The sequence below is a fragment of the Trematomus bernacchii genome, unplaced genomic scaffold (genome assembly GCF_902827165.1).
Source record: "Trematomus bernacchii unplaced genomic scaffold, fTreBer1.1, whole genome shotgun sequence".
In the NCBI taxonomy this organism is placed as follows: domain Eukaryota; kingdom Metazoa; phylum Chordata; class Actinopteri; order Perciformes; family Nototheniidae; genus Trematomus; species Trematomus bernacchii.
This window is the reverse complement of record NW_022988043.1, coordinates 11,741,740-11,809,812: the sequence shown is the minus strand read 5'-3', so window position 1 is coordinate 11,809,812 and position 68,073 is coordinate 11,741,740. Positions and strand designations below refer to the sequence as shown.

General features: G+C 40.0%; 10 protein-coding genes across 12 annotated transcripts in view; 4 read left to right on the top strand and 6 right to left on the bottom strand.

The window, feature by feature from the left end:
• psat1 (phosphoserine aminotransferase 1) overlaps positions 1 to 3,015 on the bottom strand; it is a 5,268-nt gene extending 2,253 nt beyond the window's left edge. The window contains exons 1-4 of the mRNA XM_034118651.1: positions 2,775 to 3,015; positions 1,933 to 1,993; positions 1,413 to 1,482; positions 510 to 715 (exon numbers count right to left, since the gene is read on the bottom strand). Coding sequence (XP_033974542.1) covers positions 510 to 715; positions 1,413 to 1,482; positions 1,933 to 1,993; positions 2,775 to 2,831 — 394 coding nt within the window. The 5' untranslated portion in view covers positions 2,832 to 3,015. The remainder of the gene's footprint in view (positions 1 to 509; positions 716 to 1,412; positions 1,483 to 1,932; positions 1,994 to 2,774) is intronic.
• A 1,471-nt stretch (positions 3,016 to 4,486) lies between these two features.
• On the bottom strand, positions 4,487 to 8,384 carry kiss1rb (KISS1 receptor b). Its single transcript, XM_034117860.1, has 6 exons — positions 8,186 to 8,384; positions 7,368 to 7,492; positions 6,990 to 7,125; positions 6,144 to 6,382; positions 5,901 to 6,053; positions 4,487 to 5,267 (listed from the first exon to the last, which is right to left on the bottom strand). The coding sequence occupies exons 1-6, from the start codon at positions 8,382 to 8,384 to the stop codon at positions 5,031 to 5,033; spliced, it is 1,089 nt and encodes a 362-aa protein (XP_033973751.1). The 3' UTR covers positions 4,487 to 5,030.
• A 4,699-nt stretch (positions 8,385 to 13,083) lies between these two features.
• Positions 13,084 to 17,790, bottom strand: isca1 (iron-sulfur cluster assembly 1). Its single transcript, XM_034118706.1, has 4 exons — positions 17,663 to 17,790; positions 15,226 to 15,279; positions 14,693 to 14,798; positions 13,084 to 13,875 (listed from the first exon to the last, which is right to left on the bottom strand). The coding sequence occupies exons 1-4, from the start codon at positions 17,741 to 17,743 to the stop codon at positions 13,727 to 13,729; spliced, it is 390 nt and encodes a 129-aa protein (XP_033974597.1). The 5' UTR covers positions 17,744 to 17,790; the 3' UTR covers positions 13,084 to 13,726.
• A 392-nt stretch (positions 17,791 to 18,182) lies between these two features.
• tut7 (terminal uridylyl transferase 7) lies at positions 18,183 to 31,205 on the bottom strand. Of its 2 annotated transcripts, none has more exons than XM_034117987.1 (29): positions 31,118 to 31,205; positions 29,833 to 30,244; positions 29,389 to 29,543; positions 28,758 to 28,874; positions 28,432 to 28,609; positions 28,159 to 28,247; positions 27,591 to 27,642; positions 27,405 to 27,474; positions 27,072 to 27,198; positions 26,862 to 26,981; positions 26,625 to 26,753; positions 26,235 to 26,412; positions 25,299 to 25,978; positions 25,013 to 25,163; positions 24,654 to 24,740; positions 24,390 to 24,490; positions 24,046 to 24,103; positions 23,784 to 23,887; positions 23,597 to 23,686; positions 22,696 to 22,809; positions 22,387 to 22,464; positions 22,093 to 22,270; positions 21,743 to 21,790; positions 21,560 to 21,651; positions 21,353 to 21,468; positions 21,056 to 21,246; positions 20,802 to 20,875; positions 20,619 to 20,685; positions 18,183 to 19,947 (listed from the first exon to the last, which is right to left on the bottom strand). In XM_034117987.1, exons 2-29 carry the CDS (start codon positions 30,221 to 30,223, stop codon positions 19,889 to 19,891), a joined length of 3,894 nt encoding a protein of 1,297 aa, XP_033973878.1. In that variant the 5' UTR covers positions 30,224 to 30,244; positions 31,118 to 31,205; the 3' UTR covers positions 18,183 to 19,888. The 2 variants fall into 2 exon arrangements, with proteins under 2 accessions (XP_033973878.1, XP_033973879.1); XM_034117988.1 differs by having other exon boundaries at positions 29,833 to 30,241; positions 31,118 to 31,203.
• A 1,056-nt stretch (positions 31,206 to 32,261) lies between these two features.
• LOC117473153 (cyclin-O protein B) lies at positions 32,262 to 34,420 on the top strand. The gene is made up of 3 exons (XM_034118652.1): positions 32,262 to 32,606; positions 33,203 to 33,388; positions 33,476 to 34,420. The coding sequence occupies exons 1-3, from the start codon at positions 32,262 to 32,264 to the stop codon at positions 34,079 to 34,081; spliced, it is 1,137 nt and encodes a 378-aa protein (XP_033974543.1). The 3' UTR covers positions 34,082 to 34,420.
• Positions 34,421 to 35,565: 1,145 nt separating this feature from the next.
• Positions 35,566 to 38,216, top strand: LOC117473101 (multicilin). The gene is made up of 7 exons (XM_034118586.1): positions 35,566 to 35,649; positions 35,724 to 35,793; positions 35,902 to 35,981; positions 36,459 to 36,519; positions 36,685 to 36,911; positions 37,388 to 37,498; positions 37,610 to 38,216. The coding sequence occupies exons 1-7, from the start codon at positions 35,566 to 35,568 to the stop codon at positions 38,042 to 38,044; spliced, it is 1,068 nt and encodes a 355-aa protein (XP_033974477.1). The 3' UTR covers positions 38,045 to 38,216.
• Positions 38,217 to 41,539: 3,323 nt separating this feature from the next.
• LOC117473119 (cell division cycle protein 20 homolog B-like) lies at positions 41,540 to 51,520 on the top strand. The gene is made up of 12 exons (XM_034118610.1): positions 41,540 to 41,626; positions 41,930 to 41,989; positions 45,879 to 46,095; positions 46,518 to 46,627; positions 46,970 to 47,021; positions 47,414 to 47,530; positions 48,097 to 48,308; positions 48,459 to 48,553; positions 48,773 to 49,001; positions 49,868 to 49,993; positions 50,070 to 50,193; positions 50,872 to 51,520. Exons 1-12 carry the CDS (start codon positions 41,594 to 41,596, stop codon positions 50,967 to 50,969), a joined length of 1,473 nt encoding a protein of 490 aa, XP_033974501.1. The 5' UTR covers positions 41,540 to 41,593; the 3' UTR covers positions 50,970 to 51,520.
• On the bottom strand, positions 43,049 to 45,181 carry gpx8 (glutathione peroxidase 8 (putative)). The gene is made up of 3 exons (XM_034118611.1): positions 44,894 to 45,181; positions 44,490 to 44,751; positions 43,049 to 43,573 (listed from the first exon to the last, which is right to left on the bottom strand). Exons 1-3 carry the CDS (start codon positions 45,143 to 45,145, stop codon positions 43,410 to 43,412), a joined length of 678 nt encoding a protein of 225 aa, XP_033974502.1. The 5' UTR covers positions 45,146 to 45,181; the 3' UTR covers positions 43,049 to 43,409.
• Positions 51,521 to 54,228: 2,708 nt separating the features above from the next.
• Positions 54,229 to 56,824, top strand: LOC117473118 (granzyme A-like). Its single transcript, XM_034118609.1, has 5 exons — positions 54,229 to 54,444; positions 54,660 to 54,795; positions 55,222 to 55,357; positions 55,735 to 56,010; positions 56,089 to 56,824. Exons 1-5 carry the CDS (start codon positions 54,381 to 54,383, stop codon positions 56,245 to 56,247), a joined length of 771 nt encoding a protein of 256 aa, XP_033974500.1. The 5' UTR covers positions 54,229 to 54,380; the 3' UTR covers positions 56,248 to 56,824.
• A 3,410-nt stretch (positions 56,825 to 60,234) lies between these two features.
• areg (amphiregulin) lies at positions 60,235 to 65,914 on the bottom strand. 2 transcript variants are annotated; one of them, XM_034118477.1, is made up of 6 exons: positions 65,784 to 65,914; positions 64,913 to 65,065; positions 64,155 to 64,392; positions 63,689 to 63,859; positions 62,398 to 62,511; positions 60,235 to 60,517 (listed from the first exon to the last, which is right to left on the bottom strand). In XM_034118477.1, the coding sequence occupies exons 1-5, from the start codon at positions 65,818 to 65,820 to the stop codon at positions 62,418 to 62,420; spliced, it is 693 nt and encodes a 230-aa protein (XP_033974368.1). In that variant the 5' UTR covers positions 65,821 to 65,914; the 3' UTR covers positions 60,235 to 60,517; positions 62,398 to 62,417. The 2 variants fall into 2 exon arrangements, with proteins under 2 accessions (XP_033974368.1, XP_033974369.1); XM_034118478.1 differs by having other exon boundaries at positions 64,155 to 64,377.
• Between the last annotated feature and the right edge of the window lie 2,159 nt (positions 65,915 to 68,073).

Genomic DNA, 68,073 nt, shown 5'->3' with positions numbered 1-68,073 from the left:
AAACCGCAGACAGAAGGACCTGTGTAAGAACAGAATTCCTAACATGTGAGTAAAAAAATATTTTAATTAATGAGTGTTTATTTAAATTCATTTTCAAAAACTGTTAAAAAGGACACCAAACATTATGACAAACAAGAAATCCATCGTAAACCCTAGTTGACACTACATTGTGGAAAAGGCTGCCCGCATACCAGAGTCTCATTGGTAGTCTATAGCTCTATTGTTTATTATGCAACAGCCTGAGCGTACAGCCAGATTCTGCAGAGGGGCTGTCGTAATGCAGCGTGAATGACAATGACCTGAAGCTATTTTTTAATGAGGTGATTAAATCTTACTTTAAACATAACAAAAAAGATGAATTCATGAATTTGTGTCATGTATTCTAAGAGATGTCTTGATTTACTGATTACTTGACCTGGTTGTCATTGCAGTTTTCTTCTTTTGTTAGTATAGACAATAAAGACTAATTGGATTGCCTCAGCAACAACACAACATTCACACAGACTTACTCGTGTAACTGTCCAGCTTCGGGTGGACAATGTTGACTTTGCCGTATTTCTCCGCTTCTTTTGCTGCTTTTTCTGACCATGTGCCGGTCACCAGGTAATCAGCACATGTGTCCTCTTTGAGTCCGATCAGGTTGAGAGGAACAGCGCTGAACTGCCCAGACCCCCCGCCCTGCAGGAACAACACCTTATAGTTGTCCGGGATGGTTCTGTGTAGAGGAAAGGTCACTTTGTTAAATACTGGTCCCTTGCAAAGTAGTATATCATTATTTGACACATTATTAACGCTGCACACCATTTTCCATTGTTAAGCTTTCTGGTGTACTAAATGCAAGTGGTAAAGTACATACATGTTAGTAGATTACAACTCATTTGAAATATAATTCATAAATTGTGGAGAGAGAAAATCACAAAAATTACAAACATTTTGACAAAATATAAAAAGTAGAGCAAGGTTGAACTCTTCTTGAATAATCTGATGTTATAACTACTTGGAGAACACGCCTGTTGATCAACAAAAACTATGTTTGCAGCACGGCCCAACCCTAAACCCTTTTTGGCATGCAGCCACCAGTAGTCTAAGAAACAGACAGTCAAAGTGAAGGACTTGAAGGAAAATGAAAGAGAATGAACCGGTATAATTAATGTGGCAAATAAATTATTCCTATCATGCTAGATTAATATACTCTGATATTCTTCTGTACATAGGTTTTGGGTGTGCCGGTTTCCCATGGTGATGCTCTATTGAAAATAAGTCACCACAAAATTCCTAGGTATGACGCAGCCACCTAAAGCCAAAAGGTGTGTTACAAATACATATTGTGAATATTGAAAGTAAAGTAAGTAGGAAGTAAAAAGATAAGTAATACAGTAGATGCCATGTGAAACAACAAAAGCAGCACTTACAACAACTCCCGCAAGAGAATCTCTGTTTTGGTGAGGATTTTGTTAAAATCCGCAGATCGGTGACTCATCTCTGTAACAACAGAATCAAAAACATTTAAATGTACTCACCTTTTAGCACATTTGTTCTATAATATCTAGATTCTATAATAACATTTAAATGTGGAGAACATCTATCAATCGGATGGGAACCTTTTTGAACACAGAGCCGACTGTGGATTTTGTATCTAAGCACTTCCACTGAAGGCCCATTATGAATAGATCTATCAATGATCAGTATGAAAAGCTAAATTGCAGAAAAAAATGCTTTAAGATAAGATAAGATAAGATAGTACTTTATTGATCCCAAATTGGGATATTGTTTTTGTTACAGCAGCATAATAGACAACAATAATTTAAAGCAAAATTGTAAGCAGTCTTTTAATACGTTAAGATTTTCAATAACATATGTATTGATCATGAGTAATACAGTAATTATTTCCTCATAAAAACTGAAATGCACCACATTTTTTGTTTTACTCACCGAGCACGCTTATACCCATACCACTGTAGCTGAGGAACTCCTTCTGTGCTTGAAGCAGCACCTGCAATATAAAGCAAGGTGTTCAGTTTTTCTTTAAAATCTTAAAACAACCATTAACAAAAAAGTCTACAAGTAAAAGTGTAAGCAACGACAAGAAGTAGAAGTGTCTACAGCCATACACTGTGGCTCTCAGCTGAAGATGTTCTGTATTTTCTTTCCTAAACATTCAAATCTATTGCTCCCTCTATTCATAATGCTCCAAATAGTTATGCAGATTACATGTGATTTGTTTTAAGTGTAGTTACAGCAAATGTTGCTTAAATATATATTGATTTCTTCAAATATTGTATTTCATGCTAGGAATTAAACATACAAATGACTATGCCAACTTCACAGATGTGAATGAGACTGAATTAAGCAGTAGGAGCCTGTGACTGCTACTCTAACTAGGATAATAAAACACAGAAGATTGCTTTTGTTATAACATCTGAAAAGTGGGATTTATTTCTGACATGTAAGATGTTTTTCTGCCATCTAGGGGATGCATCTGCTCCTGTCATGAAGCACAAAGGAGCTGTTTTCCACATCAATGAACGAGGCTGATGCAACTCCACACACAATTTTCATTGTAGCCTGTTGGAGCTGCAGACAGCAGCACTGTCAGCCAACACACATTATCTCACATGACTGCTTGCAAGCCTCTCATTGCAAGGAATAAAACTGGCCGACAGATTCACAGTTAAATATGTACATGCTGAGTTTTCATGTTGCATTGCATTACAAGTGTTCTCGTCTTTTGCAACGTTTTTATTAGACTAATAAAAGTGAGGATTTTAACTTACGGATTGGGGGAGTTTTGCAGGTCCGGCGCCAAAGTTGATGGTTTGTTTCTGCTCCATGGTGTAAAACAATGTTTATTGGTGGATGCTTGCTCAGTTTGGTTCAGCGATGTGAATGATTTCCCCTCAGCCTCAGTTACTTCTGCTCTCCTCCTGCACTCTTTGGCTTGTGTAAAATGCTGCGTTCAAGTCCTCCTCGTAAACAATAGAGATCGAGGAATGAACATAGCGAGTGAAAACTGCAGAATGCAACTTTTGAAGACGTCCACTTGATTTGTCTTACACAGACTGCTGAAGCCTCATAGTTTATTCAGATGAACTGTGGAATAACCTTATACACAAAACAACACTTTGTATTTTGTCCTCCCTCACTTCCATTGAATGCAAACCATGAATGTGTGATGTGTACAGGACAGGAGGACAGGAGGAATGGTTACAGCTAGGAAAACCTGTTTCACTGTTATGGCACCTGCCTTTTGTTTTAAGAAAACTACCCTTTAACCCAGTTTTACCCCGTTGATAATCCAGGCTTGTAATAGTTTGCTTCGTAGTGTTTTATTCATTCATGAGCACGCAGTGGAAATACTACCAAAATCGGCATTTCCTGAAGGCAGCACAAGGATCCCACATTTTCAGACAGCCATTTTATTGGCCGGTGTCACTGTTTGGTAAACGGCTGTCATTGGTTAATATCGATTTAGATCTGGACTGATTGGCTCCACTGTAACGCCACAACAATGTGGGCGCGCGCCTGACACGCACGAGACATACAGGGTGTTTCTCAATCGCGAGTAAAGCTGCTTCAGAGCCACTATTTCAAGCATACTACGTCATCGAGTGCCGCCGAAGTACTGTTCCAATCGCCCGGCGTACTCCGTTTGGAGAAATATCGAGTCTGCACATGAGTAGACTTCGCGGTCTTAAAATCCCCACAATGCTTTGCGCACGGACCAATTTCCCCAAATCTGTGGCGGAAGATGTAAGGCGGGGCATCTCATATGACGCACACCTGCACACTTGCTAGCGTGTTCCACACTTCGTTTTCCGAATGCCAGGAAGTATTCTTGACTCGCTTCTGAAGCAAGATGCTCGGCAGACATGTGCTACCAAGCAAGCGTACTCGCGATTGAGAAACACCCACAGACAAACAACTTTCGTTAGAAACTGTTTATTCAAATAAATGTAAACTTTAATGAGTGAATGAAACTCTGTAGCAGATGTAGCCTAGCCTTGCATTGTTTTTCTTTTTTTAATTGTGTTCATGTTTATGGATGCCATCGTGTAAAATGAACAGTCTTAAGCGAGCTATTTCTGAAATCATTACTTTGTAGGCTACCAACCTATACTTAACACTGGAGGAAATGCATTACATCCTAACTCTGACATTGTCCTTTCTCTTACAAGTAATTAAAAGTACAGTAGTAAAAACAACATCATCATTTCAAAATCAGTGTTGTTCAAAGTGTTTCTGTAAAGACACAGGTTGCATGTTTAGTAAGAAAAGGAGATAAAGGAGAATAATATTTGATGGGTAAGCACAGCAGATATCAGAGGAGCAGAACAATCATAAAGAAAATCTCAGCTTCATGTTTGGCAATCCAGTTAACTTGCCAGAGTCAGCAACACTGAATTTAACAAAACAAAAAATCCCAAAACATACAAACTCTTAATATAATTGTTTTATTATTTACTTTATGAAAAGTTGATATCCATACTTAAAAGCCTGTTGAAGTACTTACAGATAGAAAGGTAGAGCTCAACTGATGGTCCCAAATATATACCTAATACCTAATATACCCCGTATAGTGCAGTGAAACCAAGTTAAAGAAACAAGAAAGACCAAGCAGAACTTGAGCAGGCAAAGCATAGTGTTTATCCCAGATTCTTCTTACATTACTAAATAATTATATTCAACAAGGCTGCTGTCCATAAAGGACAGTTATCTCCATGAAATAATGCAAAGACAATAAAGCCCAGAGCACAAACACGTTGACCTTCAATAAAATAAATTGGAAACTAGAAACGTGTGACGTGTTTCAGCAGCTTGTGAAAGTCACAATAGGCTCCTGACTGCTCTGTTCCTACGAAGAGATCACATGGCAGTTATTATGGTTTGGATGTGTTGGTTTAAACCTGTTACTTACTTTTGTTGTTAGTATTTTCTATAGCCCACATTGAGTCAGGATGACCGGTGTACATCCAGGGTGCTCTCATCTCCAGAACAAACTATAAATAAACAATGAGGGCACAGTGTGACCTTTAGGACACAGATGAAAGAAAGTTCAGCTCTGCTCCTCCTTTGGGTGCCTGGCGATCCATGTCTCCCCCGTCCTCTGTGTCCATGTTTCCCACCCTGACTCTCCCCCTTGTGCGCCACAGAAATACGGCGGGGAAGGCGTGCTTGAAGGCCTTCCTGAAGTTGTTGCCCATGAAGGCGTAAACGAACGGGTTGACGGAGGAGTTGGTGTAAGACATGCAGTGACCCCAAATCTTCAGCTGTGGATGCAGAATTGAGACTGACTGAGATAAAAGACAATCTATCTGTGGCAGTTTTAGAACCAAGACAAGCATCCATTTCTGTCCCTAAAGTCTTGTCATTCACTGTCACTACCTGGAACTGCTCAACTCAGATTGATTCTCACTACCTTTCAAAGAACATTGGAACATTATAGATCAAGGCTGCCCAAAGTGGGGCCAGCTGGCCAAAAGTGTACCAGTATAAGGTTTAATTCAGCCTGTTGTTTCGAGCAACACAAAAAAAGGATTAAACCAAATTATAATAGACTATATCATAATTTGAGAATGGCACACAAACATGACTTTGCACAAGACAGTTTGAGGTGAGCGAGGTAACAAGAAAATGGAGAGGCAGAGAAAGTGGAACACAGATTATAAGGCATTTCAATTTAGGGAACTTGGGATCCTAGTATAATTTTGCATTTTAGCAATACGCTTAAGTAAAATATGTATTTGCTTCTGCCCTGTGGCCAAAGATTAGGATTACATTTCTTCTCATCGTTTGCATTTTTAAATCCAGGTTGCACAATGAGGGGTTAAATATGACTGCACCATTTTGGATTATCTGTGCATATATAATAAGTCCCAAAATATGAATACAAAATGTGTCACCTTGTATAGAAGATAACTGCGGAGGCCAAACGCTTGCAGGAGGATGCAGACCTGGATGGGGCCCCAGCAGATGAGGAAGAGACCTACCATCACCACCACCATCCGGGAGATGCGCGCCCGTACGGCTGCTGCTCGCTCTGCATGAGCCTGGAGCTGGCGTTACAGAGGCTTTGTAATTATTTGTATCACAATCTGTATTTTGTGGATTAAATAAGAAAGTCATTTCCTATATCTTTCTCTTACTTGGTAGCTGCTGTCGATGGGATTCACGCTGGCTTGCCCCATACGCTTTAGCATGAAGGCGTAACAGGCGGTGATGGTGACCAAGGGTAGAAGGTAGACGGCCAGGAAGCTGTAGATGATGAAGGCTCTCTGGAGGCTAGCAGAGGGGAAGACCTCACTGCAGTACGTCTGAGGGCCAAACCAGTATCCTGCCTCCAGACGCTGGTACACAGCGACAGGGATCGACAGGAGCAAAGAGCCTGGGGAGGACAGAGGACAGGACAGTGTGACTCATCATGGTGTTCATAAAAAGTTCCATTACTGCCACTAGATGCTGAACCTGTTGTTACACAAAACCATCTCAGAAGCTGTCATTGGGCACTGTTTTAAAAAGGGCTTTCAAAAAAAGGAAGGAAATGGAAAATCCCCAATTGTTATGTGTGACTTTGTAGTTATTTTAAAATGTCTTGTTTCATTAAGAAGATATTAAGCTGACAAGATGGTGATAACAATTAAAACTAAGTTAAAAACGTTTAAAATATCCTTTTATACACTTATACATTACAGTCAGTCAATCAATTTCGACATGACAGCAAGGCCTAAAAACCCAAAAGAAAGAGAGGCTATTCAAAAATAAATGTATTCGGAACAATAATCCCAAATAAATTGCAGAAAGAATGTTTACTCCAGTCTGCATTAAATGTTTGTTTCAGCAAAGGCAGCAAGCTCAGCTGCTTCAATATTTCGACTTAAGTTTAATACAGTGAATACATAATAAAGGTTGAGTGATTAGAAGGTAAACAGAGTACACCGTATCTGATCTGACTCTCCCATTGTCATTGTGTGTATAATGTGTTTGAGTGATACCTATCCAGATAGACACAGAGATGGCGAGGGCCATGCGAGGCGTGCGGTGTTGCAGCGACTGCAGAGGGTAGACGGTCACGTAGCAGCGGTCCACACTCATGGCTGACAGAGTGATACATGTGGCCTGAGCAGTCACCTGAAACATGAAGGTCACAGGGAAGATTTGTTTCAAGGACACAAACACTTTTCAAGTAGGTTTTATGTTTTGCATCTAAGTCGCATAGTTTATGTAACTAAACATCTAAAATTGTTATTTTGCACATAATAGAATGTCATCATGGGATATAATCAGTTGTTATGCATTGATAATAGAAGTAATGGTCTCCAGAGGTTCCAGACCTGTTTGAGTTTGTGTGTTTATTTGTGCATATCTCTCACTTGCTGGAGGTAGTTTACCAGTCGGCACATAAACTCTCCAAAGATCCAGCTGGGCAGTGGGTACAACGTGGCAGTGAAGGGTACGCAGCACACCAGAAACAAGATATCGCTCGTGGCTAGGTTTACTGGAAGAGGAGGAGAATAGCCCAAACAGAGACATTTAATTCAAGACATGGCAAGTAGAAATGCACTCTTTCAAAAGTTCCCCAGCGCACCTGTGTTCAGTAGTTTGCTGCTTTTATTGATAAAGGTATGAAGTAATACACTTTCACAATGAATTTTATAAACTGACTAAACTAAACTAACTGAGAGCTTTACGGTTCCCTGTGGAGTGTTTGATCTTTTAGTAAGACTGTGGAACGCTTTTCTGTGAGTAGGTCACAGCGATGAACGGATGGAGCATTATAATATTGTACTAAAGTGAAAGTATTGTACAACCAGCAATGTGCCAACAAAGGCAGGACAGAAGAATACCACTTTTAAATTGAAAGTACCTAAAAAAAAAAATCAGTATTGCAAATCTTACGAGGAAGAAAATGCACTCCACATGTTTGTCATTCACAGTTTTGGTGAGTAAAACTGATTATGAATAAAACCTTTGCTTATTTAAAAGAAAACTAGAAGGTACCTTACATTTTGTGCATTACATTACTGCCTTGCAGAAAGAGTCCCCTCATCTCTTTAGTTATCTTTTGTTGGGTTTAGATTTCCTTTTTGTACACAATTATCTATCGTGTTGGGCATCCCTCTCCCCTATTTCTTTCACTTGATACTGAAAAGACACAAGAAAAGAGCTGCTGTGCGCGTAAAAACGTTACCTATGTAAAAGTTGGTGACGGTCTTCATCTGCTGGTGCTTGGTGACCACATGGATGACCAGCGAGTTCCCGACCAAGCCCACCAGCATGATGAGGCTGAAGAAAGTGGGGACCAGCCAGGCGTCCACCAGCACCGGGGGCCCCTGGCCCTCTAGAGCTGCAGACTCGTTGCACGAAGACTCACAGTCTCCCAATGTCATCTTCACAAACCACAGCCAGGTGGAGATCTGTGGTACAGACAATATGTAAGTGGTCAAATCTGGGCTGATGTTATTATTATAATCTCAGCAAATGTAACTAAAAGATGATGACATCAAATTATAAATACATTTTATGCTTTTTCTGAATTGCTTCTCTTACCTGTGCTGTGCTGTTTGCTTCCACAGTGTTCCTCTCTCCACTATACAAAGCTTTTGTCCCGCGTTGGTCAGTGATGCGCTGCTCTTCTGTTCACTGCAGGTTTGAGATGAAAGCACTGTAACCCCCCACCATATATGGGGGGGGGGGGGGGGGGGGGTTGTTTGGATGAGACAGGGGACATTTGGCTCTGAGTGTTTATGTGAGAGCAAAAGAAAGAGCGACTGAGGTAGCTTTTAAACCTAATCTCCTTAATTAGCTGTAATTAGCCCAGGGCCCGGTGCCCTGTAAAATGACTGCAGCTAGATTGGAATCCTCTGAGCATCCAGAAGTTGCAATGTGTCTGCAGCTGAACAGTAAAATAGTGTAATGTTCAACATTGATGTCACAAAAGCCCCAGTTTATCCTTAACTCTTTTCCAGTTAAAGTCTGAATAATTATTTCCTTTGCCTTCCACTTCCTCTTGTGCATATGTCAATCTACTAAAGGTACAGCCTAGAGGCTCCCGTACCTTCGCAATTAATTTCATCAATACTGAACCATAGTGGTTCAAACAGGGAAATCATAAAAACAGGTACTTACCTGCAAACCAACATGAACATGAATCAGTCAGCTGGAGGTTGTGGTGACCGCCAGACGCCACAACAACAACAACAACAACCCGTTTTTATAGCTGTCATTACATCCTTCATGAGATTTGCTGCAGAGTAGCAAGTGCCAATTGCACAGCGGTACACAAGTGGAGATAAAAAGTGTTAAATTCAATGTTTACAGTTTGTTGTTTTGGAAGTTGTTTTTTTATGTATAGTTCTGGCCTTCAAACATATAAAACATGTACTTTAGAGAACCTGTCTGTGCAGGAACAAATATACATTTAGGTTAAATGTGTTGAGAGCTGCATTGTCATCCAGGGCTTCTGAGTACAGTTGCTCCTACCTATTATTTCCCTTTGGTAAAAAAAATAACAAATCTAAAAAAGGTTTGGGAAACTGAATGTTACAAAAAATGTACCACAAATAAAAACAAATCTGTTTTACATCTCTGCAAAATACCAAATGTAGACAGTGCCTTTAGTTTGGATTTGCGTTAGACTTAGATCATTTTTTACATACATGTGATTCTAATATTTGAACTTATGTCTCCTTAAGAAGTAATCATGTGTAACACATGTTTTGACTTTGTAAGTGCTATGTAAAAAAGTTAAAACAACAGACAAACTATCTCTTCTGGTTCCAGTTTGAGTTTATCGTTTCTGTTGGTTTGGATTAGTCGTCGCAAGCCTTTTTCCCAGCTGCTGCAAAGTTCCTTGTGACTCCAGACTTCTTTGAGGCACCTGAAAACAGCTTCCTCTGGAGGTCTGTCAAGTCCTCAAAGAACCATGCACTGGTCGGCCCTGGATCAGGATCAACATGACAATAGTTATAGAAGGATCTACAAATGATCTACTCAATGGTCTATGCACTAAAACATGGTCATTGTTTTAATTGCATTTGCTCCATATTGTAGTAGCTTTGTTTGCCATGATCATGAAATTAGTATCATTATGCAACCCCAGGAAAATGGTCTGTCTTCAGAATATCTATGTGTATTTATGAATGTTACGATTATTATTGACCGGATTGGGGATTCTGTTCAGGCAGTGTCCTCCTGGTCCGAGCCTGCACCCCGAGGATGTGTGGAAGAATCTCTCGCTCTTCAAGTCGCTCTCCAATACAGCCGACAGAGTCAGAGGGCAGCATCTTTTCTACCAGGTGAGCAGGAAAGACACATGTCGAGGATGGTAAACTGGGCTGCAGATGGTCCTCCTGAGAAGAGGCCACTGCAGTGCTGATGGGCGCAGGACGAGGGATTGGTAAACTCTCTTTCAGGAAGTCCCGCCTCTTAAACTGCCGCCTCGACAGCTGCCTGATGTGTTCAGGGAGGGTGGCTCTGGATCTAAAGGTCCCATTGGTTTTATAAGGGCCTGCCCCTGTGTTTGTCAGGGTGGAGAGGGACGTGCTGATGTTTCGGGGGTCAAAAGATGGAGATCTCCTCTCAGCCAAAGCCGCTAATAACTCTGAAATCTGAGAGAATAGCAGACACAGGTAGAGGGGGAGTTTCACAGAAATCTGACATAGAGACGAAATATTTAGGAACATTCTTCTAAAGCACATCAACCTCCAGCGACTTTTCTACTGTAATTCATACATCATAGTTCCCACAGAGGGTGGTTGTGTGTGTGTTTTTTTAAAGCAAACTTGATCTTATTGTCTTTGTCAACATATTGGACTTCATAGCTCAAATTGCACAAATCTAAATATATGTAAAGTAAAAGGGGTCCGTTGTAGTGAAAAACCAACATAGGACTATTACCGACTGTGCACTTCCAGTCTGACTATCAAGATCTTGAACGTCTTTGAGTTGTTTTGGTTCTCCGGCTGCAGCTTTACTCTTTTGGTTCACTTTCACCTTTTTATGAGCGCAATTTCTGCAAGCAACTGTTTAGTTTTCTGCAAGCAGCTGGTTTAGTTTCTACAAGCAGCTGGTTTAGTTTCTGAATACAAGGTTCTGGAAACCACCTCTTATCACTAAAACAAAGTTAGTGAGCATGCTGGAGCTTTTAGCTGCTAGATAGAGCTGTACAGTACGTGTCCCTTGTTGGTGGAGACCAATGATAGAGATACATTTAAATAGATAACTGGAATGCCAAGCATCAGGTGGAGAGTGTTTCTCTAACTTTAAACTTTACATGAATGCTAATATTACTTGGATGCAGCTGTAACTAACATCTCCGTCTTAACACATGTCAAAGTTTCATTCACAGCCTGTTCAGCAGTCCTTAAGTGGAAAAAGCAAACCTAATAATTATGTTATTTTCTAGATAACTTAAGCCAACACAACAGTATAACAGTTGATATGTTTTTTTAAATCAATCTGCACATCCTTCTTTACTCTAATTGATGATATCTCTCTAAACTACATTTTAGAGTTCACCTTGAAAATGTGGCCAAATTATAATACAGCAATAAATACTGTGTGTTCATTTGTTAACTACCTTGAGCTCATTAGGCTCTCTGTTGTCCAGCAGATCTCCATCCTTGTTTTGATTGTCCATGACCCCGAAGGACCTTCAAACATCGAACAGAGCAGCCACATGTTACTTCAGGAAGATGAACACCCTAAAATACGGGTTATTAACATATATATTTGAAAACCATGATACCTGCTTGTCCTTAGTTACTTCCCTGTTGACATTTCCATTTGGTTCCAACACTTGTGCTCTCACCATAACAACTGAGCCATCTCCGTGACAACTGGCCTGGTTTCTCCAATGATTACGTTTTTTCTGGCACAAACCCAAAAGTCACCCTGTCTCTTCATCCAACAATCTCTCTTTAAATAAATAAATAAACTCAATTTGATTTGCAAAAATAAATGCCATGATTTAAAAAAGGAACTCAGGTTGGAGAGGTAAATGTGGCATGGAAAAACTAGATTTCATGGATGTGAACATTACCTTCAATTTCAAATAAACAAAAGAATGAAATGTTGCAGGATATTTTTTGCGCATCATACCACATTTTTTTATTAGAAAGACTAGCCTACATATAATTGAACAAAATAACCTGAAAAGTTGTTTTAAAGTCATCAAAGGGTATTTTCAGCAGCAGTATCCACATTTTCTCCCCAAAAAACTATTATATGGAACAAAAACACATAACCATCGCAGGAATCTACCGTTGTTAATACCAGAATAAATATTTAAAGTGAAATAACTACTAATTAAAATAAGGATTATTTTACTTGTTACATTGACAAGATAAGCTCCCAATTAACAGTTCATCTCAGCGCAAGTTCTTTCAGGAAGACTGGGTATATATACATTCACTCCGCAGCTGCATATAATCAGCTCATCACGGGCGTTGTCTATAACCTATTTCATTCACCTCATTCTCCAGCAGCCAATCACTGTGCTGCAGCCAAACTTTAAAATGGTTCTCCTCTCTCCTGCACCCGCCTCCTCCCCATCCACCTCCTCCTCATCCACCTCCTTTCATCTTATCCAGTGCCAGGAGAGTTAATCCAAAGACCTCATCACACCTCCTCTTCATCCCATCTCCTCATCAAATCCAGATCTTCAGCATCATCACCAGTGTCTAGACCCTGGGGGGGTTCCCTATATGCTCACGGCTGCATTTCCCCCTTTAGATATACGATTTCAGGATCGGGGTCTAATCCCCAAAGACTTAACATTTATCATATGACGTGTCAATAAATGTTCTTTAAACAAAATGAAGTCTCTCCTGATTGAAATAACAAATGCATCGTTAATATAATACACTACGAGATTTTTTTTAAAGAAATGTGATTTTGCCTAACTTTTTAAAAACTATTTTATATTATTTGTCACAGTTCACATTATGTCCATATGCTACCCCCTTTTTTAATGTATCATCTAAAGAATAGAGATTATAATCTCATATAATGATCTCAAATGTTGTTTTGAGTTAGCTAAAAATCTGATTTAAAACTTAAAAACAGTGGCCACACAATTTCACATGACTGTATTTAGCTATTTATTATCACATATGTACAGAGACATATTGCACAGTACAAACACAAAGTCCTGGCTTTTCTCAAATAAATAAGAAACCAACATAAACCTCATGTGAGGGAATAATGTATTTTGTGCGTGATTTTTTACTTGTGTGCGTGGTTCAAGGGAGATACATTATTTATATTTACACAGAGAGATAAATATACACTTTACAAACTCATAAAAGCTTTTCCACTTTTGCATACTGCTGCTAACTTGCCACTGGGTGGTAGAACACTGTCTTACAGCGTGAAAGTTTTAAATTGTAGCAAATCACTTTTAATTAAAAAAAGTCCTGCTATTGAGGTCTTATAAGGTTTTTTTTAGACTCAGAGCCAAGCCAAAAAAGAGAGGTATCTGAACCTAAAATCAACAAGTCAAGATAGTTTAGACTACTACACAGATGGTATTAAAAACCTCCTCTAAGCATTATTATGCAATACTTGGCCTCCTCAAGTGTGTGTGTGTATGCGAGTCGCCTGCAGTCAGAGCGGTATAAGAGGAGCGCAGGCACGTCCACATCTCAGATGTCCTCATGTCCCACTTCCTCGCCAACATTCAGTGTCTCAGTCTTTATGGGCAGGACAGGGTACAGGAGCTCCACCATGCTCATATGTTGAAGCTCTCTCCACAGCCACACGTGCCCTTTATGTTGGGATTGTTGAAGACAAATTCACTGGACAGCTTGGACTCCACATAGTCCATCTCAGTGCCCAGAAGGGTCAGCTGAGCCTTCTTCTCTATGAACACCCTAACACCTGCAAGAGAAGCACAGTACAGCCGTCACCACTCGCAACTGCTTACCTAAATGTAGTATACGATACAACGTTACAATACGATGATATTTAAGACAAGATAAAAGGAAACAGACATTAACATAATATCACAGTCTAGTATATAGACTGAGTATGACACGTTCCCATCAGTAAAACAAACCTTCAAATTCAAAAAACACAATTTGAAATAAAACCTCTATGTGTAAGAATGGAAATAGGTCTGTCAATTGATTAAAATAAAAAACAATTCTAGTGAAACTCCAAATGTCTCAATCCCCTGTTTAATACCAAATAAATTAGTGTATATTCATTTCAATATTTGATTTCATTAAAAAAAAAACATCTCCGTCACACAACTGTACATATTCAAGTTCCTCCAAAAACTACATTTTATATTATTACGTTAGAACACATCATTTTAAGATGTACCTATGCTTAGTACTCTTTTTTTGTTTTACTGTAGACCTTGAAAGCCTCATCATGTTTCACCATGGCAATAACAGCTCATGTTAACTCATTCTCCTCTGCCCATGCCAATGAGTCAAACAATACAGCGGCAATAAAACGACTTACAGACATTAAAGGGTTGCCTTTGACAGCCCTAATTTGATCATGTCCATCTTCAGCAAACCTAGTTTTAGTATAAAAAAAAGCTACGTGGCAAAAAGCAATTTATGCTGTAATTCATTGTAAACAAATAAAGAGAGTTTAATGTATTAGATCTTTGTTCTGCCAGGCTTCCTGACCCCAACTTTTACATTTTATTACAAGGATAGCAAAACAATGAGATAAGGCTCACCATCTTGCAGTACTTCCTCATCAGATTTGTCTTTTTCCTTGGTGTAGTCCAGTGTGTAGGTCAGTCCATTACAGCCACGTGTTCTCACTCCGACCTTCATAGCGATCTATGAAGAACCAAACACAACGATATCACCATTCATTGTCAGGTATCCATTATAAATCCCTACTTTCAGTGCCGCATGAGACATTGTCTGACCACTGGCGAATGTGGCCAAGTTTGGTAACAGCAAAATAATAAATTCAGTGTGGAATAACAGATGTTTAATGATCGTCTGCTGCCACTTGATATCACTAAAGTACTTTAAAATCCTACTTCGAGAAATATGTTGCCTAAAAAACACACATAGGAAGTGAAAAGGGTGATTAACCTAATTATTCCATTATATATAAGGTTAAGATAACACAGTCCGATAAGTATACATTATTTTTGATTTATTGTAAATTGAAAATGTAATCCTAAAACCACACAGCACCCTGTGGCAGCACTGTTTGTCTGACAATATGATGTTCAAGGTCGTATCAGTTACTTACAAATTCAGGCTTGTTCTTCAACAGAAAACTGATCCTGTTCACAGCTGATGGAGTCTAAAGGAAACAGAATAGAAGATAAAAGGTTAATACAATATCGGATTCAGATGGAAGCAGTGCTTTTGTTTAAAAAACTGTAACTGTTTTTTGTTTGTCATACTTTTGCTCAATGTGCTTCATACAGTCCATGGTGCAGGTGTAGGTTTCTATGACTGTTTTGAATAGTTTTGCTCCCCACTGTGAGAACATTCTGTTGCCCAGGCAAGTACCAACACTATAACAATATAACACACCCCTGTAGCCCCTTGTGCAATTGAGTGGACATTATGTAAATATATTTAACATGTTCATAAAAATGCTCAACTTTTTACTGTGATATCTTGTTTCAATAGTTACTTTAGCTGTATTATTATTTGTATTTGTATTCTATTTTATCTTTACCTTGTGTGAATCCTGTTTTTCATTCCGACACTGTTGCTGCTATAAACAAATGAATTTCCAAGGGGATAAATAAAGTTCCATCTTATCTTATCTTATTAGCCACACAGTGCTAATTAATCCCTTAAAGCTGAGTGGAGCTGCTGATGCCAAATGTACAGCACATCTCAAATGTGTGACAGCCAGTTGTATAATGACCAAACTGTCAGCCAGTATTGAAAACCTAAACCCATCTCATTGTATAAATGAGATGTAATATTAACCATTATATCATGTGGTATGAGTATAATTATCTTTAGTCCCTGGCAGGTAAAGAAAATAACAACAGGAACCTATAATAACACATGTTCTGCTGTGTCATTGAGGGACTTCTTAACAGTTACCTCGGCACCAGGGACGTGCACAGGTACGGGCTAATGTTGCCCGGGCAACAGCCCGTTTGCCATTTTTGTCTGACCTGCGCCTCTGGAGAGAGCAAGAGTTTTTTGTTTTTTTCTATTGTGGCCGAATCAACATGATAAGCCCACAATTAGTATTGTAGCGTCTCGCTGCGGGAAACACACCTTGTCAGCGCTGTCATCTGCCCCAAGTCACGTGACTTTGTTTACAATCTGACAGCTGGAAGCAAAGGAAAGCCCTCCGGCCTCATATGGCTATGATGATCACACCAAATCCCTGCCTGGCGTTCGAGTATAGGGGACAAACCAGGGGACTTTACTTCCTCTTGACACCGTCGGTTATTTACAACAAAAAAACACCTAAATATGTTATTGTGCTTCTGTGTCTTTTACTCTGTAAACTACCTCAACGGGGCCGCTCGCTCTCTTTTCTTGATCGCCCTCTCAGAGAACACTTCACTGTCCCGCTTCATTGTAGGATTTCTGCCATGTCTCGACTTCAGTTTGACCACCTCTGTTATTAAGTTATGAAATACTAAATAAATAAGTAATTAGAGGCCCTTTTTCCAGTTTAGAGCAATAGCCCCTCCAAATGTCTATGCACGTCCCTGCTCGGCACTCTATCTTTTATCAGCTCGGACCACCAGTGCACACATTATCTGGCAACAACACCAACAGCAGGCTCGCCAGGCTGATATTAAACATCAGAACAGTTTTATCCCGCCCATTATAACAAACAGTCATTGTGCACTGACAAATTGCTACCCTGAATCTATTAGTTTACATTTAAAAACAACATTGTGTGATCTGCCACAAACGATTATTTCCTTTAGTCGTCAGCTAACAACAGTGAAGAGTGACAGTAAATGTCGGTTTGACGAGGGCAACATGCAATGATTGAGCTGGGTTGTTTTTTTTAACCTTTATTTAAGAAGGAAGGTTTCGTTGAGATTTTCAAGAGAGTCCTGGCCAAGATAGGCAGCAGCACAGTGACAGAACAAACATCTAAACATCGTAAAAAGCATCTACAGACAGCATTATCTTCTTCTCGGTCATTAAGCAGATTAACATAATATTGAATATTGAGGAAGCCCTTGTGCCCCATAGCATCTGTGCCTCAACTCGTTTACTCTGAACTTTAATAAATCACCCATCAGATCTGCTCACATCTATAACATATATTGCCCACATGGATGCCAAATATTCCCTAAAGATTTCTATAGATGTCAAAATATTAATATGCGGCTAACTGTAGCTGAACAAAAGCACATTACCCAACAACTTAGCTTAGCAAAGGTTAGCATCTAGTTCAGCCAAGGCCAGTTATATTCTTAGGACCGAGTGATTGTATAACCACCCTTGTGTGGCTAAAACAGATATAGGAACATCAACAAGCTGACATGTTATGTTGCAGGAAAGCTCGGCAAAGGTTGTACTTTACTGCGTGGAGCGTTCAAGTGACAGAAGGTTAGCTAGCTTACCTAATGCTGGATCACGTAACGTTCACGGGCGCAGGATGTTAACGCCACACTTTGTGTATTAACATGTATTGAATGCGAAGAAAACTGTTTAATGTGCGTTTATTAACAAAGCTAATGACTTACCAGTGTCAGTGCGGCTCTTGTAGGCAGAATCCTTCTTTTGCTGACCGCTCGGACGGTCGCTCGCACCATGGAGGCAGACATGTTGCTTCAGTAAAATCACAACATTGAATTGCGCAAGCGCGTAAGAAAATGGCCAACCGTCCAAAATAATGAGACCGTCAACGATTGGCTAAAACTATGACGGACAGATGTTTCAGCCAATGGGCTCACTGATAAACATCTATTCGTTGTGTAACCTACTTAGTTATTACTTTATGCGTCTCTGGGCACTTGAGTGGATTGTTTCGTTGTATTCTTGTACAATGAGGTACTTCATAAAACATTACTTTAAACCAGCGTTGTTTGCCTACCCAAAGTTTCCAAGGTCGATACATAACTTACACATACTCCATTGGGCAATTGTTTGTGGCAAAAAAGTCTTCTTGTAAACATGACACAGTGACTAGCTTGGACTAACTTTACTACTTCTGACAAAAATATAATAAAACTGAATAATCAAATAATTACTCGTGTAATAACACAGAACCAGTCCAGTTTATTGTAAAATATATTATTGTGACAGTTGTTGTGTTATTTAGCTGCTGTATTGGCAAAAATGTAATAAGCAAAGACGGAAGGAAAAACAAATAGTTATCATATCATATCAGTGTTGCCCGTTTTATCAGAGGTTGTGTTCCCCAAATGCATTGACAGTTTGACATCTAATCATTGTTTTGAGACAAAACAATTGTATTCAAAAAATATTCCACACTGGGTTTGGATTTTGAGTTTAATGAGTTCTTTGAGACACAAACTGGATTGCAAGCCGACTTTTCCTGGCAGGATTGGGGTTACTTAAAAACAAACTAAACCTCTCATTGAGTCCCAACAAAAGATATCCAATAAAGCTGGCATTAAAACAAAGCTACTTTAAAATGAGAAAGTTTGATTACAATACCACCAACAACACATTTCTTCTAATCAAATTCAGCCATTATAGGACAACAATAAAGCCAGATAGTCCATCTATGAAGTTGAATGATAAGCAGGTCTTTGAGACATTAAACTAGCAGCAACATAATTTAAGGGCATGTACCCTCACACAGTGCAGCTACCAATATGTGGCACCATTACAACAAAATGAAGCTTTTGTGGTAAATAAATACATTTATGTCTTCACTTAACTGAGATTACCTCTAGTTTTGTGTAAGCATGACACTTTTTGTCATGCTCTCTCAACGTTATGTTCTTGCACTAATGTTACAACGCTTCCTAGCATTTGTGGTGACACATACAGGTCAGGATAAGCAGAGGACAGCACAGTTTCACTGTCCTTCTGTTAACATAGGCAGTTGAGGGGCATGTATCTATGTAATAGGGGTGGATCAGCAATCACCAAAAATAAAACTATGATCCTGAAAAAATATGTACAGGGTGGTTTCTCCAACATAAAAACTTTCGATAGATTTGCTAGGCTGAAGAAGAGACGGACTGATGGACGTCAGTGCAGGACAAATTAACAGGATTTCAAAGAAAATGTGGTTAAAAAAATAAAAAATAAAAAAGATCCTTGCCACTACGTACACTGCCAATGAACATTTTCACATAACCTTTACTGTAATTTTTTGAGTTGAATCTCAAACATCTGAGGTGAGCTAAACTGAGCTTAAGTCGCTTTAAGGTAGCAGTCAAAACACTAAACCATGACCCTTTGTGTTACAGCTGTATCAGTGCTTATGGACACTTGGTCTTACCTTACTGTGACGACAGTTGCCAATACTGACAAAAAAAGGTTAGCATCAAGTATAACACAAATGTATTGTAGTCTACAAAATATGGACTATTACGTTGAGAAAATGAACTATTAGACATGAACTTGACACCTCTAAATAACTTACTTATTATAATTTAAGAGATTCTAAACTAAATCCGCAATGTAATAAGTATAAAACAAACTTGACTGGCAGTGTAGGCAAACAGACATGAGGTGCATGCATAATGGCTTCTCTTGTTAAAATGAAAGATTTAAAAAGCTCCTCCAGGGAGGACAGCTTTGGGGTGGGGTAGGGGGGGGAAACACATAAAAAGGCCCTATTTGGCTTCAAGTCAAGGCGTCCTGGCTTTGGCTTTTAACAGGCTCCCATTGGCCCAACAGTCCCATTGAGATTCAATGGTTTCTGAGACTTTGGGTTGCTTTCTGCCTGGACAAGAGAATAACCTTGTGGCTTGTGTAGCCACAGCTGCTGCTCATTCCACCGGACTCTTCCTGTGACCAGAGCGACCCGCATTTCGGGAGGCTAAACTACCTGAAATAGACCAGAAAGCAATTGTCAAAATTGATTCAAAAACATATTTTCAACCTGCACCAGAGCACCCGTTATAAAAAAAACATCCATCTTATCAGGCTAAATAACAAAACAAAACAGAACATGATGCCTCAACCTAATAAACTGAACGCTGGATTTTCTTTATTTTACGCTTTATTTGCAAAAAACCCATTTCAGGTTACAAGTTAGATCGCATAAAGAATATGTTGACTATATAGAAAGCAACTGAACACAACAGGAACAAAATGCTAATCTTTAGCAACTAGAGTTCAGAGGAAGATAGATAGACCTGAACCTGCGTCTTGCTTTCGTTTTCTCTTCTCAACAGCCCTAAGAAAAGTGGACCAAAATAAAAAACCAAACCCTGTCAACAGTTTTTACCGAGACCAATATCAGCTCAAAGTACAGAGCACTTTGTCTCCCTAAATTAATCACCGGGGGTGTACGAATAAAAATAAAGCAAATATGGTCTGACAATTTGTGTTCAAGAGAAAGCTGCCCCATAATGTGTTCTGATGGAAGAGGAGTACTTCATACATTTTCCAATCAGTGTTTAATTAGTTAGCCTATACATTCACAAACTGGTACCATCAGAATGAAACGTTGATTCCCTAAGGATCTAAACATTTAAGCAATTTCTTTGTACATACCCGCTTGTGGACTTAATATCACATTCTGTGGTTTTCTCTTCTTTTTCTCTTCTTGTAAAGGTGAACCCTGGAAAAGGGGAGATAAACAGAGGCACAGGTATAGTAGTGGGCATAAGCTGTCTCTGTTAGAAGAAACATGTTTCAAGAATATGAATCATTGGCTGTGACAAACGGATATCATACCTGTCTCTCCTTTTCTCTCACATTCCTCAAGTGGCCTGAAGAGGTGGAAGAAAAGCCATCCATCCTGGCATTTCCTACCAAATGAAAAAAAGAAGCGTCAATTGCGCCCTTTCAATCTTTATTAACATCAATGCATAAGATTTGATATTTCTTAATGCAATAGAAACCAAAGGACATTAACTAACAAGTTCAACTATGGAGTTAAAACAAATGTATTTTGGAAGGCCTTAATGCCATAGAAAAAAGAATCATACCTGCAGGGCTTCTGTACAGCTGACAGTCCTTCTTGATGTGGGAACTTGATCCACACAGGAAGCAGCAGCGCACTTCCTGTGCATCCCTTTTCCTCCAGTGCTCACCCCTGTGTCTGCCCTGGTCCTTGCCGTCCTCAGCTGTGTCTCTCATGTGATCTGGCCTTTTCTCAGAGTCCCTTCTGTGCCTGGACCTGGGATACAATTATCCAAAACATTATAAAAACATGTAGCATGATAGATGGTGAAGAAAAAACATTTATCATCACAGGGCCAAATCAGACATGTGATTATACGTACTTTTTGCGCAGGGGACAGTCTTTCATGAAGTGGCCGATCTTGCCACAGATGCGGCAGCAGCGGTCATTTGGAGCCACTTCTCCCTCAGTGAGAACTTCAGGATCAAAGAAATACTCCTGGGAGGAATAAGAACAAATCATTGTGAGACAAATCTGAGGCAAGTCCACCAAAACCTGCAACTGTGGTGTTCAGACAGCAAACACTAACCATCTTGCTGGGGTACACAGGAGGGAAAGCTTTGACTGGTGTGCCAAACACTGTCCTGCCGTTGATGAAGGCCTTCATGATGAAGTTAGTCACTGATTTGGTGAAAAAAAAACATTATATTAGATAAGCAACCAGAGACAAAGACATTGAGACAACAGTAGATACAGACAGAAATAAGCATACTTTTCCTGGACAGGCCAGCACCGAGATTATGATTCAGGTCAAACGGATCTGGGATTTGAACAGAGGAGGGAAAGCAAAACAAATGACAAATTAGAAGATATTTCAAAGAAGCCTCTTGAACCTTTGAATTCAGAAAACAAATTCCACAATACTAATAGGTAATAGTGATGTGGAGTTAACAAATTGGATAGACAGCAGGATGTATTAATGATTCCAAAGTGACAAAACTATTATTTCCACTTGATGGTGTTTAAGCCAGGATAAAAACTCCCTTGCATCTACCCAGTGGAATAATACTCATATGATTCTGTGTTATAATTTAATTGTACAAGTCTGGACCCTGAGCTGACCTTCAATGACGATGTATTTGGACGTCCACTGCTTGTTGAAGGTGGTGAGGCAGTTGTGCAGACGGTTACAGATCACTTGCTCTCTGAAGTCGAAGTCCTCGGTGTAAAAGCGGAGCAGGCCGAGCCACAGCTCCCCCACCGTCTCAGTATTCCCCCCACCCTGTGGCCAGCGACTGGGCTGCAGGTGGCAAAGGACAGGATTGGTCTATATTTAGGGCACGCTGTGATATGCATATTGACAACAATTTTCACAGAGGCACTAAGACACAATATGTTAATATCCAAAACACTCACAAGCGTTTTTAAATCATCAAAGAAGTACACGTTCCAGTCATCAACTAGCACCTCCGGCTTCTTCTTTCCATCGTAAATCTGCAACAAAAGTTGAGAAATTGAAAATGTAGAGTGTCTTGGGAATAATGTAAGAAATGCTTCAGTCTAGCGTTTGGGATGCAAAATATCAAATCATTTCAAACGTGTGAGTAAGTCTGCGATTTTAGGTAGTTTAGATTCCTACACATTGATCTAAGTTTGTGGGATAGGGTAATAAGTAAACATACATTTTAACCCATTTCTTTTTTTTAACAAACATGTCACTTGTACCTCTTGCAGCACCGGGATAACTGGTGGGTTTCTCTGCTGGAGAAAGAACAGCACCATGAGGGTGTAAGCGTAGGACGAGAGACTGCCGCGTGAAGCATCGCCAATGTCACACATCTGTAATGGGACAAACAAAAAAGTATGGTGATACAGTAAAACAATATAATATTAATATATGACCCTGGAGACATAAGCCGCGTTCACACCAAGTACTTTGCCGCACTTAGTTCCCAGCACTTAGTTCCCCTATGGAACTAAGAGCCGATCGCGTTCACACCGGAATAAGTTCCCTGAGGGAAGATTACGCAAATTAGCCGCTGACGTCACCTCGTCTTCTTCTGCTTTGGGTTTACTGGCAGGCCGCAAACAACTTCACGGCGTATACTGCCCATGGATGTATAGATACTGCCACCCGAAGTCCCCGGCCGGAAGTCCCCGGAGTTAGGGACTGGCTTCAGTAGAAGCTGCTGGGAGTCCCAGCAGCTTCTACTGAAGCCTTCCGAGTAAATCGCCAGAACGCCGACACCTCCTCATCTCCACCGCTCCCATGTTTTCTTTTGTGTTGCCATAAGTTAGTCTCTCTGCGTTTGTGCGCTGGGCGAATGCTAATGCTAATAATGCTAATGCGAGGATAATAAAATGGCAGCTCTACAAAACATTTCAGAGTTTTACGGGGCGTGGTTTGCAATTCGCCCAGCCAATCAGAACTGGGGCACTTTTTTCCCCCCAGGATAGTACCATCTCTCAGCAGGCACTAAAAATGGGGGTAAAAGTTCCCGGCACTAAGTACTCTTTTTGGTGTGAACGCGACATAAGGGGTATTAATGGAACTAAACGGGAAAAGTACGGGGAAAAGTACTCCGGTGTGAACGCGCCTATTCAAACACGTCTTCGGCACACTCACCTTGGCGAAAACCTTCATGACATAACAGAGGATCTTCACTCTTCTGTCGATGGCAGCATAGGAAGCCAACAGGTGTGTGTTGTGCAGGGCCTAAAAAAAAAGGATGGCAAGCCATTATATGAATAAGAAAGTTATTCAATAGCAAATGTATACAGGTGTAACAGATGGCAAGAAGAAAGAGCCCCACCAGAGTGTTGTAGAGGCTGATGTCGCCCTCCAGGCCGGTGCGAACATGGTAGAACTTCACGATGGGCACTTTTGCTGTGGTGATGGGCAGGATGTTCTTCAGGCCTGGTGACGGGGTGCAGATATGGAAACGTGTAAAAGGATGCATTGACACTCTGCATTTTTACTTCTGAAAATGGCTTGTTAATATAACCTCACAATAGAAACAAAAGTACTTTATTGACCAAATGAAACATAATAAAATAAATCAGCATCTTTCTAACCTGGGTGTTTCCTCAGCATCCTCGCTAAGCTTTCGATTATGCTGATGCAGTCAATGTCCTGTGGAAGCAATTGATGAAAATCATTACTTTTTGATGGATTTAGAGATTACAATAAACCTCATGACAATTCACTATTACCAATAACTTCAACATCCACCAACCTCATCGTGTTTATTCCTCAATGATTAAAGCAGAAACACTGTATACCAACCAAAATGATTTGTTATGTTTCTATCCATTAATGAACTACACTCATGCAAGCATCTGAAAGTAGGACCTTTGTCATGTCACCACACTTAAATAACTTTCAAAAATGACATCCCATAATTAAACAGATAGCTTACATCCATTGTCTCCTGCCCCTCCAGCACCATGCAGATGTCTAGGTCACTCTGCCTGAAGCCATAGCCATTTTTTGATGATCCAAACAGTTGTAGCCGGGCTCCTGTCCATCAGAAAACATGTTGAGTTAATCATCAGTGCATTCTGTTCCAAAATACGAGTTGTTAATATGAAAGTAAACGAAATACAGTGTCATGCAGTGTTATGTTAGTTTAAATTGTACAAAATGAAAGATGCTGAACAGTGCACACGGTGGTTTCCTTCACCTGCATACTGCCGCCTGACAAAGGTCTCCAGGTCTTGAAGGATGTGCTCTCTAACACCCACTTCCAGCTCATCAGGGGCGAAGTCAGCTAAAAACAAAAGAAGAAGAAAAAAAAAAAGAGTCATCCTCAGATCTGACCCAAGTCCTACACTTTATTTGAATGATTTCCCCAAACTGAAATGAAGAAGATGTCATAGGAAACATGTGCAAACATCAATAATACGTTTGACTTATTTTATATGAATGCAACTATTTACTGAACCCGACCCAAAAGAAGAAAAATACTTGGTATCACAATAAAAATCTATCCAATAATAATCTCATCATCTCTTAATATTTCTGAAATCACATAATACTCACTGAAGCACTGTTCACAGACTTTGTTGAGGACACCGAGAAACTCTGGTGTCATTGAGGGCAAAGGATCCAGCTCCACTTTCTTGAAATCTTCGGGACAGTCTTTCTTCAGATGTCCGTCGCGCTTGCACAAGCTGCACACGACCATGTGGGACTAAGGGAGATTGGGAGAAGTTAAGCCTAGATGATGGACACAAGCTCTTACGTTTGAAATGTTGTATTCATTTTCATACATATTAAGAATGTTGCTTGCAAAAGTAGAATGTATTAATACAAATGTAAGACCTACCTTTCCCCTGGTGAACGCTTGTTTGGTGAACACATAGGTCTGCTTCTTCTTCTGTTGGTTTTTATTTTCTGCGCTCTGATCCTTAACTGCATCCTCTGATAAAGTTGCTGGTGAGGGGCTCACAGGTTCCATGTCCACCTCTTCGTCATCCATTGAACCCGGTGTGTCCAGATCCGGACCCTCCTCATCAGACAACAGCTCGTCCCCTGAGATCTCGTCCACGGGAAAAATGTCCTCATCCTCTGTGGTGAAGCTGTCCAGGTGATGTCTGTTATGTGCTCCCTCATTGTTATCCTCATCCTCGTCATCCTCAGAGAGACTGCTTTTACCCTGGTCAACTTTTTCCTTCTCTCGTTCTTCATCCGAGTCACTGAATTCTTCAACTTCCTCTTCTTCTTCAATAATGCAATCGGAGTCTTCAGGGCCGTTTTCTCCAGCTTTAGGTTGATCTGCAGGTTGTGACTGGACGCTGAGCTCACTGAAATCTGATGTGATATCCGATGCATTGGAAGCCTCTGCGTTTGCCCCTCCACGCTGTGCCTTTGTCTTGAGATTAGCAGCTGGCGTGTTGAGTGGCAGGGCAAAGTACTTGTAGGTGTTCTTGAGGCAGTGGACGATGTACTCGTACATTTGCTGGCTGTTCACGGTGCGAGCCACATTCCTCTTCACAGAAAATGGGTCTGAACACAGAAACAGAGATAGTACTGAAAGTTAAACCTTGTAAGAGTTATAAATAGTAAACACAAGAGTTTTTAAAAATGTTATAGAATCATAGTAACAACTCTAAGGCTGGGAAGTCAACAAAACCCCAGAACCGCACCAATAATATATTTTACTCGCTGCTTCTTTATTTCAACCACGGAATTAGCGTAGCTCTAATAGTGATTTTTAGTGCAAAAACCTAAATTCAGACTACAAAATAAGAACGATTCTGACCCTCCACGGCGATACGTTTCTTTGGCCAGTCTTTCAGCTCTCGAGAGAGGACAGGGCTGGTCCGCACACTGATTACTTTATCAGCCAGGTCAAACTCCAGTGAGTAGAAGCGGAGCATTTCCACCCAGAGAAGCCCAACTTCCACTGGCGGGTGAGGGCTCTGGAACACCAGGGGAACCTGCAAGAAATCACAGATATTACAAACTTTCAGGTGTCAGTGAGAGCGGATTAAAAACATCATACTATGAAACCCATGGTTATATAAAGTTCCAGCCTTTACAGTAGTGAAACAATGATAACAAAAACTTCTAGGAACAGCATATTCATCATTAAAACTATACAATTGTGATCACAAACTTCAAAAAAATGAGGAAGTGTTGTCATGATTACCTTTCCTTTAATACAGGAGCCCTCTGCTGGCTGTTCTTTAGAGGCAGGGGTGTAAGCCCAGTGTACGTGACCATCCTCTGTGTGTGTGAGGTTGAAGTCTGACAGCCTGCTCAGTGAAAACACCTTAATCTAAAAAATGAAGAAAATCAGGTGATTAGATTAAACTACAAAAATGACCAATACTGATATTATTTCTCTATATTCCATTTCAAGCTCAAGGTGAACATAAAAGCAGACCTCTTGTTTCAGGTAGGTTGGCAAGAGGGACTCTTTGCGCTGCTGTAAGAAGTAGATAACCATGAGGGCGAAGACGTACGGGGGCAGCCCACCTTCCTCTGCACGGTCGATATCACAGATCTGTTTTACCAAAGAATTTTAGGCTTAAAACACCATTATTTTCTGTTGTGTGTATCATATGAGCTAACAGTGTCACAACTGGAGACATACCTTTGCCCAGCGTCTTAGGCCCAGAACCAGTGGGAGGAGAAGGGGCTCCTGACTGGACAGAGCAGAAAGATAGGAGGTGGTCTGGAACGCGTTTTCATTCCCAGCACTCACTCTGCAGGTGAGGCCACTGTTGAGAAAAGATAACAGTTTCAATTTACTGCTCATGTGTGTGTTGTAATGTAACCCTGATATGAACAGTTGTCAATCCATTTTTTTCTCTCTTTACATGTAAGAAAACGCATTTCTGTAGTTTCATAACGTCCTGATAAAACGGAATAACAAAAGATCATTCAGAGTTTAACACATGAAGTGGACAAGCAAATCTATACCAACCTCTTTTTCTCTTTGCACATGACCACAGGCACCCTGGCATGGAAATCAGCTTCCATATCAACGAAAATAGCTGAGGACACAACAAGACATGTTCCATTTAAAACTTCCATGACAGTCTGGTATTACGTTTGATATGGTTTTAACAAAGACAAATATTGCGCTTAAATAAACAAAGAGGTGACTCACGGCTCACAGAGAGGCTCTCCTTGACCAGCAACAAGACGTCTGGCTGATGCATCTGCAAATACATTCCACTTTAAGTCTTAATACAGATATACAATATAGAAAAGGTGCAAAATAATAGCGATTTAAATATTGTCATAACTATACAATTCTCTAATTCATTACCATGAAGTGGTGTTAATAAATATCCAACAGCAATATGAACAATTCTGAAGCGCTACAGTCTTTTCAAACTGCACATATATACACAATATTCATTCCACTAATTTAAAGTGTGAAAATAAAGTTAGATCATTTTCTTATCATTTGAATTGTGTATCTTTATGTACATAACCACTATAGAGGACATTAACAACATTAAGGATGTTGGATAATATTTCAATTTTTGTACACAATTTGGGATAGTTTCATTTTTCAGGAAAATTGTTTAAAGGGTTATTCTAGAGCCTTGTTTAGCAGCCTTCTTTCAGCTGAGCCAAAAAAAACTGAAAACTAAACAAAAAAATGCAACATGATGTGAAGCGCAAGTTCTATGATCCGTTGCACTTCTAATTCACACTGGGCTACTCACATGAGGCGGATACTGAATGTCAATATTGACGTCAGCATCCTTAAATCCAAACTTGGTGCAGGAGGATCCATATAGCCTGAGCCTGATCTCTACAGATGATAGAAAGAGAGGGAATACAGTTGTTGACATTAGAATGTACATCACAAAATAATAAACTTAAGTAAAGCATAAGAGCCAACAGCTTGCTTTCTACACAGCAAAATCACCACTCATGAAGGAATCAGGTCATGTCTCATGGCTACCTAAGACACATTTCATCCCCAGGTGACCTACCAGGCAGGACGGACAGAAGGAGGTCTTGCATCATGGAGACAACACATTGTCTCATCTCAACATCTTGGTCATTCATCCCATGTTCCCGGACAACCTCCTCTAATGCTGCACTCACTGCACTGATCAGCTCTGGACCAGGAGGCAGAATCTCAGTGAGCATCACCTGCTCTTGCCTCTCCTATAAACACAAACAGGAAAAAAAGAGCGTCAACACAATTTTAAGTGCAAAAGAATATTGTCCCATGAGAGTACATTAGCATCACCCGTCTACAAACGTTTACTGTTATAATCATCACTGTGATTTGCATAATAACACTGTTTCTTACCCTGGCCCTCTTCTTGTGCCGTTTGTCTCTGATATGTCTGTAAGCGTCAGACACAGAGTCCAGCAGGACGTCACACAGAGAGCAAGTGTAAAGTGCACTGGGGTTGCTGTGGGACCTCTGAACCATTAGAAAGAAGGAGGAAAGTTCAGAGATCAGACAAAGGCTGAAATAGTTACACTTTTATGGATATTCTTAGCTCATCTGTGCCCCATAAAGACTTCACACATTCTTTATGAAACAATTAAAATAAAGTAGTCCTAGTCATGTACAAAAAACAAAACTATCAAAGCACATTAGTGCTGCAACTTCTGCATTGCCTGTTCGTTTGGTATAAATCATCACAAAACAGGGAAAGACACCCAAACACAAATTATTTTAAGGCCTTTTTTGTCTGACCAACAGTTTAATACCCATATAAAAATGTGCAACTCTGCAATATCAAGAAAAGCAGCAAATTCTCACATATAAGAACTGGGGAAACCCCATTTTTTTTGTCACATCCGCTCGAATTATGACTGGAGCACAGAATCAATTATCAAATATTTGCAGATACATTTTTATCTATTTATAATTTCAGCGAAAGCGTATAAACACAAGACTGTATTTGTGGGTTATCACATAGATCCTGTACCTTCTTCAGGCTGTAGATCTCATCTTTGTTAAGCCGCTTCTCTGCCTGTCGAAGGGTTTGCAGCTCTTTGGCTGAGAGGGTGGACTCGTCAATCAGAGGGCCCATGTTCTCTTCAGCATAAGCTCTATTCTTGTTTCTGTTTCTCCGTCTCCTCCCTTTGGAAAGAAAAAATACATGTGGTAAACAAGTTTCGTGGAAGTTATCATTAATGTTATCATTAATGTGTATACATTACATTGCATTTATACATCATGGATGATGGAGTACTAGCCTTCAGTCAGACTCAAGCTTTATTATTAGCACTGATCACTCTTAACTGGATCAGGAAGCACCTTATTTTAAGGTGTCAATAGAGACGGCTGCATTATAACTTGGTTAAGTGGGGATAATCTTAAAACTGTCCCACTCTGGCTTATTAAACCACATCTGCTTTAAGAGCATTACCATCATTTTCATCTCTCCCTCCCTGCTCCCGGTCGTCCCTTGGCCCTTCTCCCTGGTTACTTCTCCTCCATTGTTGCTGGGAGCGCTCTCTCCAGTTTTCCTCTCGTGTCCCACCACTGTTCTCAGGACCCGAGGACCACCGAGGGTCATCCTTTTGTGAGGGGCTGTGACCACCTCTGAATCCACCAGGGGAGTAGCCCATGGGCCCCATTCCTCCCTTCTTGGGACTGGCCCGGTAGGGTCCGCCCTGGTTCTTGCCTCCCTCCGATCTGTAATTCTGTCCTCGACCCTGGTCCGGGGTCCTCCAGGGTTCTGCTCTCTCTGCTCCTGCTCCTGATCCTCTCTCCCATCCGCCTTGCCTACCCCGGTAAGGCCTGCCTGAATTTTCCATGGTTCACTTTTGCTAAAACTGCTGGAAGAAATGTTCAGTTAATATGAAAAAATCCACATTTTTTAAAACATTCCGACATGCACTTTATTTTGGAGAAGAAGCAAGTATTATTTGCATTTGTTCTGCTCAAAGCTTTCACATCACATCGTGTATTTCAGACCAGACTGTTGCACAACTTTGCAGCTAAATAAAACACAGCTACAATTTCAAGCTTAGTAAGTGGAGCCAACAGATATCTGATGATAAATTGTGTCATTTTAGCCCCGTGTAACTTGTCCCACTGAAAACTCAGGTTAACCGTTAACTAACTTTTATTGTAGCTGTGAAACATGACAGTACTAAACTACGGATGTGAAACCCGTGGAAAACCTAACCTTAATAGCATGATGATTCTCATGTTACCAAACATCTATCTTACTGGTATAACATCACCGTAGGGTTGATTGAGGTGACTAAAGTTACATTGCAAACACTAAGGTTAGCTAACTAACTTAACACAGGCGGACTTCGGAAGCTTGTTTTGCATGGTGTTAGCTCAAGCTAGCTCACTAGCGTATGCAGTCTGATTTCCCAGTAACCTTACTTCTTCTTATTTCTTTAATTGACGGCGTATCACTTCATCACGCATGTAGCTAACCCACCGTCAACAAATAAGTGTTAGTCACCTTATTTAACGTTAGCTTACATATAAAGCACAACCAGCTCACGTTATCGTTGCCTATTTAGCTTACCAGCTAGGACAGCTAACGGTAGCTACACAGCTAACAACAGCTAGCATTAATGTTTATTTCATAGTTTCCTTCAAACTGCTCAATCTGCAACGGCGTCAAATGCAGCGATTAGTAAAATATAAGCCAAAATGATCTGCAACGAATAATAAAGTCATTAAAATACCTTGTGTACGTCTGCAGAGGGCATACTTGAAGCGCTCGTCTTGCACTGGAGTTTGAAAGATGACGTACGTCTGTTTTGTAGTTCCGCCCACAGCAAACCCAGGACAGGTCGCTCTGAATGTTAGTAGACAATATAATTTGAACTGTTAGAAGTATCACTAATATTTAATTAGGCCTACATCTCTTCAGCAATCTGAAGCAAAGTGTAGAAAATGTCTGAAACCAGTTGTGGATGAGGTTACTGGAATGCCAATGGATAAACAATGACATAGCCTCTGTCTCCCCCCACGGTTGTTTTCCACTTGTTAGGCTACTATTTTGAGAATAATAACTCTGAATATAATAAAACTGTTTGGTACAAAAATAGTAGGAAAACCATATTTTTACAAACAATACATTTAAATTATTTAACCACATGTGGAACACCTCAACATATTTATATCATGTGTAAGTAGCCGACAACACCCTTTCACGTGTGTATTATGTGCAACTAACAACACCATTTCACAGAATCATAATAACAATCTGATTACAGCGCAAGAAACATTGTTTTGGTTTAATGGTGCATATCAAAAAACCTAGGCCAAAATTAATACAAACAAGTAAAGTAGCCTACATTTTAAAATAGCCTACATTTTAAAATCCCAAACATATAGGCACATATGGTTTTGAGTTATTTATTGAGACAACTCCTGTAAAAAAAAAAAAGCACAGCAATTCATATTTCAAAAAGTCACACAGGTGCTCCTACATTGTTTGTGAATGTACATTTGATATTCATAAAGTGAAACATCATGGTATAGCCAACATGTGATGCATAGTTGTTGTTTTTTTACATTTTGACGTTGCCCAATCCTTTTTGTAGCATGAAATAGGCCTGCAGAGAGCAAGCAGTAACATATGGTTCAAGGTTTAATTAACTCTACTTGGAACAAGTGATTGTTTAGCCTCGGTTGCCCAGGCGACAGGAGAAGGGTGCGCTGCAGGAGCGGGGATGGCCCCGGGAAAAGTGAGCAAACCAGACTCCCCTCACCCAACACCTCACCATCCCACAAGCAACATCCAGGAGACTGCTGCTCTGTCAGACCTGGCCTAAGTTATGCAAAGCCAATAGAAGCTCCAGTTAGAGATCGCTTATATTGGACATGGTGTCATTTGTGAACGGATCCAAGACTGTTTCGAAACGGAGACGCACCATTTGCGCATCTCCTTCAAAAGAAGCGCTCACAGCGGTCCATCAGAGGCAGCCTGCCCGGCACAGGAAGCAGACACTCATGTCCAAGTTGAGTGACTCCGGGTTCGAGGAAGATTTAGGGTCCTCCCCGATTTCATCCCCGGCTCGGATAGATGTGTCTCCTCTGCGTTCAGACGAGCCTACTTCGGGTCGGCTGTCTAACTGGTACCTGCAGTACGGGGACATCGGTTTCAAGATTCAGATGGACAAAGAGGCGCGGTTTTATTCCTGCAAAAGCTTGGCACGCCAGCCACAAGTATGCTATTACACATGTTTGACTTTATGCACTGTTAGTTTATTTTTGTCTAGCATATTGCACTTAAATGCAGCCAGTTATGGAAACCAGCTCAAAACGTGTAATTTATTTAACCAATTGTATGAATTAGGTTACTTGTCTGTCTCTATTTACTTTATTTGTTTCTAACAACCACATGGTAAGCCTGTATTAACTATGAACACCTGCAATCCTAAACAAAATATTTTGCCATCTGGCTCATATGCCCCTGAGATAATTGGTAACATTGCCTTTAAGTTTGTTAAGACAGACACAATATGTCAACGTTATAAGTTTCGTCATATATGTGGCACCAACTTTGACAATTGAGATGACTTTTTCATTGCAAACCATAGTTTAGGCTACTTAATATCTCTGATTATGCTGTCAGTAAAATCCTAGTCTCCTGAAATGAACACAAAGTTGCTGAATGCAGGATTAAGACTTGTATTTAAACTAAGGCTACAGAAAAGGTTTCAAATACATTTATAAGGGACAATCAGATGCAACTTCAAGTCACGCTCACTAAAATCCTATTTTCTTTCAGTTTCTAATAGGAGTCTGTGTTTTACTTTCAGTTGACTACAGAAGCACGCTGTAAGCTTGTCAGCTGGCTCATCCCCGTACACAAACATCTCCATCTGTCCTTTGAGTGCTGCTGCCTGGCGGTGAACATCATGGACAGGTTCATGGTTACCACACCAGTGGCTGCTGACTGCTTCCAGCTACTGGGTGTCACTGCACTCCTCCTAGCAAGCAAACAGGTATGTATTTTAGTTGTAGAAGCTTTATGAACAAAAACTTGGAGATTTTGTTTTATTTATAACACTTATTTTCTCCGTGTTACCCAGGTAGAGGTGTTCTCACCGCGGATCAGCCATCTCTTGTCAATGTGCTGTGACGCCTTCACTAAGGAGCAGCTATGCAACCTGGAGTGTCTCATCCTCCTCCGCCTCAACTTCCGCCTCTTTGCACCTACACTGGCCTTCTTCCTAGACTATTACACCAACTGCATTGAGGATGCCCAGCTTGAGTCTGAGAAGACAGGTGGTGACAGATTTGAAAGAACAAATACAGACACAAAGAGATCCGGGCAGTGCAGCAGCCTAGCACAAAAGGTGTGCGAGTTAAGCCTTGCAGACTATGCTTTCAACAAATATCCACCATCTTTGACTGCTAGCTGTGCACTGAGGATAGCCAGTGAGTTATTGACAACAGAACAAGGGTTTATTGAGCATGCAGCCATCCAGCTACAGGACAAGTGGGGCTGTTTTGTTGATGAACTATGTACCCAACCATCTGACAGCCCTGAGAGTGAGGCAGACTCTCTGGCAGTAAAGGGCCACTTCTTGTATGTGAGTCAGGGGAAGCACACTCTAGTCCAGGAATGCAAAGAGAACCTGTTGCTGTTGGTCTCATTAAACCAGGAGACAATGGAAATGATGTCTGCCATGTGACAAGTGTGCCACCAGTCAAATGTTACCAAAATCACTTATTCCCCTCCTCATTGGGATTTATATTCTCCGGGCGGGTTGTATGAAGGTTACTGTAAGTTAAAAAGTGAAGTCTGATGTTTATACAATAAAATCCTCATGTTTACCTCATTATGTTGATCTGAAGGAATGTTAATGCAGCATAATAGTTAGATTTATTTGACTGATGCGGGTTATGTTTACCAATAAAGTATATTATTATATTCTGTTCATTTTTATTCTATCAGTCACCGTTTACTGTGTATGCTCTGGCTTTTTGCTATTTAAGTAGATATGTTACTGTTGCAACATGAAGGATATGGAAAATTGTACTGTGATTCATTGTTGTGTTGTATTATTAAATAAAATATCAGTAATTTTATCTGCGTTTTGTCTCTGAATGGATTATAAAATGTGGATCCATAACTCACACATATGATGAAAAACCACAAGGCATTTATTTCATATAAATCTGTCCATGGATGACTGGCATGAACTAGAGATCATGCAATTTAAATATACAATCAACACTTAAAATTGAATGTTGATGATGTCCACTTTATCTTGATTTAATAGCAGGGGTAAACTCACTAGCATAAATTATTGCTCTGTAACATTTATGATCAGTATGACAAGAGCCCATTATATCAGATTGACATATGTCCAAATGCGGGGTTAGGTCTTGGCTATTGTAACTGTTTGCCCGGACCCCAGTTTACCATCCTCTTTACTTGACGTTGCATCACTATTTACTGACCTGTGCCAACACAGCCTGGTCAATTGAGGGGGCTTTCTCTGATAATCCATTACGCGTGGCATCTCGACCTGCTGACACAGTGTCGACCACACAGGTGCATTCAGCGTTAAGGGTCAACAAGGCTTAGTCTTGTTTGTTTACTAATAGAGGTATTTGTCACGAGTGTTTACTATGCTGTCTGCTATAAGTGTCCTTTTCCTTTTTCCACTTTGCTTTAAATGTTGCAATAGACCTTTACCTAAATACATTTTACGCACATCGGAATAATAATTACGCACTGAATTATGTGGCTATAAGAGACAAGGCATTGGTCTCTACTGTGCTGGCGGGCTGGTCAGCCTTGTGAGGCAGCTACAGTGTCTTGTTGTATAAAACAGACGTGGATAAATTAAGCCAGGCACTACTTACGCCTCTGGCTCGGCGCAGGGGATATTTGGCCGCAGGAGGAGCGAGAGCAGGTCTGTAGAGAGCACCTGCTGTAATGGCGCCGTTACGCGCGGTACCACTTACACTTCACACCAGAAAAAACCGTTAGTCGGCACCAATTCAGTCTCCGAGGACGCCATCGCTCCCTGGAGACCAAATAAGTGCATTTGATTGGGCCAAAACTATGAGGCCGCGGCATGGAGAGACACAAACCGGGAGAATTTCGTCTATATTAGCTCTAAATCAAACCACGAACATCCAGTCCTGCAGAGCTGAGCTGATGAAGATGCAAAGAGACATGAAGGTGTTCGGTGCTGGGTGCCCAAACCAAATGAGCCAACAGGGGAGGAGGGCAGCAGGAAACAGAAAGGTATGACATTCTTCTCTTTAGAATGATGCACACAGCTCTTGACAGTGGTGTTAACATACTTTCTATACCTGCAGGATAAGATGGTGCCAAGAAGCAGCAGTCCAATCAATGTGTACGTCGAGCTCCCCTGCATGATTGAACAAGGTATGTGCATCTCTGTTTAACTTCATGCTCTTCCTTAACACGTGTACTTATAATTACATCAGGTGCTCTCGAGAGTTCACTCATAGATCATCCCTTCTTTTGTTACAGCTTTATCCACAATTGCATGGAATGATTTGGAAGACTGTGCGTCTGTGGTGAGACGGCAGAGTGACTCCCTCTGCTCTCAGGTGAGGAAAAACATAGTAAATAGTATCAGAAATAAATGTGTTATTGTTATTTAGAAACCTCATGGTTTTGTGACACCTCATTTATCATCGCATTTACCACCACATCGATCATCCAGAGAAGGGTGATAAATCAGATGCAGATCTGCATCACGATACGTCTGTTAATGTTTGACACGATGTGCTGGAATTATGCACGAATGAGATTGTAGTTTGCTCATGACACGCAAACTACCGCTAATTGGCCGTACCTCCCATATTTTGTTCACATGCTGCCTCTTTGCCACAGCTCAACACTAAAATCACAACACGCGACGGAACACTTACCGAAATGACGAGCTATACATGTTCTGCCATACCGCCACATTACCCTGCTTGGTCGTGGTGGGACTTTCAGGTTAGGGGCATGAATGATTTCTCTGTCGACTATGTGTTTAATCTACAATTTGTCATTTAATCGTACATTTCAATTGCCAACAGGTAAATGAATCTGATGCAGATGACCAAGATTTTGGAGATTATGCACTGGATTTCATGGCAGGTAAGCAAAGCAAATAGTGTGTGGAGATGCAGCATTTATATATATAATCCTAAATATGTGCTAGTGTATTTTCATCTTAATCCTCATCATTATCGTATTTTTAACATTGAGGAAATCCTTAAAATTCTACCATGTTGACCGAAGCCCTGTGTGTTTATCTGTCAGATTCTCCTGCCACGCTGGAGAGCAATCTGTCTCCAGCTGAACTGGTGCCATTTCAGGGATGTGTCATACCTCTCCTCACCCCTCAGCAGTATTTCTCTCCAGAGGACAGTCTGAGCCACTCTTTCACAGAAGCGAGCGACCCATCTGTCCAATATGGAGCTCCCTGGCAAGGCATCGCCCAGTGCCAAGGCAGGGCGTTCGGAGACTCTATGGAAGTCAACAATCAGGTAAAACTTCACTGTGACAACTACATGCTCCTTTTTTACGTGATAACTGTGGTGCACATGATAAGATAATAGTCATATGTGATTTGTGTTATGGTGGATCTAAATGGTGCAATGGTAATATTTTAGATTTGTTGGATGATTACACACAGCCCTGCTAATGAACGTAATGAAATAAATCAATTGACAGATTTCTACTCAATCATGGTCCTTCTGTTGTGTAAAGACTTTATAACATGATGCTAGGATAAGAGACTATTCTTTTTTTATTTTTCCCAGTTGGTTGAAATGTGTTTACAGGAGAGTTTGTGTAAACCAGCAATGAGCAAATGTTATGATTAAAATTACATAAAAAAACATCAATAAGGCAAAACACAACAAAATGCATATACATTGGTTATGCACAATTAAGTAAAGCCCTCTGTTTGAGTAATGATTCCCTTCAGCATGACTCAACATATTTGTCTGTGTGCCTGCAGCTCCACGAGACTCTACACCGGCAACAAGAAGAGATTGACTGCCTTCAGGAGAGAAACCTTCACCTCAGACAGCTGGCCAGCCGAGCTAAGCACCTGGCCTCAGTGCTTGAGGTGAGTTCATGGCTGAGACAAGCACAGCCAAACACCCTTTGCACAGTTTCATCCTGGACCCATGTTTAACCCCTTATGTATGAATTAATCTATATATACGTGTGTCTTCAGAAACTGATGACAGTCAGGGACCAAAGAGAACAAGTCATACCTTGTGGTGATAAAACTACACTGAGTCCCTGTAAGCGTCAACGACTGGATGAAGGATATGACACAGAGTCTTCTGACACAGTGGAGGACATGCTGAGGGACGTCAGCACACGCTGCAATGCCGTCCTGCACAACGCTGCTACTGGAACAAGACTGCCACAGGAATCAGAGACAATACGCATGTTTGGTGCATTCTCAGGCCTAAAGACTTCTATATCAAAAGACAATAGCATGACGATGGATGCATCAGAGCTTCAAGAGAGTGTCTCATCCTTCAGAACGTCTGTGAGAGAACACAGCACCATAAGGACTCAGGTGTTTCCTCATGGACGTGCTTTCACTTCGAGGACTCAGCAAGGAGGATATCGGTTCCGCTGGCTTCCCAACGACAGCTGAAATGATGGTTAAAAGATATAAAATGACATCCATTAATGTTTCTAATTAGTGATGGAAGGAAGTGTGGGTGGCAGTTACTGTTAATGCCTAACTTATAATCTATAGGGAGATCTGTAAATGATTCAATGTCTTTCTCAGGTAGCCTGTAAGCCAATCAGTCAGCTGCTGCCTGACAAAGGAAATGATACTGCCACAGCTTTTGTTTTCATTGTGTTTACACCACTCAAAATGTTATAATCGAGCCAAACAATGCAGCAATTCAATATTTTTCTACACTTCACAACATGTTTTGTCTTGAAAAATAACAAATGATTTTATACGTTTTGAAATAAAAGTTTTGTATTATAAAGCTGCATGGGAGGGATTTGTATCACAGAAAGAGGTGATGTTCAAACAAATGGAAAGAAACTGTTTTCAATGTGAACTTACCTTGTTTGAGCAGTGAAGCAAATATGACCCTGTGACCTTAAGGACTTCCTTTCCTTTTGTCTGTGTCTGGGTGACTGTGTGGTCTGAAAAAGGGCACATGTCATGATGCATTGCAGCTAACATCCTTGTTTACATCATTCGTTCTGGAAAGAAAAATGTCTTCTGAATTCATGACTTCTAAATCTTGTTGGCAACAGGTGTATACAAAGTATTCCCCATGAGAAAGGTTCACAAAAACGTTGATTATAAATCATAATTTTGATAGCTAAAGGAAATAAGAGGAAATCAAAACTTATTTTAAGAGTATGTGACCTTCTGACCTCTGGTATATGTAGGCTGTGATCCTTCTCTAACCTTACGGTTGAGGGCATTAGCTGAAAAAAAAATGGGATGGTGCGAGGCGGGCCAATCCAGAGGATAATGTCGAACCTCAGGTCAGACACCTGTTTAAACTCCCCAAACCTGAGCCTCTTTACTTTAGACTATGCATGAAGGCAGCACTGCATTCCCTGGGCTGGCAACACTTGACAGTACTGTCATGAAATAGGATGTGACAACATAAACAAAGATAAGAAGAGCCTGATAAGAGTTTGTGGCCTGATCTATCTGAATTAACATACAGCTTATGTCAGAAGAAAGTAATTTGAAAGCTGAATGACTGATTGATTAAACTGTGCAACATGTAGCAGTTTGGTTTATAGGCTATTGAAAACAACTGTGTAAGTACCTGAAGTACTCAGCTCTTACAAATACCAGTGTATGAAGGTTCTAAAATATTGATCAAATAAGATAACACAAGGATTAGCATCCCTTTACATACCAATATTAAAGCATTCATGCTTAACTTCCCATTTCAGTTTAATATATATATAAAAATAGGCTACTGTATATATATTGAGGCTTTACTTTATTGTGGCAGCTGACAAAGTGTGTGTGTGGGGTTATTTTGCTTGGGTAGTTTGTGAATTATTAAGGTCTTATCTTGATCAATAGAATTAAATTGTACCATCATCATTTTATTTATTTAACTGAATCTTTGAAGTTATAATATATAAACGTATACTAAAGTATTAAAAAGTGCAATGTTTCATTCTGTATTGTAGTAGACTATACAAGTAGCTACCTGAAAATGCTAGGCTACTTGATTAAATAGTAGGCCAACTTTCCACCCATAAAATCGAGGTACAATGGTCTGACTAACCCTGACCACGCTGGTTGACCCCAGACATGATTATCGTTAACCATTTAACTCCCAGCTGCCAACGTAAATCACACTGGACGCTTGTTGTCATACCTCAAACCTTCACACCCAGGCGCTCCTTGAGCCACTTTTACTGCAAACAGGTCCGCGTGTCACTGACCAGCAGCGCCGGAGAGAGCGGGCACAGGCCGGCCTTTGTTAAGCTGGTTGTGACACATTTGACCGGTTAAGCTACCGCCAAACTGCGGGGGACAATGCGGGAGGGGAAAGGAAAATACACACACAATGAGTTTCTAAGGTGACTGAAGCCAAACCTAGCGGGATTGGTTACCATTCAGACAAAGTCCCGCGGGTAGAAAAATATGAATATTAGTGTTTCTGTGGAGGGAGGGATGTTGTTGATTGCTCAAGGTCTCTAGGCAAATATAGCCTAACTGAAAAAAAAAAAGAATTATTATTATAAGTGTGTATTTTAACGCAAGCTACAATAGGCTATACTTTAAAGTCATAAAATGAAGAAAACAGGATATGGGCAATTAAGACAAACAAACTGCCTAACACACACACAAATAAAGCAGCATTTAGCAGTGTTGTCTGATTATATTAAACAGCACTAAGATTGTTTATAATAGCAATACTTTTTAATAAATGTATGATCAATCTATGTGAATAATGCCCTTTAACATTATACATTGATCTGTGTGGATAAACTTAAGGTGGGACGATTTCAAAAGTAGACTTATGTGATTTATATCTGTTATGACTGCATTGTGGTTGCCTGCTGAATTAGCTCTGATGGATGTGCGTGTGCTGCTTAATGCACGCACCTGTCGCACAGTCAGGCTCGAGCCCGGTGTGGGCGCATATGGAAGTGGCAGGTGGCGCGAACGTGCGTTCCTCGCGCGGTTCAGCCCACTTAGCGCCAGAGCAGATCATCATTAAAACGTGTGGCCCGCGGACACACAGCCTTTTCCCGCAAATGCAGATTATTGTAAAAGAGTAGTTCCATGTCTATCCAAAAAATACTAATTTACCTGCATGCTTTATTTATTTTGTTGGTGTTTTTATTCTGAAAAGTTACACATATTTGTATTATTATATTTGTATTGTTAAGTAAAATGTTATGCCACTTTATAGCCTACTTGTATTACCTTATAATTTCAGTTAAATTGTAATAAAACAAAATATTTATTCACGAATTTTTATTTTATTTATTACGTTTTTATTTAATAAAATAAATGCCATTTGCAACCTATAAACTGCTAAAGTGTCTATAATTTGTTAACATAAGACAAAATAAACAATACTAGAATATACTGTTACTATAAAAGGATTTATTTATTTTTCCCTGCCCATTATTGAGGAAAATCTTATTTTTAAAAGGCCTATAGCCTTTACATTCCTTCGTATTTACCATTAAATATTTTATCACGATTCATGCTTTAAATGGCTTGTGATTGAAATGTCTCATAAATCTTAGCCATCAATGTATTTCCCTTATATTAATACCAACTCATTCATCATTATTTTTCTCACGACATAAATCTGGCAGTTAGGTTATAATCTGTAGAGGTTGACAGACCTAAAGAAATAAGTTTGTCCTTGTCCGGGTCATTAACACATGTTGCCGCCTCCACCTTGAAAACATTACCGCGTTGTTCTTTTTCACTGTGTCTATTGGTATCCAGTAGAAACCAGGACGCGGAGGGAATCCCTGACAAGAACTAATGAAAAACAAACTCAAACCTGAAGCGCCAATAGCAGAGCAGAGGAAGGGGCTTCCCGCTCCACCGTGCGCCCGGGGAGAGTATTTAGGAGCAGTCCGTCCAGGAGAGCAGCAGCAGGTGCACCAGGCAGGACAGAAACAGGACCAGAGACAGGAGGGACTGCTGCTTTACACAAAGTCATTACAACTGGAAATGAAGGCAGTAAGCGAAGAAGCGAAAGACTGGGTGAGTACAAAATAATATAAAAATAGCCTGATACATAAGCTATGTCCTTAATCATGATGCTCTGTTGCTACCAGGCAACCACTTAAAACACAGGGCTCTAAACACAGGGCTGTGTCTAAAATTAAGCTTTACTTTTAAATATTGATTAAAAAAACACATTGACTTTGATCCATTGTATTACAATGACCCACGACTTTATGAATAATGGATTGAAAAACAAACAGATTTCACCTAAAGAAAGTTAATCGAAAGATATTTGTTTTAGCATCACCTTGACTAAAGTCTTCTTGTTTTTATAACCAGGACAATATGAGAAGAATGCTGCGAGATTTTGTCAGAAAGAGAAGCCATTGTCCCTTCAAGGTAAGAGGGGAAACGTTGGAGAAATGTGCATTAAAAGGTTACATGTTGTGGCAGCCTCTGATCTGGTGGTGACAGTGTGGCAGTGCACTGCTGCTGGCTGTGCTATCTGACTGACAGCTGTCAGCTACACTCCTCACTGCTGCTGCAACTCAACTCAAACATCACACCTCATTCACCGGGGAAATGAAAAGTCAACAGCCGGGTAAAGGTTGGAGGCGACTGAATGAAAAAACCCTGAAATTGGACATTCAGCACAATGTCAAAACATTCAACTCAACATCACTTCAACTTAGTCAAATCTATTCATTTGCATGTACAGCAGGATGATTGGGGAGTGGTGGCTGGTCGGGAGGCAGTGTAATGTTAGCTGATGTTGCTTTCAACAGCTCACACGGCTCTGCTACCTTAACAGTTACATTTGACTACGTCTATCACTTGCTCCCTGAATGCTCATGCACTTTATGTTAGCAGATCAGGATTTTAGGAAGCTTACAGGAGAGGATGTCCAATATAGAATGTTGGTCTTTTTATGCTTGAGCTTCTGGAATACAATGAGTAGAAATAAATGATTACGGAAGATAAAAAAAAAAAAATGCTCATATTGTGGGTGGTTGGTAGGCAGTGTCTTGTTAGCTGGTTTGTTCTTTGTGTGCCAGCTTACCTGCTGCTGCCCTCCAACTTTCCATTAAAATCCACACCAACAAGCCAGGAGATGCTGCAATTAACATGTACTTCCATTTTAAACAGCAAGTTGGGATTCAAAGTTGCAGGTGTTGATTTATGTGACTTATACCAGACATTCAAACTGTTTTAAGTAATGTCAAATAACAAAATCACCTTTAGAATACAAAATAACAGTGACACTATGCATTTCTATTGCAATACTTGCAAGTTGGCATCCTACTTGGCATCAACATTCTGCATTTAAAATGTGGATTTATTTAAACTGAACAAAGTATCTTCAGCTCGCCAATCAATTAACTATGATGACGTAATCCTATTGTTCAATGGGTGATTTACAATTTGTGGTCTCAAATCAGTCAAAAATCGGCTAAAAAGTTATGCTTCACCTAAGAATTTGATTTTAATGTAAACATTTGAAAAAGATGGTACAAAAAGGCAAACTGAACATTTGAAAAATCAAACACTTCAATGGCTAAGCAATCCTTTGGCTGCAGCAGTGGTCATTATAAGGAATGTTCATCATGATTGTCATTATTAACCGATGTTTCCCACGCACCAACACACACTCCAACTACCTTTGAATGACTGAAAATTGATATTTTCATTCGGCAAGTTTCTGGAGCTAGACTTTACGAACCACCCTCACTGTAGCAGCTCAGCGTTCAGTCATTCCTTGCTATCAAAGCAAAGGGATCACGGGCACAACACACTTAGATGTGTCCCGTATCCATCTCCATCATAGCTCCACCCGTTTCTTTACGATTATTTCTCGCACCAACGCTGTGGCCTCTTCTCGAACGCTCTCTATGGGCTCGTCTGTTCGCCAGAATCGGACCACGTTACCCTCTGGATTTACTAGAAACTTCCAGAAGTTCCACCTGGGACTTTTCTGCACAGAATCTGAAACACAACATATTAGTATGCACTCATTAATGGTGCATCTAACCGAAATATAAGCAAGGAACTCTGATGACGCTCTTCCCTGTCCAGTGCTTCTTATTAATAAACTGTAAAATATAGATTATTGCTCCTGATTATGTCACACTGACTTAATTTAATGTTGTAAAGTATCAAATAAAATCACACCTCATAACAGCAACTTTGCCATATAAATAATTGTTCTCAACTCAAGACACCTCATTGCATTGATTCAAAAATCAAAAATAATAAAGTGACAGCTACTACAATATAAACGGTATGACAAATCATGGTATTATCGTAAGGTCGATATAACTGATAAAATTCACACACTGAATAATCAGTACAGTTTAAAATAGATCTCTCTGAAGTGAATGGAATATACAATGAGTAGCTGCTTTATTATTATCTATTATTAAAATAAATTAAACATGTATACAAATTAATATTAAGCCCAAGTCTATTTAGTTTTTATAAATAAGGTAGCAAATATTACATTTCAATAACCTCAGAAGTTCACAGGCTGTTTTCCAGATGTTCTTTAAGATGCACGCACGACTATACATATAAACTTAACCATTAGGTTTTCCCTATGAGGAAACATAAATATGTTTTAGTTGTATATTTAGTTTGGGACATGACAGTTATCTATAGAAGTCAGGTGTTAAAACTGGTTGCAGCTTCATAATGCAAAGGCTTCCTTTATAAACTGAATACTATTGACCCTACTACAATTGAGTTGCAGCCATGGGTCATTATTGTGTTGCAGTGAAAGTAAGGTCCAGATTGCACTTCCTGCCAGACAGCTGGTAGGGTCAGTCCATAAATCATTCAATTATCATCTTAACCCAAATAAAATAAAATAAAAATGTGATGTGACAGATGTGGTTATGCCCACCTGTGAGGAATTTGAAGGCAGGGTCCGCCTCTGAGCCCATTATTTTGATCCTGCTGAAGAAGGGGAAGGTGACTCCGTAGGTGGACTTGGCAAAAGCCTCGATGTCCCGGCTGGTACCGGGTTCAGTGTCCCCGAACTGACCGCAGGGGAAGGCCAGCACGTTGAAGTGAGAGGTGCCCAGCTCCCGGTGCAGCTCCTGCAGGGAGAGGTAGTTCATCTCCGTCTGCTCGCTGAGACTCGCCACGTTTACAACCAGAGACGCCTGTACAGGAGAAACCACGGAGTAACTGTTATGTGCGAAAACTACAATTTCAATGAAAAACACAACAAACTGACACTGAATAACTTAGAGTTTGCACAGATGTTGTCTCAAACTGAAATGACTGGTGATGATGTGGACTTACTTTCCCTCGGTACTTCTCCAGAGACACCGTCCTCCCCTTCGCGTCTTTCACCTCAAACGAGTAAAAATCAGTTGGTTTCCTCGGTTTCACAAGCTGAGTCTGCAGGAGAAACAAACACCCGACCCCGACTGTCATGCTCAACAAAACTGTCAACCTTTTCGCATTTGGGTTGGAGGACTTTGTACGGTAGCCCCCTAAGGCCTCCATCTTGGAGGGGGAAGAACAAACCGAGGAGGTAGCGGGCTCCTGCATAAAGTCTCGGGCGGACCAGGGGAAAAGGAACACAGATTTAAGTTATAAAACACTAGCACAATACCGGAAGCCAACAATACCATTCCAAATAAGAACAGTAAACGTGTTCCACTCAAAAAGCATTAGTTGTAATGCCATTGTAAAGGTAATGCGTTTCCATTGCGACATTAAACCTCTGAATCCAATATATATATCCAATAGTATTTACATGATTCCGTTTGGTATATGTTTTGCATCGTTTCCCCTAAAATATGATTTCATTTTTTATTAGTATTAACACATTTTTGCAACTCTTTATATTAGGGTGTTCCAAGTAAGATACAGCTGAACATTAGGTTAGTTATGTAGGCTACATTTATATATTAAATAGACGTAAAGCAGAAATTAAACAAATCAATAGCTCTAAAAGTTAAATGATGTGCTTACAATAATGTGTTATAAAGGGTCGCCGAAAAGCTGATGCTTATAACCTGACTGCTCCCAGCGTGAGTAGCCTTCTTATTTCTTCTTCTTACACTACAGTATATAATTCACAACTAAAAGGCATTTACCATGCTTTTACTTAGAAACGTAACCGGACATCATGTTGTGAACACTGCCAGCTTAACACTAGTAAAGTTGTGGTATTTTGAGTTTGCAGAGGTAGGAAGTTGGTGTCAGTTTGCAGTATTTGAGTTGTTTGAGACTCGCATTTATTTCTGTTAAAATCATGCATATGTTTGTGTCTCTCCAGGGACCAAACGATGGCCATCACGTCTCGTACAGGCGGTTCAGGAGAAGGATCATCCAGAGGAGCAGCAGTGAGGGTCCAGCTGCAAGCACACCTCTGGCCACTGGGGGGCAGAGGGAGCCCAGGTTTGATCTGGAGGCAGTCTGCCAGAGACTGGAGCTGGACTCCCCTCCGAGAGACCATGAACCAGCACAGAGACACCTGCAGGGAAACCTTCATGGTATTATTCAAACCCCAAGCTAAGAATGTATAAGACACACACAAATACTTATATCAGCTTCTTCCCCTCTGCTACCGGCCTCACGAACAAGGCCCATTGACACTGACTTTTATCCACCCCACAAACGTTATGCATTACAAAACTGTGTGCCATGTTGATGCTCAGCTCTCTGAATATATTTTGCACAATTCTGCACAGCCCTCTCCTTAAAATATAATACACTGTAGTTTGTCAGTTGTCACATAGTCATTGTCCTTGTTTTAGGTCCAAAGGCCCAAATGTTTGTTTAGGGCAACACACACAATCATGTATCCACTCTTTGTTGTTTTCACCATTATGTTTATCGGTCTCAAATGGAGTGTGGATTCCGAGCAGCATTGTTTGGTGCTTTTATGTTTTCTGATATCATCTTTCCTATTCAGAGACAGAGCTGGCAGGAGGCGTATCGCACTGTGGGGGTGTCACATCTCCAAACACACAACACACCTTCACTGCCAGGAGATGGACTGCTACAGAGAGTGCCCCAAAGCAGGTTTGTTTAAGGAACTTGTACCACTGGAGTTTGATGTTTAAACATTTTTTTCCAGTGGGTTGTGAGACTTTTTAACCTATACTTTAAAAGGTTCTATGTAAATAAAGTTATACATATAATGTTGGATTTATTATATCAATGGAAATGTTGAAAAGTGAGCAACAAGGCAGGAACCCTAACAATGAAAGTTATTTGGAAGCTTCAGTTAAAAATGGCAAAAACAAACATTGTTTCTTTGCTAAATTGATTGAGGTGGAATAAAAAGCCATGAGATCACTAGGTAAAATAAAAAAAGACTGTAAAAGACTAAATATTGTAATAATTCTTACTTTTCTTTTGCAGGGATTGGTCTGGAGAGCAGCAATTCATCAACATGGAAATGTTCAACAGGCTGGTACAGCATGAATTTTTTCTTTGGCTTTCACTACATTCCTACAGCACTTCAAGGTCTACAAAAAGAGAAACAACTTATCTGAATGCCTTCTAGGGCGATGCATGCTGTCATACCAGTAAACAAGAAACTCGCAGAAATGTTTTTAAGTAGCAGAGACTGTGTGCAGCCTGTTGGAGGTCTGTTTATGTTCCTGTTTACTGCTATCATTGTATCTGTACATCATCACTAGTCCATCTTGTAGAGCTTATGAAGTGATTTGATTTCAGTGAGTGAAAATAAATGCAATGGACATTATCAGCAGTAAATCAAAGTAAAATGCTTTGGGTGTGAAACTGTGTGTGTGTGTGTGTGTATGTTTTAACTCTGTTTTTATGTAATATTTTTCCATGCAGGTTCTGATGAGAGGACACATGCTTTGCAGCCATTTGCTGTTCTGGACAGTACTTCTGTCAGTCAGTGTGGAAAGTCAGTGCTGAAGTTGGCGGCACCGTCACTGCTGAACGACTACTGTAAGAAAACATACTAATCCTGCGAAGAAAACTAAGCCGTTCTTTCTCTGTCTCTGTATTTAAATTATAACGCTTGTGTTATTATTTCCTAAAACACTAAGACTGTAGTTTTTAGCAAATGATAGGAGGAAATAGTGTATTTGTTGAGGTACTATTTGCAACGGTGGATTAGCACATGGTTCACCAGTGAGTTTTCACTTCACTTTGGCCCAAGTAAACTGTCATACGTCAGTTAGCATTAAAGACACTTCAAGTTTAAGCAACAGTATGAGTTTAACACATATGACCACTTTTAGGCTATCATAATAATAAAGAATAAAGTCGCCAACATTTACTACTACTACTCTTGCCAATATGAGGACTTTTTTGAAACATGATATACACCCTCAAGTTGGGAAAATAAAAACAATACAACAGTTAAACCAGTAAACACAATGTGAAAAATTAAAAAGGGAACTTTTAGTGTCTGGTCTAAATGATCTGATGGTGTGTCAATCAGCAGTTACGTTTGTCAGTATTAGACTCCTCAGTAGCCCTTCTCTCTTTTTTCCATCTTTTCCCTTCAGACACTAATCTTCTCGACTGCAGTTGTGATGGTATAATTGCTTTAGCACTGGGCTCTTCTGTTTACCTCTGGAATTCAGAAACTCGTGCTCTGGTGGGACATTTGGCCCAGAGTCCACAACCAGGACGAGCGTACCTTCAGACCATCTCGTGTCTGAGCTGGAGCAGAGATGGCAGAACTCTCTGCATCGGCACCAGGCGAGGGGAGATGCAGGTAAATGCCTTGGAGCTTAAAGTAAATGAGTATATTTGGCTTAGAAACTGGTTTGTACAAATTGTGGTCTGGGGGGCCTGTGTGAGGGGAGGTGTCACACCTAGTTGAATCAGCAGAATGACTGTTTGTGGTGTCTCTTTGACTTTTTAGTTGTGGGATGTTGAACAAAAGAAGAGTATGAGGCGTCTGTGGTCACATCAGTCTGTGGTGATGGCTCTTTCTTGGAAACAGCAGTTACTCAGCAGGTGTGTGTTTTAAGTACCCGAAATGAAAGTTAAGGACTGAAAAATAACGTATTATCTTTAAACTCCAATAAAGAAGGAATGACATTCGTATTCAAATCTATACTGTTTTAATGTTTAAGCAAAACGAAAAGTAGCTGTTGTAAAAAAGGGAATCACAGTCTATATCAATATGAAGTGTGTAGTATTCACGCATTAATGACAGTTTCTACAACCCTACAGCGGCTCAGTTCTCGGGCATATCCATCACGTCGACCCTCGGGCTCCTTCACCTCTCGTGGGTGCCGTTGTGCAGAAGGAGGCGATCTGCAGCCTCCAGTGGGCCCCAGGAGAGGACTGTCTGGCCAGCGGCTCCACAGAGGGCCTCCTCTGTATATGGGACGGAGACATCGCCGGGGTCACGAGGTCACACCAGCCAATCACTATGATGACACAGCCCAGCGCTGTAAAGGTCAGTGTAAGCTAAACTTCTGCCTGTCAGATGGGAGGAGAAGCCTGATTATTGTAGTGCTTTTAATATTTAGTCATTCATTTAGATCAATGTGTAGAGTTGTATTTTGTAACTTTGACAGTGGTATTGGACTGTTCTCTGTAAAAAAAAAAAAGAAAGAAAAAGGCTTGTATATAATGTTGTAAAACAATAAAACATGAATACTTTTCATGTGCACTGTATCTTATCTACCTAATGAAATAGGGATGGAGGACACATCTTCATACGCTTTTATAATACATCAATGACTACAAGTCAACAGCCATACTAGTGGCTCTCTGGTGCTTAAACCCAAAAGTTAATGGCCGGTTGTTTAATAAGCTCAAAATGGCAATGTAACCATGCTAACGTTTAGCAATGTTTTATGTGGTTTCCAACTTCATTTTGTATGATTGTATGATAACATTGCAAGTATTTGGCCATAAAGTATTGGAAATTTAAATGTTGGAGTGATAGTATCACGAGATAAAACGTCATAAGACAACCAATGTTAATATAATTTATCCTTAGGGATTCATAAATGTCTGTACCAAATGTCATAGTTGCAACTTGCAAAAGAATACCTGCATCATTTACAGGTGGAAGACAGGTTTGACACAATCACACTCGTATATTGTCAGCAACTGTGTGTTCTGCTGTATGATTTGAGGATGACTAATAATAGCTTGTGCAAACTTGAGCACCATGCTGCTAGTTAAAGGATGTTGTTGTTACAGAGGTTTCAAAAACACAGTTGATCCTGCAACCAATAGTTGGTCTGCTTAAAGAACCAGACAATCCGCTGACCTTTGTGTGTGCTTTCTTATATCTTGTGTTTGTATGTTAAGGCAATGGGATGGTGTCCATGGCAGAGAAAGATGATTGCCACCGGAGGTGGATTGAAAGATGGAGAGCTGAGAATCTGGGACACAGATTTGGGAACATGTGTGACATCAGCTAACACAAAGTCTCAGGTACTTAACTCTCAACGTGTAGCAATTTACTGGGTATAAATATTGGACACACTGTTTTTAATGGCTCAAATTGCAGATCTGTTCTCTACGTTGGGCTGAAAAGAAGAGATATCTGGTCACAGGTCACGGTCTGCCTCATCACCAAGTCACCTGCTGGTCGTCGGAGTTTCCCTCCCTCAGCCCCCTCTACCAGCTCAGAGGTGAGAGAATATGAAATATAATTAATGTGCAATAACATCCATAAACACATTCACAACAGCCACATAGGAATACATGTATTGCATCAGATGCTGAGTAATATAGCAGCATCAGTGTGACAGTTGGACCTGCAGCTCTGTCATGGCTGAGATATTTAAGAGCCATTTTGAGTCATTCATATCCTGGGTTTCCAGTCAATGTGACATTTGAAAACCATTCTTTTAAAATCCTATAAAGATTATTTTGAATTTCTTTGTTTTCTAAATGTTAATTAATTGTGTTATTTAACAACTTATCTGTTTGTGATTTATAGCCTGAAAATCTTTGAGCTGCCAGTCTGTTTCACTTCATTATTCAGTTGCACATTATGTTCATTTTGGCGTTTTTTTGTTCAGAAACCAATCAGCAGTAACTGACATTTCTGGTATGAGTTTTCACATCAATTGAAGATATTAGGCATTCTTTGAAACTACTTTAAAAAGGTATAATGTTCCAAACTACACAGTGATTTACTGTTACTGTAAGTGAATATGCATCTTTGCATTGACGGCTGCTAAAATGTTGTACTATGTGACACAAATTATGACATGCAATTGAAACCAGACGTAACCCCTGTTTATCATATGGGAAATAATGTATTTAGATGTCCTAGTTTAATACCGTTTATGATTTTTTTTCAGCTCATTCTGATCGAGTCTTGCACTTGGCCATAAACTCTGACAGCACTCCGATTTTCTCTGCTGGAGCAGACCAGCGCTTTCACATCTGGGACATGTAAATATTGACGTCACCAAAAAATGGACATAATGGTGGTTGGCAGGTGGTCGGACCTGTCTCAAACGTTCTCTTTTTATTCACATCGTGTCAAGAATTCACATTTCCTGTTCCCTTTCCTGAATCCACCACAATAAGAAGCTGGCAAACCACAATCAAACCAAGATGGTTCATACCTCACAATTTTAGGGTAGAATAAAACACTTGGAAGATATTCTCATTCTGTACAATATATTCCTATCTTTTTTTCATTTTCCAGATACCAAATATGGATACCAGGGCAGTTATGTGATAATATTACAGATAATATACCAAAACAGGCTGCTGCTGAGGACTCTCTAGTTTGTAAGAGATGAACACATTTTGCAAGAAGCGCAGTCCAAAGTCAAATACTTTGCACATTAAACATTTTCTGTTATGTATTCATGTAACTTGTGACAAATTATATTTAATGTTTGTTCCATGTTTCTTTTCTTTGTTGCCTACACTTAAATGGTTACCTCCAGTCCTTAGATATGCAACTCGATTAAAAACTGTTATATAGAACAATTTAAATTAAGGCTGGGTTTATTTTTTTCTCTATTTATCTGGCTTATGGGTTTTAACTTGATATTTGATGATGATGTGTGTAACTTCCTATGTGGAGTGTATACTCTTACTGCCATCACTTTTACTACTTCATTTTAGCCAACAGTTAAATTAATTGCACATTTTACAAGACAATAGATGCAAATAAAGGTACTCTTCGCATAGACCTGTGGGTTGAAAGCTTGGATGGTAAAAGTATGTGACTAGACAAGACATCAGAGAGGTGTGGTTAAGACTTCCTTTTAAATGTTCACATGCACAAGTTTTTCACAAGATAATGCACCATGTGAGGTTTGTCACCACAGATGTCTGAGGACTGTACCACAGCAATTTAACTGTTTATAATATAATGATACAGATTGTCATATAGGATTTCTAGAAAGGGTTGATTTGCGAAAAACACCATCAGAGTGTCTAGCTAAAAACTTTAAACTACACTTTAAACTCCAGGCTTATGAATCATGACATGCAATGACAGTATGTAACGGAGGCAAAGTCTCAGCTACGTTTGAGTAGAGTCTAATTATTGCCGTATTTCTTAAAATGCTTTTACTGTAGCTCCCTCCAGTAATAGACACACAAGGCCGAGGTCTTCATTAAAATACAGGGTTTATTTTCATACAAACCCAACCCGTGAGAACTGGGTTGAAGAACAGAGAGAAATTGAAAGTAAACAATAAATAAATATGTATAAGCGATGAATTCCGCCAAACTACACAATAAACGGCACGCAGCTAACGCATAGCATGTAGCACACGCTAACACAGCTAATGCATAGCATGTAGCACGTAGCACACGCTAATACAGCTAACGCATAGCATGTAGCACGTAGCATACACTAACACACCATAGCATTCATACAAACACACAAAGCACTTGCAAGACACACACTGGGGGTGTTTCTCAATCGCGAGTAAAGCTGCTTCAGAGCCACTATTTCAAGCATACTACGTCATCGAGTGCCGCCGAAGTACTGTTCCAATCTCCAGCATACTTGGAAATCTACCGAGCCCGGCGTACTCCGTTTGGAGAAATATCGAGGCTGCACATGAGTAGACTCTGCGGTCTTAAAATCCCCACAATGCTTTGCGCACGGACCAATTTCCCCAAATCTGTGGGTGTTTCTCAATCGCGAGTACGCTTGCTTGGTAGCACATGTCTGCCGAGCATCTTGCTTCAGAAGCGAGTCAAGAATACTTCCTGGCATTCGGAAAACGAAGTGTGGAACACGCTAGCAAGTGTGCAGGTGTGCGTCATATGAGAGGCCCCGCCTTACATCTTCCGTCACAGATTTGGGGAAATTGGTCCGTGCGCAAAGCATTGTGGGGATTTTAAGACCGCGAAGTCTACTCATGTGCAGCCTCGATATTTCTCCAAACGGAGTACGCCGGGCTCGGTAGATTTCCAAGTATGCTGGAGATTGGAACAGTACTTCGGCGGCACTCGATGACGTAGTATGCTTGAAATAGTGGCTCTGAAGCAGCTTTACTCGCGATTGAGAAACACCCTGTGGCGGAAGATGTAAGGCGGGGCCTCTCATATGACGCACACCTGCACACTTGCTAGCCTGTTCCACTCTTTGTTTTCCGAATGCCAGGAAGTATTCTTGACTCGCTTCTGAAGCAAGATGCTCGGCAGACATGTGCTACCAAGCAAGCGTACTCGCGATTGAGAAACACCCAAAGTTGCTTAGGGGCTGATACTGCATCTTGTTTCCTTCATAATATTAGTTTCCATCCAAAAGACAGCTACACCGCGCTAAATATCTCTGGTGTCCCGATATAACAACCCATGTTAAACACAATAGGCTACCGTAAAATAGTTCCGCCTCTATTAAAATTGTACCTTAAAGGTGCGAACCAAAATCAGTGCTGTATTACGAACAAACAGGGAAAGTGCTAGTGTAGCCTCGCAGCGGTGAAACTGTGGTGCGCTTTCACTGTAGGTGCGCCGCGTTTGGGGGTGCGGGTGCCTCGCAGATGGGGGTGCTGCAGCCCCCTCTGCACCCCCCCTTCCCGCGTCCATGATTGTTGTGATGATAATTGTGGGGGAGTGGTTGAAGTCTATCAGCTAGAAAGTTACTTGGCAGTTTACGCTTAAATATCTTTACTGATTAAATTAATTAAATATAATGTTATTGAGCTTTAGAGGTACTGGAAAATTGACTTTGTTACCTTTAGACAAAGCCAGGATACAGTATATTTTCTAGTCTCGTAGTTTGTGCTAACTAACCAGCTGTAGCTTACAGTATTTAATGTAGATACAAAAAGGGCTTCTGTATTCTAATCTAACTCGCGACAAGAAAGACATTAAGTGAATTACTGAATTATGCTTTAAGGTTGCATAAAATAAGCATCCAATTATCTTTATAGTTAACTCTTCCTCTGAGTTATGTCTTATTGATCATGTGTCTTTAGTGTCACTTTAGACAACATATTCCACTTTCTCATGAATTCCTTTGAATCATTTTTAACACACACTCATCACTGTAGCTGAAACACTTGACAAGCCTCCAGTTTTAGCTGATGCGGTGGTCCCACATCGTGAACATCACCCTGATGATGTGACCTGCTTCACGTAAATAAAAAGCCTCCACCATGCAGACTGTCACATGCTAATGATGAGTGGGAAATGACAAAACTGTTACCACAGGCTTCTAAATGAAGACCGAACACACCAATTCTCATGTCTTGCTTGCGTCCATTCTGCTGACTCATGCATTTCCAAGGTCAGACCACATCCTTCAACTGCAACACATAAATACGAGTGTTTGCTTCAAGATAATGTTGAAGAGCATTCACCGTCACATCAGAGAGAGATAAGGAAAATGTTGTGCCCAAGGGATTTCATTGTTTTTATCTCGTGTGTGGTCCTTCTCATTGTCCAATCATGTGAGTAAAACATTCTTTGTATTGCAGGCATTTACTTTGTGATATCTACCTCACTCATGTAAGCATGCAGAATGCATAGTCATGCGTTACTTTCAATATTACAGTGCAGCTGAGGCAGAGTGTTGCAATTTATTTGGTTTACCATTTATTGATTCATTTCTACACTTTTTTCAAAATTATTGAACTGTTATTATTGAATTATTGTTCTGTTTAAGGTCATGGTTCTGAGATTATTGGAGGGAAAGAAGTGGCTCCCCACTCGCTGCCTTTCATGGCTCTGATGCAGCCTCCATACTGTGGAGGGACACTGATCCATCCAAAATGGGTCCTGACTGCTGCCCACTGTAACAAGTATGAGCATGATACAAACATTCCTATACACTAAAACTAATGTATAACCTATACTGATGATATATGTTTTATATAATATTATAATCATTTTCATCTCAATGAAGAAATGATTCTGCACTTTGGTAAAACAGTCAAAGTGAACCTGAAATACTATTCATGGTAAAAAGATTAAGTTAAAATAAAACTACTGTTTGCACTGGGGTTCATTTTCCATTTCTAATAGCAACTCTTGAACACCCACAAATAACAGACATGAGTCCGACACAGACGTAAACAACGTACTTCAAGACAGAGACTGAAAGGTTGTGAGAATAGGATTGCCCAAGTATTGGATACAAAAGCAGATTTATAAAAGCAAGTATGAATTTAGCGCTATCGAAGATACATTTTAAAATGGATTGTAAACTCTGTTTTCTGCTTTCGCAGCATTATGAAAGTGATTCTGGGAGTGCACTCAATCAAAGGAGATGTAAAAGATTCCAGGCAGGTCCGCAAGGTGAAAAGTTTTCCTCATCCCTGCTATGATGCAACAGAACACATCAATGACCTCATGCTGCTCAAGGTAAGTTGTAATCACAAGTAACCAAGTTGAAGCAAAGGTGCAAAATATGCAATCTAGGAAACAGTTAAAGATGATTCAGGATCATATTTCGTTGAACTTAATATATGCTTGTTGGTTTGGCAAGGCAGGAGAGCCTGTCTTGCTTGTTTTGTCTTTCTAACCAAGTGCAATAAAAAAAGTTTTAACTTGAAGGAAGTATATTTAGTGAAAGTGGAATCATTTTCAAGCTTTAATAGGTTGCTATAAGTCCAATGACACCAACATAGGGAAATGGTACAAAGCATTAAAAAAAAGAAAGACAAAGAGCATTTCAAGCCTTACATTTCTCAAAGACAACATACAGCTGGTCAGCATCACATTTTTTTTTTTTATCTCAGCTTGACAAACCGGTGAAGCAAACCAAGACGGTGAAATGTCTCCCGTTGGGGGACACCATCAAATATCCAGCAGCTGGCACCAGCTGTCTGGTGGCTGGATGGGGAAAAACAAACAACATCGCCAAGACTGTTTCAGATGTCCTGATGTCTGTCAATGTGACCGTGATCGATAGAATGGAGTGCAACTCTCCTAAGCATTACAACATGGAGCCTTTTATCACCAGCGGCCAGATATGTGCTGGTTCAGTCGTGGAAGAGGTGGCTGATACCTGTGGGGTGAGTGCATTTAGATTACCCCTTAACTCATGCGTATGTGTCTTAATATGTAATGTTGTATATTTATTATCTCTCCAGGGGGATTCAGGAGGCCCACTGTTGTGCAATGGAGCCCTGGTCGGTGTCACTTCTTTTGGAAAGAAGTGTGGCATGAAAAAATTCCCGGGTGTGTACTCTTTTCTCTCAAAAAAACAAATAATCTGGATCAAGAAGACAATGAAAAAGTCTGAAATATAATCAGCCCAGTTCGTTAACGTCTATTTATGTGCTAATAGTATGCTACGTTCACTTTATCCTCCTTACTGTAAAAGGAAGAAATGAACATTATATGTTTTCCTGAGGGATTTTTCTAAATCTATGTAGAAAAGCGCTATATTTTCTTCAGGGGAAAGCAAAACTCCAAAGCAATTAAATAGACTATAACTCAAGTCATATGGATATATTTTATAATTAGGTTGATTCTCAGGCATGTCCCTTTTTTTCCTCGTCATTACAACTGCATGAAAACCCAAAACCAATTATATTTATTCTTAGACATCCATATTTCTTTCTTTCTTATTTGCAAGATTCAAGATTCAAGGCTTTTATTGTATACATAGCTATGTCAATGAAAATCTTAGGTCACAGGCTGCTCCAACGGTGCAACATATTCGTAATTTTGTATTACTATTAGTATAGGTTTCCATTACAGAAGCTCCTGTAGTTTCACACGTTCATGGCATCAAAGATTTGTGTTTCAGTTCTCTGTTCTCAGGTTGTGTGAGCTCTGTGTCTAAATAAAAAAAATGTTGATGTTTCAGTAAGCATGACAGCACATGTTTGTGTTTTTCTCTCTTGCTGCTCTTGAGGTTGTCTGTCATAATGCCGAAACGCTTCCTGCATGAGACAATTACAGTAATGTCAATGCAGAGAACATGAAGTTCTTAACTATAAAGAAAAAAAAAGCTCTGCTGATGGTGCACTTACTTAGACCACACCACAAGAGACAAATTCACACGGCATATCTTAAGACCCCCACAGGAAACGTTCAAAAAAGGGCGCATGAGTCTTGCAACATGCGTTCATTCAAATGCAGTGAACACATAATAAATATGTCCACATCCAGCAAAAGGAAATATTTGCTGTGGTAATCAAAGTGTGCACAGTCATATTTTGAAAGGATTGATCATCAGCTTCTTTGTCTTTCTTATCTTAAACACTGTTGTTCTCTTTTATTGCTGTGGGCTGAAATCATTATGTGCTCCCCTAAATTCTTGTGGGTTTATCGTTTCACACACAAATCAGCAGAGTCATACACCCGGCCGTTATGACCTGCGAATGACTGTAAATGTTGCACTGACGCTCAGTTTTCATCACCAGGTGGTGCTCTCTACTGCATTTAGTGATGCAGTCATGCTAGTCTTTACAACAGTTCAGTGGAAATGGTTAAATCTAGTATCTAACTTACAACTGATACAAAACTGATGCAAAAAGTTAAAGGCAATACACATCCGTGGTTGCATTTAATACAACCACATTAACAATAACGTTTTTTTTAGATCATTTTAAAATGATTGAAAAGTCATTAATAAGCATAAAAATGCAAAGACATTTTATTGTAGCGTGTTAACAAGCTGACATGTGCTTAATTGCACTAAGTACAATCTAGCGAATGAAACTACAGCTTCGCTGATTTGGTTATAAACCAAAGTTTTAAACTAATTAAAATGTTAAACTGATAAAGACGCCAGAGGAAAATTGTTATATTTCATCCTGAGGAAAACATAAGAATGTGTTTTCCAAATTTCAGAGCAATCCATGAAACAGTTCAGAAAGTCAGAGGATCATCATTTGGATTCATCCTCTGGGCTCCATGAATGTCTGAAGCTAATTTAATGGACATTGATCCAATAGTTGTGAGGATATTTCAGTTTCTAACAAATTGTCGGGCCGACTGACTTTGCCCTCCAAGGAGCCACATTGCAAGCATGACTGAATTCATTTCAGTGCAGGAAGTCAAAGAAACAACAGAAGAAATAAAAAGTTCTTGCCTTGGCAACTGACCTTCTCTTGTAAAGCTGAAGGGGAAAAATACGTTACCACACCCATGAATTTCCAGTTGGTCTTTATTTGAAGTGAATTATCACTGACCAACCATCTGCCCGTTTGTTTACTCTGTTTCCATGGCCACCAACAAAAGCTCAGGGCCCACCTCACTGCCAACAAAACTATCAAAGCTCACCACGCCCTTATCAACTTATTTTGTCAAGTGGATGAATGCAAACGTGTTTATGTATGTTTTTGGATAGCAATTCCTGTGATAGAGATAACTGTCACACGCACGCACGCACACACACACACACACACGCACACGCACACACACACGCACACGCACACACACAGTCACAGTTTACCTCTGCTTGCATCACCAGGATGGGCTGCCCACCTTGCCTCACCTTTTCCCTCATCACTAGTGACGCAACGCCACACAAACACTTAGTGAAACCTTGTTTTATAAGGGCTGCCCACCTTGCCTCACCTTTTCCCTCATCACTAGTGACGCAACGCCACACAAACACTTAGTGAAACCTTGTTTTATAAGGGCTGCCCACCTTGCCTCACCTTTTCCCTCATCACTAGTGACGCAACGCCACACAAACACTTAGTGAAAACCTTGTTTTATAAGGGCTGCCCACCTTGCCTCACCTTTTCCCTCATCACTAGTGACGCAACGCCACACAAACACTTAGTGAAACCTTGTTTTATAAAGGTGACTAGAAACTGTTTTATCCTGGCAGGTGAGTCATAGTCATATTTATATGCTAATCTCTGCCTTGTATCTTTTTATAATCAGAGGCTAGGTTCAGATATTTAGAATCAGTTCTACTGGCTAAGTAAGAACACATATAAAAAATGTGACTGATCATTTACAGAAATAGACATATGGCTAAAACAGGGATAAAAAAACCTGAACAATAAGTTATTTTAAACACACTTTTTGGCATAAAGTTGGTTGTTGAGAAGATGTTGAACACTCTTAGGCTTGTCCATTTAATAAAGGAATGGAGCAGCTAGTTAGCTTAGCTTAGCACAAAGAGAAACAGGATTCCTACCGGCACCCCTAGAGCTCAATAAGCTTACAATTATAATTGTGATACATTTTATACATGCTTTATATGTTTATTGATTGACTGAGTTTAATTTATATCTTAAGTTGCGGGACAAAGCCAAGATATGCTAGGCACCAGCAAAAAGGAGAAAATTGCCACTAAACATGGATGTAAGCTATTTAGGTTTTGAAAATACCTTAAAACGAATCTCCATTGAAAAATGTGAGGAAGGACATTTAGTCAACACGTTTGTTAGACCTCAAGAATGTACAATGTATTTTGCTGAGCAACACTGTAAACACAACTTTTTTCAAGCTGCAACCTCCATGGCTGAAAAGAGAAGCCAATGCAGTGCAAGTAGTAACGTTTGGCTAAACCATCTTCTTTTCATGTCAACATGCGCTTAACATCTTATTATTTTGTTCTGGTAGCTATGGCCTTTTTCACTAAACTCTGAGCTGCACTTCAACACTTGTCTTTGTGTGGAACTGTGTCGCCCTCTTTTTGCTCAGTCTATTCTAGGCTCCTTTGTCCTGACGTGAAACATCGAATTATGTTCAAGTATGTGTTTGTATATGCGATAGGAGGTAAGTTACCTGGAAATATCTCAAAATAGATCAGACTGAACACGCCCCCGCTTCTTGTCCCAGTGCACCTGTTTGTTGTCGACTCATTCACAAAGCTTTAGGCGTTACTCCGCTGTTAAAAACACTTCAGTGCTATGGCAACACAACGGTTAATGAGTTGAAAAGCGTTATATATAGAAATGACACACACACACACACACACACACACACACACACACACACACACACACACACACACACACACACACACACACACACACACACACACACACACACACACACACACACACACACACACACACACACACACACACACACACACACACACACACACACACACACACACACACACACACACACACACACACACACACACACACACACACACACACACACACACACACACACACACACACACACAACATGCTTTTGGTTGGTGTTTGTGTGAGCAGGCTGCAGAGGTATGGGATGCCTCCGCAGATGGGAATGTAAACACACAATTCAGAGGCATAGATGCATAAATAAATAACTCTTTCATATAACACTGAGACACTTTATTGGTGATCAAATCCCATCCCAGAGAGAGATGAGGAGCTTTTCTCTGACCTATAACAGCAGCAAATAAATAAAACCAAACCGCACATTCGCAAGTCCATAGTTCACAATAGTCCAACACTCAATCATACTCATACAGTCATAAGCAATAAATAATCACACTAAATAAATTACATTCTAACAAGTTCTGGACAATGTTTTTTACACAACATCTAATAAAGCTGTCTATTCACTCTACTTCTTCTGGTCGGCTTTGTCTTTGAGTCGCGCAGCTGGCTGAGGAGAGATGGAGAGAAATCAAAAGTCAATCATTATGTGAACATAATGCAATGCATTTTAAGTCAAAGTAAAACTATTTTCAAGATAAAATTCAACTGCTATAAAAAACGTTTTAAAGGAAGTACATGTCAGCATATACACTACAGTGTAGTTAAATGTTCAATTTAACCCTGTGTATGTGCACTTTTCTTTAGTACAAAGTATGATCATTTACCATTGGCCATTAAGCATATAATTTAAAAAAATGATAATCTTAGAAATGAATCTGATTGAACAAGCCTACAGACTTATTTCCTAGTTCAACTATGACCTACTGTACTTGCCATGGTTTGATAATTAATTCTTACTCATTTAAAACCTGTCAAATGGTCTGACCGCTCCTTTCTTGTCATTTGTTGAAGCTATGCCGTTGACTTCCCCTATTTCGCCAATGGCTTTGGTGAGTAAACCCTTATCATAACTGATTCAACTGATTGACAAATAATACCTAACCCAGGCCATAGTTTTCACATTAATTAAACTATTTAAAGCGAGTGAGAATCAAGGCTGGGGTGCTGATCCAATCTCAAGCCAGCAAGGTGCAATTTGAAAGACACATTTATTGTGGACACTGAGTGACGCAGCTTTTAGGAGAATGCTGCACAGCCTCATTGTTTGTCTGGAGGCTAAATATTTCTGTTTGAACATGTGAAGTCTGCAAGCTGTGCGTGTGTTGCTCAGTGAGATCTGACCACATGTATGTGGAGTAATTAAGCTGTTACTTCACGGTCATTTACAGTCAGTGTGTCTGTGCTGTTATTGTTTGAGACACACAGGTGAATGTGTTTGATCGAATGTGTGGTTTCTGTCTTTTCGCTGGTATGCAGTGCAGGGATGGGGCAGGCTGATACATCCCCAGGATAATCCAAAATAATTCCTCTGGTGGGCATTCCTCTTTGCGTGAGGTTACTTGCGTGTTAAAAAAACAACAACAGGCGTGCGGCTCTCTGTCACTCTCTGATCCCACTCTTTCCTGTTTGGCTTAAGGCTCACGTGAGGGGAGGCCTGACGACACCCTCTGAGGACTTAAGCAAGACTTTTGGCGGTAATACATCACCAAAATGTACACCACCGGAAATGCAGGAGTGCCTGATTGGATGTCCATCTTACGGCATGTAAAAATGGCATTAACAAACCATTGGCTAGGTAGTATGCCTTTCAAAACATAAACTCGGTATATGGGGTCCTAATTATTGAATAAAGAAATAGTATTTTGTGTATTTTAGAGCTATACAGTAGATTGTCCTATAGTATTATAAGTATGATAAGGATTTATGTAGGATTAGGCTGTTCTTTTGATCTAACATACTGATACACCTGTTTAGCTGCTCAGTCTACATACTTAAACATGCAAGACTGAGGTTAGATTTATTATTTTTTTGTCTTATTTTTAAACAGTATGTTTCACTTTATTTTTACAACAGAAAATACCTTTAGGTGATGGACTAAAATATGTGTTATCCCTATCTTAGCTAGATAGGCGGACATGCTAACGCTCGCCGCTTACGTTAGAACAAACAACGGAAAAGTTTGAGACTTCGCCCTCGTGTTTTTGGTTTTGGAGATGGTAAGAAGGGACAACGGCATCCATCTCTTTACACACAAAGGATCAGCCAATGAACACTACTTTAAAATAAAACAGCATGTTACAAACATAAGCAATTAGGGTTGCTAAGCTTTATCACAAGGAGGAAGTTAAGCGAACGTTTTCAAGTTTGGGGTATTGAGATATTTACGAATTACAAAACTTTACGATGTAATCTATTTAACGCAGTATGAATTATTGAGCACTATAAAAGCACAGTAGAAGTGACAGTCAGAAACTCAGCAACACTTACCTCATGGTAACTTTATGCCCTCACACCACAACATCCCCCATGGGTTTCTGTAGCTTCTCCTGCTCCGTCCCAGTTCCCAGGTAGGATGCCAGGAAGTTTTTATGTGACCTGTAGCTACAAAAGACATTCAACGTGAGTATGAAACTTGGACACTTCTTATCAGATGATCACAGTAAAGTCATTTTGAAAAGCGGGAGTCAGTTACATGGCTTTGATGCTGTCTGGACAAATGAAATTTAAGGTGGCCTTTTGTTGTGTTTTGGCAGCAATTTCTATTAAATGTATTGAATATTAAAAGTGTGACTGTTGATTTTCAGGCTGTTTTGATAAGAAAATCATTTGTAGGTTTCACTCTGTAATAAGTCTTACTTTCTCTCTATCCACTTTGGCTATGATGCTGTAAGCAACGGACTTTAGACTTTGTCCTACATTCCAACAATAGCTGTGATTTAGATACATATTGATAGGGAACTGTGAATAAACATCAAATGACTTGGACACTTAAGATAAAGTGGGTGGCAGTTTCAAATAAAGAATGAGGAACACATTCATCAACGTGACATAGTTCACAGTGAAATGAAAGTCTACGGTAAAAGTAAGAATGAGCCATGAGACAGGTGGATCATGGAGTCCTGTTAAAATCATGAGCAATGCCTTTATAGTTTGGGCGTGTTTGGGTGTGTTAATGTATCAGTGTGTCCAAATGCTACGAAGGGTTTCTGGGCATTATATGTTGGTTTTCATGGGTTTTATGAGGGTGTTTTGCCCTCAGGCATTCATGCTTAAAGCTTCAATAATCTCTCTATTCCAGGAGATTAAAGGTGTTGTTATAGTTCCAACTATTGTGAAAAGTGATACTAAAGAAGGACAGAGAAGCATGCCACTCTGATAGCCAGTACACTGTAATCCAGTGGGGTTGAATTTACTTTCTACAAAAGGAATGAGCCAGCAAAACAACATAATGCTGGTGAGTACCGCCTTGTTATGGACACATTTAAATCGGTTTAAGTAAGATCACAGTTTCATGTTTCTTTGCGTGTTGTACAATATGTTGTCATAATCTTTCTTATCTCATTATCGAATTGGCAACATTCCCATGTCTACAATAATGCTTATCACTTCTACCTTTGTTAGCTTAAGCAGGGTTAAGTTTGTGGGTGAGGTTCACATGAAGTCGCTATGCTAGCATCTTTGCACCTTTCATTAAGAAGTTTGAACTGGTTTAACTACAATAATCCTCACTGGCCTTCCACCCACAAAGTACTGATGTGTGTGTGTCTTGAATACTCACTGAGCACAGGTCATGAGCAGGATGGCGGTGCAGCTGATAACCGACAGGACCACAGCGATGATCACCAGGACCATCTGCACCAGCTCAGTATTGTTGATCTGATCTGTCGGGTCTTTAAGTACCTCCAGAGACTGGATCTCACAGCGCCCCCCGTCATAACCCTTATTACATCTGAGTGAAGAGTTTACAGAAGGAGGATTGATTTTCTTTTCTTGACACTGAAAAAACTGAACCGTTGACTTATGAAATGAATTATGTCAACAGATTTCACATAACTGTATTAGGTTAGTTGAAAGCAATAATATTATGTTTAAAATATTGGGTTCAATTTCATATTACTGCTTTCAACTAACCTAATACAGTTATGTGAAATCTGTTGACATAATACATTTAATTAAAGTCAATGCTTCAGTTTTGTTAGTGTACAAATATGCAACTACAAAAAGTGAAGTGATGCTGTACTCACATACACACAGGCTCCTGCAGGCCCTCGATGTACTTGCAGTTGCCATAAATGCAGTAGTCCACGTGGCTGGAGGTGCAGGGATCCTCCGTGGTGGTGTGTGTGGACGTGTACCCGTTAGTGAAGAACGTGGACTCGGGGTTGAGAGGAGTCGTGCTTTTGCTTTTGTGCTTGTTCTTCTTCTTGCCTTTCCTTTTCTTCTTCTCATCTTTACTGGGGTGTAACTCTGAAGCAGGAGAAACTGCAAGTGAAATGGTAGCTATGGTTTTTGACATGATTTGAGTTTCTACAATGATAGGTTCTGATAAAAGTGTTTCATGTACTTCAAATCAAAAACAGTTGATGTTATCATAAATCTTTCTACTTGTGTGACAGTAAAACAAAGTCAAAAAAAAGTATTACATGATCAACAAAGATATCCTGAATACTGTCGCTTTCATTTACTGAATTATTTACAACTTGAAAGGTTAATTTTGTTGTTACATTGGATTGTGAATAATCTGATGTTGAATATATTGTCTTTTTATGTAGACCCAAGGAAAAAACTGTTGTGCAAATAGCTAATGCAGATCCTAAATAAAGTACAAGAGAATTTTGTTTCTACACTTCTCCATTGTATTTAGGAAAATCATATTGTACTAATGGCATATTTAGTTATCCTGTTTAAATTGACAAATGAGCCTCAAATCACATAACCCAGCATTTTCAAAGAAATTAAATGCTAAAAAAGTAAAGGCCAAGAAGAAAATAATTTCTCATACCAAAAATGCTGACATTTTCTTCGTCTACTTCCAGCTCGTCATCGTCGCTCAGCAAACTCTGGAGGCCCTCCCCAGAGGCCGGACCCGAAGTCACTCCAGATAGTTCACCAGAGAACGTGGCCTCAGAACCCTGGGCACCTAAAGCACCGGACACTAGTGGAAAACACACAGGACACAAAGATAAAGGGAATGTCAGGGCGATCACATCAAATCCGCATATGGATATGGATACGATTATTAGGGTCAAAGTTCATATCACATGATGTCATTTATTGTCGAAACTCAGTAAATAGGAACATAGATAATGCTCTTTTAAAGCTATAAAAGTTTAGAAACTAAACTAAGAGTAGAACTGTGAAGAATTATATTTATCTGATATGTTTCATATTATACTTAAAAAGCAACAAGGAAACAGACAACAGTTCTCCTTTTTTTCTATGATGAACAAAAACTAAAGGTTCCTTACTTCCTTTTACTATGTAATGTAGACTATAATCATGGACCACATACATCTGAGTCATCCATTCATCTTAAAATAGTGACATCTTGTAAATTAGACAAACTGAAACCAGTACAACCAGTCCACATCCAGAACTGCACTGTACCTGAACGCACCATTCACACCAGACAACAACAATTACGAAAAACATTCAATCAAAGCTTTATATGTAAATATGTTGACACTTCTGACACAAATAATTATTTCTCTCAAACAAATGAATATCCTTTTCCTGTTCTCACTTGCAGAAACATCTATTTCTTCCTCTAGCTCCCTCCCTCTGCCCTCATACCATTTTACTTTTATCTTTCTTTCCATTTCATCAATTCACACTCTCGAAACACAGAATATCCAGTACATGTCCAGACTTACCGAAGCAGAAGAGACAGGTGACGATGAGAGGGTTCATATCCCAGGAAGATTGTTGTGTGTATGGCAGCTAATCTGTGTATCTGTGTGTGCAAGTGTGTGTGTCTCCCCTGCTGATAGAGGTTGTGCTTTGCTCTCTTTACCTCCACTGGGTGCAGCTTCAGCTTTTATAGACCAACGCCTGCCTCTTATATGCAACAACCAAGAAAGGGTGTGTGTGTGTGTGTGTGTGTGTGTGTGTGTGTGTGTGTGTGTGTGTGTGTGTGTGTGTGTGTGTGTGTGTGTGTGTGTGTGTGTGTGTGTGTGTGTGTGTGTGTGTGTGTGTGTGTGTGTGTGTGTGTGTGTGTGTGTGTGTGTGTGTGTGTGTGTGTGTGTATCGCCTGGGGCAATCGATTAAGCATCCTATGCCCTCACATATGAAAAGGCTTCTGACTTGAATAATAATCCCGAACAAAACCAAGACACAAAACATTTTAATGTATTCTGTAATTGTTATTGCTTCCGCACGTCTCCCTCTATGCTCAAGAATCAGGCCAAAGTTACCAAGTGATTCCATTAGCTACATAGACACACACACACACACACTCACAAGAAAACACTCACAACTCTGATACAACTGAAGACCTTGTTTCAACTTTACAAAAACTGAAAAAAAAGCTGATTTCATAGACATATTTGTATTTTAGTTTGGGAATATTCAAAGTGTGAGAACGTTTAATGAGTTTAACAGATGATAAACATACGCTTGTGTTGGTAATAAACTGAAAGTCGAGGTCATCACTGCAATTCTACAATATTACATGGTCCGCAGAAAGAAAATACATGCATGAAAAGCAATAATCACAATCATAAATTGCATTTTTTTGGGATAATTTATGTGTTTATAACCTTGCTCCACCTCGTGAGCCACAGATGAAAGATGGTAATCAGGAACATTTTAACCTTCTTTAATGTTTTGAAAACATGACAACACAAAACATTTCTTGTTTGATTCTGTCAGTCACTCATCATATCATACTTCAATACTATATAGGCTTAAAGTTGTCCCACCAGGAATATTTCTGTGTCTGAAGACTGTGTGTGTGTGTGTGTGTGTGTGTGTGTGTGTGTGTGTGTGTGTGTGTGTGTGTGTGTGTGTGTGTATGTGTGTGTTGTTTGTGTGTGTCTGATTAAATGATGTTACTATTTGAGTACACTGTAACCAAGAGGAGACCTTAAGGCTTGGGTGGGGATGCTGCACAGATGGGTGTGTTGGTTATGTTGTTGTGTCTGCACTCAGAGCATGACCCATCCTCCAGCTCTGGTGGGATCCAATACAAACCTGCCAGGAATGCTGCCTGGGAACCTTCAACAACGACCAGAAGCTCCTTACTGGTTTTGTTTATGAAGGCTTTGGAATTGAATTGTTTGGATTATGTGTGATGGCATTGGGGATATGTGATATGAACGTGTGGAAAGTGTGACACATGCCAGGAGAGAAGTACCTCATAATAGCCGCCATTGTAAACACACTGCATGAAGGAGGAAAACTAAACGCCACGCAGACACACAGATACAATCGTTTCTATTTGGATAAGTTTGAATCATGCATTGTAACAAAACAGTTACAGGTTTGAATCTGTCAGAATTAAACGTCTGTTTGGTCTCAACCCTTCCTTAGATTAGTATTTTAATGTTATTTTAATGCTTTGTATCACCTGTATCAGTTTGCGAAACGCCTTTTCGGTGACAGCTGTATTTTATCCTGATGAATGCAGTTTCTGTTGATCTATTTTTGTTGCGCTATAAATGTGGAACTTTCTCAATCTTTTTGTTGAGCCTAATGCTTATCAACATGCTAACAAGCTGATATTTAGCAGGTTCACCATTTTACGCATGCTAATATTTGCTAATTAGCAATCAATCACAAAGTAGAACTGAGGCTGATGTCAAATCAAATCATTGGGGAAGACATTTTAATGTTGGTATGGTGTTCGAAAATCAGGGGATCACCAAAGTTACTACAATTAGAGTGGTCACTATGATTCATCCTCTCAGAATCATGAATACCTGTACTGAAGTGTGAGCCGATTCATTTTGAGACGTTTCACTGAATAAGTGAAAAGTTATGGCAGAAGCACCAGAGGAAAAGGCAGTCTTGAGTATTCCTCCTCTGGGGATTATGAATGTCTGTGTTTCATGGCAATTTATCCAATAGCAGTCGAGATATTTCAGGGGTGACACAAGAGACCAACATTACCACCCCCAGAAGCAGAGTGTTAGTGAGGCTACAGTTAAATATTAGAGCCATATT

Excerpts from the sequence above, each read along its gene's own strand:
- isca1 (XM_034118706.1), bottom strand. The coding sequence starts at position 17,743 with ATGTCTGCCTCCATGGTGCGAGCGACCGTCCGAGCGGTCAGCAAAAGA. Across the intron at positions 15,280-17,662 it reads CAAGAGCCGCACTGACACTG|ACTCCATCAGCTGTGAACAG; the intron begins GTAAGTCATTAG and ends TGTTTCCTTTAG. Across the intron at positions 13,876-14,692 it reads TGAGGAAGTACTGCAAGATG|GTGTTAGGGTGTTCATAGAG; the intron begins GTGAGCCTTATC and ends CTTCTCTTGCAG.
- LOC117473101 (XM_034118586.1), top strand. The coding sequence starts at position 35,566 with ATGCAAAGAGACATGAAGGTGTTCGGTGCTGGGTGCCCAAACCAAATG. Across the intron at positions 36,912-37,387 it reads CTATGGAAGTCAACAATCAG|CTCCACGAGACTCTACACCG; the intron begins GTAAAACTTCAC and ends GTGTGCCTGCAG. Across the intron at positions 37,499-37,609 it reads ACCTGGCCTCAGTGCTTGAG|AAACTGATGACAGTCAGGGA; the intron begins GTGAGTTCATGG and ends GTGTGTCTTCAG.
- LOC117473119 (XM_034118610.1), top strand. The coding sequence starts at position 41,594 with ATGAAGGCAGTAAGCGAAGAAGCGAAAGACTGG. Across the intron at positions 49,994-50,069 it reads CAGCTAACACAAAGTCTCAG|ATCTGTTCTCTACGTTGGGC; the intron begins GTACTTAACTCT and ends CTCAAATTGCAG. Across the intron at positions 50,194-50,871 it reads CCCCCTCTACCAGCTCAGAG|CTCATTCTGATCGAGTCTTG; the intron begins GTGAGAGAATAT and ends ATTTTTTTTCAG.
- LOC117473153 (XM_034118652.1), top strand. The coding sequence starts at position 32,262 with ATGGTGTCATTTGTGAACGGATCCAAGACTGTTTCGAAACGGAGACGC. Across the intron at positions 32,607-33,202 it reads GCTTGGCACGCCAGCCACAA|TTGACTACAGAAGCACGCTG; the intron begins GTATGCTATTAC and ends TTTTACTTTCAG. Across the intron at positions 33,389-33,475 it reads TCCTCCTAGCAAGCAAACAG|GTAGAGGTGTTCTCACCGCG; the intron begins GTATGTATTTTA and ends CGTGTTACCCAG.
- kiss1rb (XM_034117860.1), bottom strand. The coding sequence starts at position 8,384 with ATGACATTGGGAGACTGTGAGTCTTCGTGCAACGAGTCTGCAGCTCTA. Across the intron at positions 7,126-7,367 it reads TGGTAAACTACCTCCAGCAA|GTGACTGCTCAGGCCACATG; the intron begins GTGAGAGATATG and ends TTCATGTTTCAG. Across the intron at positions 5,268-5,900 it reads GCAGTTATCTTCTATACAAG|CTGAAGATTTGGGGTCACTG; the intron begins GTGACACATTTT and ends CTGCATCCACAG.
- tut7 (XM_034117987.1), bottom strand. The coding sequence starts at position 30,223 with ATGGAAAATTCAGGCAGGCCTTACCGGGGTAGGCAAGGCGGATGGGAG. Across the intron at positions 24,491-24,653 it reads TGTCAGGCGGCAGTATGCAG|GAGCCCGGCTACAACTGTTT; the intron begins GTGAAGGAAACC and ends TCTGATGGACAG. Across the intron at positions 23,888-24,045 it reads GATGCTGAGGAAACACCCAG|GCCTGAAGAACATCCTGCCC; the intron begins GTTAGAAAGATG and ends CCCCGTCACCAG.
- LOC117473118 (XM_034118609.1), top strand. The coding sequence starts at position 54,381 with ATGTTGTGCCCAAGGGATTTCATTGTTTTTATCTCGTGTGTGGTCCTT. Across the intron at positions 54,796-55,221 it reads ACTGCTGCCCACTGTAACAA|CATTATGAAAGTGATTCTGG; the intron begins GTATGAGCATGA and ends CTGCTTTCGCAG. Across the intron at positions 55,358-55,734 it reads ATGACCTCATGCTGCTCAAG|CTTGACAAACCGGTGAAGCA; the intron begins GTAAGTTGTAAT and ends TTTTTATCTCAG.
- gpx8 (XM_034118611.1), bottom strand. The coding sequence starts at position 45,145 with ATGCAGGAGCCCGCTACCTCCTCGGTTTGTTCTTCCCCCTCCAAGATG. Across the intron at positions 44,752-44,893 it reads TGGAGAAGTACCGAGGGAAA|GCGTCTCTGGTTGTAAACGT; the intron begins GTAAGTCCACAT and ends TCTCCTGTACAG. Across the intron at positions 43,574-44,489 it reads TGCCTTCAAATTCCTCACAG|ATTCTGTGCAGAAAAGTCCC; the intron begins GTGGGCATAACC and ends GTTGTGTTTCAG.
- areg (XM_034118477.1), bottom strand. The coding sequence starts at position 65,820 with ATGAACCCTCTCATCGTCACCTGTCTCTTCTGCTTCG. Across the intron at positions 64,393-64,912 it reads AGAAAATGTCAGCATTTTTG|TTTCTCCTGCTTCAGAGTTA; the intron begins GTATGAGAAATT and ends TTTCACTTGCAG. Across the intron at positions 63,860-64,154 it reads CTGCAGGAGCCTGTGTGTAT|ATGTAATAAGGGTTATGACG; the intron begins GTGAGTACAGCA and ends CTCTTCACTCAG.